Source organism: Mytilus edulis, chromosome 1, assembly GCF_963676685.1.
Source record: "Mytilus edulis chromosome 1, xbMytEdul2.2, whole genome shotgun sequence".
In the NCBI taxonomy this organism is placed as follows: domain Eukaryota; kingdom Metazoa; phylum Mollusca; class Bivalvia; order Mytilida; family Mytilidae; genus Mytilus; species Mytilus edulis.
In genome coordinates, this window is record NC_092344.1 from 125,578,777 (window position 1) to 125,639,724 (window position 60,948).

Below are 60,948 nucleotides of genomic sequence, written 5' to 3' on the forward strand. Positions count from 1 at the left end.
GACCCTTCACGAACAGAAGTAATCAAATTAGAACTGCAAGGGTTTGGGAAACCGACTAGCTTGTGTGCCCAAGAAATGGCATTTACAGCCTTATCTATTTTACTTGTAGCGTTGATTGTTTCTGATATATGAACTAAATATAATGCAATATGTACAGTTGAAGTTGGCAATGAAGATATACACCAAGAGTTGAATCCATTTTTGTACTTCTTTCTAGTGCTGTTTGCCCTCGACGATAGAACATAATCTGAAAGTGTGTGTACACGATGATTAGGCATACTAGGATGAATTTCGCTGGACAATGATTGTCATATCCCTAAGTTGAAAATGTCTGGAAAATGTGTTTAAATTATAAAAATTAATTAGCTCAAAACATGATCATATATATATACAAAATCATGACCATACTTCACATTAATCCAGAAGCCTTGTCATACACATTTGACCTTGTCAACTATAATTGTTTTATAAGTGACCTTGTCATCACCAATATATTATCAGTAAAATCCATTTATACACGTGACCATGTCGACTTAATCTTTATGACCTTGTCACCGCTACCTAGTAGGATCTAACATAATCGCCAAGACTGGTGTTATGAATTGTTCTTGAGCAAATAGAATGTGGTTTCGACCCTCTTACAAAGATACCTTCTATATTTTTAAATTCAATGACATCTGTAACATATATCATCCGGTATTTTTATCGAAAATCTTAGTCCAATAGGCTGCCGATTTCTATTTAGAAACAATCAAGGTACCATTAGCCTTACAGTAAATCAAGTGTTTAATACATCGAACAACAGAATTAACAGGTTGTACTCACCAGTTCTTCTGATTTGAACAATCTTGTCTGAAAGAATCTACAGATATTGCGCATGGGTCCAAAATAGAGAATTATATCATTATCTACAGATTTTTGCATTCTGAATATTAGCAAACCAGTATATTGTGCAAGGACCCCATAAATCATTCATAAATTGAAAAAAATCTCATTTGATACACCCCATTCATCTTAATCAACCATTCTACTGATGCAATACGCTTGAGAGTTTTGTGATCAAGGAATCCATTGAATATCAATGGAAATCATCTTTAGATACAGACCGAAAATATCGACAAAGCTAAAATTTGTAGTGTCTCATTCATACTACCAGCTTTTACAATTTTTACACAGTTCTGGTTATCTGTGTACCATTTAAAATAGGGACGAAAGATACCAAAGGGACAGTCAAAGTCATAAATCTAAAATAAACTGATAACGCCATGGCTAAAAATGAAAAAGACAAACAAACAATTGTACACATGAAACAACATAGAAATCTAAAGAATAAACAACACGAACCCCGCCAAACACTAGGAGTGATCTCAGGTGCACAGGAAGGGTAAGCAGATCCTGCTCCACATGTGGCACCCGTCGTGTTGCTTATGTGATAACAAATCCGGTAAATTAATAATGTCGTCATAGGTAAAATAGCGATGAACAGATTATCATTGGTCATCTTAACTCGATTGCTTTTCTCGCTTTCGACGTACGGGCTCAAGCGAGAAAATCAATCTCGTTGAGATGATCAACAATAATCTATGAATTTTGTCAAATTCTGTCTATATCGGCAATAAAAGAAGGACGAAAGATACCAGAGGGATAGTCAAACTAATAGATTGAAAATAAACTGATAACGCCATGGCGAAAAATTAAAAAGACAAACAGACAAAAAATTACAGAAGACACAACATAGAAAACTAAAGACTAAGTAACACGAACCCCACCAACAACTAAGGGTGATCTCAGGTGTTTCGGACAGGTAAACAGATCCTGCTCCACGTGTGGCACCCGTCGTGTTGCTTATGTTATTGCGGTAAATAGTCTAATTCGGTAGATCACATTCGTGAAAGGGAAGGGAATTGTAGTTACGACGTAAGGAACATATCCGATATCATGTGTGAAACGGTTATTACATAACGGTCAACCAACTCGAGATGGCGTCCGTAAAATTTACGAAGGGATGATTTCAACTTCACCATTTGGAACTCTTGGTTAAATAGCTTCCTTGTGAGCAGTAACCCTCCATCAAGAAAATCATGATAGGAAATGCAAGCCCGGGAATATCGTATCAATTGGGAGATATATACCCCGTATGAAGGTGCTGCTGGAATGTTGCTACTTAGAAATGGAAAGTTCACAATTGGAAAGCTGAAATCATCTCTTTTGTCGTTAAGTTTTGTTTTCAACCGACCCTCTAGTTCGATGGAATAGATACGTTCCACATAGTCACCAAGTTTTGAATTATTTAGTGAAAGAACATCATCTATATAGCGGAAAGTAGAGTTAAAGGATATTGCTAACTTCTTGTCTTTCTTCCTAAGAAGATCCTGAATGAAGTCAGTCGCATAATAATAAACAAGTCGGCAAGCAGAGGGGCACAATTTGTTCCCATTGGAATGCCGACAGTCTGTTGAAAAACACGTCCTCCGAACGTGACAAATATGTTGTCAATCAAGAAAGCATCATGATAATATTAGTTTCAGAGAATGTCTGTTTGAATCAGAGTGATCCTTTACAAAGTAGGATTGATCCCTCCCTAAGACAAGATACTTTGTCTTTTAGTTTGAAATGTGGAATACTTGTGTAAAGAGAAGAAAAGTCAAATGTTTTAATTCTGTTACAAGATGAAAAAGATTTAGATTGTATGTATTCTAAAAATCTTTGGAATTTTTAAGTATCCACATCTGACTCACGCTACCTCTAGATTTAAGTGTTTTGCTTTCAAAAACATTTTTGAAAGATATCAAGGTCAGCTCTATAGCTTTCAACTCCTTCCATGTTGAAATTTCTTTTGCTTCAGAAAAATCCCACTTTTCATGAACAATTTTCTTGTCAAGTTCTACTGGATATGCACCTGTCCCTTTACCACTGGCGTCACGTCAGAGTAAATTACAACATGTGATTTTGAGTAATGACCCAACAACTTAATGTTTAGATTAGTAATACTTTGTAACCAAAACTGAAGTTCTGATAAGACTTTGTAAGGACATGGAAACAACATCCATTTGTCCCATTCTGTTCTACACTCTATTGCCATATAGCAAAATTTTATCATAACTCTATCAACATTGCCAATGACTGGAGCCATGGAAATAATTCTACCTACAACCCGAGCTAAGTTCCAAGCAGTTAGTTTTGGAAATCTTCCAATAACTGATACAAGGGATACATGCAGATCATCTACACGTCTTTCTGGGATAACAAGACAAATGATTCATTCAGTAGTGCCGATTTGTTATTCGATATTACTCTTAAAGAGCATTTTAAACGGTGGGGCCATAAATGGAATGACATAACAGTTTCTTATTGTGTCAATAACAAAAGAATTTGCTCCAATACTTTTCCAAAATTTTACATGCTTCGCTGACCGTCCTTTGACACCCGTAAATGATATGAAATTATGACTAATTTCTTCAAAATAATGAATTTGAGTTGATAAATTATCTAATTCATACTGTGACCCATATTCACATTCATAACAATCAAAATCAGTAAAATTATACTTATCATTTACATTTCTGAATGCAGATTTACGTCTGATTGGCAACTTCAGACGATCCGCCACCAACAGATTCAGATTTGAGGGAGCAATTTTTACTCCAATGCCCGAACTGCTTAAAAAAAGTCAACTGGAACGCCTCAAGCCGTTCGACGCTGTTACGAAAGGGCTGCCCCAGAAGCTGTTGATAGTAGGTGGGATTAACATAGGATTCGGCTGTAGGCAATCTGGGTTTATTAGAATACGGAGCAAGACTCCATTTTGAGTTATCTTTCTTCGTGAGCATGGTTCGGATCTCCGCCTGGCAAATTTTCTTCTTATCTTCACTGTCAAAAGCAATATCATTATAATCGTACTCACGGACTTTTGACCATCCTGTCGGTGAAGAATCTGCGATCCATATTAGCTTATAACCGCCTTTAACTTTATCTAGCAAATCCAGAACAACACGAATACTATGTGCTTCTGTTGACGGAATAAACTTATAAAGCTTATTAAGTTCATTAACGGTTTCTTCGTTAAACTTGAACTGAATTCCTGTTTGAACTTGATACAAACTTCTTCCTTTATCTTATTGGACATCGCGTCTTGTTCGCGTATTGAATTGGATTCAAGATTATCCATTTTCCCGTCCATGTACAACTTAAATACAGAGAACGGGCGTGTAAGTTCCTAGCATAGATTGATCTGGTTGCAACATCATTGCTGATATCAAGCAATTAGTCGTCCTGTAGAAGTAGACTTTATTCTGTTTGTTCAGTTATATTGAAGAGAAATGAACAGACTAAATTGTCCGAAAGCAAGCGTCGAATGACACAAAATTACACAAAGATTTACCGTTACAATTCTTTCCGCTTAGTTTTGCTCGTGAAATACTCAGAGTATACCTTATACCGATATCTAGTCATGTGACAAATGTCCAAACAAATACACGTGTTCATTATAACATTAATAAAAACATAATTTCGTTCCACTAAATGTTATTCATAAACATAGCCTTATTGAAATTGATACTTTAAACAAAGCTTTTATTGAAGTGTTTTATTTAAATGACTATAACAAACAAACCCAAGTTAAGTAGATATAGTCAAAATCCACATATATAAATGCATCAATGCACAAAACAAACCAGAGAGTTTTTCTCTACTTGTGTGTTATTCCTTAATAAAAGAGTCGATCCGAAATCAGAAGAAACATGACTTTTTTTTCATTATTTATTTTTTACATAAATTAGATCGCTAATTTTTTCCTTTGAAGTGTTTTACATTTTTCATTCCGGGGCCTTTTATAGCTGACTATTGCTCATTGTCGAAGGCCGTACGATGACCTATATTTGTTAATTGCTGTGTCATTTGGTCTCTTGTGAATAGTTGTCTCATTGGTAATCAAATCACTATTTGTTTTTTCTATAGTTACGTTTTCATGATACTGTTCAGTTAAAACTTTGTTAAACTTATAGTAAAGTCGTTCCTCTTGTTCCTCTAAGACAACATATATATTTTTCTCCCCGCAGATAAAGCTCCAAACAACATCATTTTTGTGTCAATATCATTACACAAACTGCTTGATAAATGAATTAGGTATTGACAATTCACATGGAAACGGAACATATACCCTCACGACATTTACCAAAGAGGAAATCCTGGATAATCATAGGTCTACTCTATGTTCCTTTGGAATTTCAAGTAAAGATGAACCATCACTGTATTGGATACCTAAACTACATAAGTGTCCTTACAAACAACGGTATATTGCTGGTTCTTCCAAGTGCACTATGAAACCTCTTTCTAAATTTTGAACATCTATTTTATCAGCAATCAAAGCCAGGCTCCAAAGTTATTGTGAAACTGCCTATTCTAGAGGTTGCGTGAATCAGATGTTGATACTAACACAAATTTAAAGATCTTTCAGTTACAGTTAAGTCGGCCTCATATCTTGACTTACATCTAGAAATTGACAATGAGGGTCGGTTGAAAACAAAACTAAACGACAAAAGAGATGATTTCAGCTTTCCAATTGTGAACTTTCCATTTTTTAGCAGCAACATTCCAGCAGCACCTGCATACGGGGTATATATTTCCTAATTGATACGATATTCCCGGGCTTGCATTTCCTATCATGATTTTCTTGATAGAGGGTTGCTGCTCACAAGGAAGCTATTAAACCAAGAGTTTCAAATTGTGAAGTTGAAACCATCCCTTCGTAAATTTTATGGACGCCATCACGAATTGGTTGACCATTATGGAATAACCGTTTCACAAATGATATCGGATATGTTCCTTACGTCGTAACTACAATCCCCTTTCCTTTCATGAATGTGACCTTCCGAATTAGACTATTTACCGGATTTGTAATAACATAAGCAACACGAGGGGCGCCACACGTGGAGCAGGATCTGTTTACCTGTCCGGAACACCTGAGATCACCCCAGTTGTTGGTGGGGTTCGTGGTGCTTAGTCTTTAGTTTTCAATGTTGTGTCTTCTGTACTTTTTTTTGTGTGTTTGTCTTTTTATATTGCGCCATTGCGTTATCAGTTTATTTTCAATCTATGTGTTTGACTATCCCTATGGTCTCTTTCGTACGGTCTCATCGAGTTGAGATGACCAATGATAATCTGTTCATCGCTTTTTTACCTATGACGACATTATTAATTTCATGACAACTGGCACGTGCGTCCGTAGTTTCTAGCGATAATTTTCGTATCATTCGACTCCACAGAGAAAGAAAACTATCAGTCAGCAAGATCAAATGAAAAATTCGTAAAATAGCGATAACAGTTATTATCACACATGCATGTACATATTTTTGATTATTTCTTCAATTTTTTTTTTTTTTTTAATGTTTGTTGAAATTATTTAAAATAATTTAATATATATGCTTTCTTTTTCGTCCGGTGGAAATATTTTAATAAATAGATTATTACGTCATTTTCCATATTGGCACTGGTATCAGCCCTCAACCCATATCAAGCTCTCTGGCTAAAACCTTCTGGTTTGATATGGGAGTCTAGGGCCGATACCCGGGCAAATATGAAAAATACCATGCAAAAATCTATATAAACTCTGCATTTGGTAGATATAAAACGACATGAAACAGCAGTCCAGCAACACCTTCGGGATTCAACTCATTGTGTCTTTTTAATGTTCTGATGTTTATGCTATTTACTATTTCTCCTATAGAAAGCATTCTTATATAGATATTAGAAGATGTGGTATTAGTGCAAAATGACAAATCTCCATGAAAGTCACCATTTGTAAAAGAAAAACCACTATAGGTCAAAAGTACGGTTTTCAACACAGAGACTTGTCTCACATCGAACTGTTAGCTATATAGAGCCATACAATATAACTAGTGTAAAACTATTCAAACAGGAAAAGCAATGGTCTAATATATATCAAAACCGAAAAACGAGAAACACTTCAATAAACGGCATCTAATGAACAGCAGGTTCCTGACTTAGGACAGGTGCAAACCAATGCAGCAACTTTAAACATTTTGTTTGTATAGATTAGTTGCAATAATCATGGACATTGCTAACCATAGACTATTCAAACCCGTATCGACTACATCCAATAGGGAGGAAAAACGTTATTTTTTTAAAGTAGAATTCGCCAATAAAGGTTTAGATGCTGTAAATATTAGCAATATTTTCCATCAAAAATCTGTACAAAAAACTATACCTGATAACTTCAAAAATAAAGCTACCCCTGTTATTTCTTATACTTACACCAAGTCTATTGCATCCAAGATTTTCAACCACAAGAGAGTTTTAGAGGCTTTTAACCTCAAAAATACAAAATCCAAGCCTCCGGATTGCTCATATGCATCGTCACAGTACAATTATAGTCCAGCTGGTCATGTTATTACTGGTGACCTTGGAATTGTTACCAATAAACAACTACGAGAGTTGTTAGCCAAGAGACCAAAATATAGAATCCCCCAGCCCATCAACTGGAAAAAGAATTTCAAGTTACTGATGGATGCAGTTGAGGACTATGCAGGAAAATGGGTAAAGCGTGAACAAGACAAACCAGAACTGGACACTTTGTCTGAATGGATCAAAGCTATTCGATCATGCATTCAGAGGCGCATACAAAAACTACGATGTAATATGAGTACAAGAGTTACTAACCCTTTGAAGAATCCGGATGTTGTGGATGCTTTATCCTCTTTGCATGACAAACATGTCGTTGTTGCAGCAGATAAAGCCTCCATAATATTTTCTTCATATGTGAAAAACATTATTTGCAATGTCTCACAACAGAACTTGGAATAAATAAAACTACTGGTAACCCTACATATTCTTTAACATCATTTACCAAGGACGAAATTTACAAAATCACAAATCTGTCCTTCTTTCTTTTGGTATCAACATCAAAGAAAACGACGAAAACTTACTTTCATTATACTGGATACCTAAATTGCACAAAAATCCATATAAAGAACGATAAATAGCTTGGTCTTCAAAATGTTCGACTTAACAGCTTTCTAAAGTACTGACTGCTATTCTTTCTACAGTTAAAGATGGGCTTCAAAAATATTGTGATGAGATATATTCTACCAGTGGTGTTAACCAGATGTGGATTCTCAAAAAATCGAAAGATCTACTGCTTAATCTGTGTTTCTTTGTCAATTGTGTTCTCCTATTTATTTATATTGTAGTCCTGTAATGTTGTGTTGTCATTTTAATGTTATATTTCACATGGCCATAAAAGAACGAGGTTTGACATTCTACAAAACCAGGTTCACCCACCCATTTTTTCCTTTAAAAATGTCCTGTACCAAGTTAGGAAATTGGCCAGTGTTATATTATAGTTCGTTTTCTGTGTGAGTTACGTTTTAACGTTGTGTTTTCGTTGTGTCGTTTGTTTTCTCTTATTTTTGAGTGTGAATTCACATTACTATAAGACGTGTCACGGTACTCATCTATCCCAAATTCATGTATTTGGTTTTGATGTTATATATGTTATTCTCATAGTATTTTGTGTAATGCTTAGTCCGTTTCTGTGTGTGTTACATTTTAATGTTATGTCGTTGTTCTCCCCTTATATTTAATGCGTTTCTCTCAGTTTTAGTTTGTTACCCCGATTTTGTTTTTTGTCCATGGATTTATGAGTTTTGAACAGCGGTATACTACTGTTGCCTTTATCTCAAAGGTACCAACCCTGACCCGAAACAATCACCACATAGAAACACACACTATTAAATATCAATTAAATCAATCAAAGGACATATATTAAGACAAATGAGCATACACTAAACTAAACCAATTAGATTTATGACACAATGTAAAGACACAATCAATCAAATAAGGGCTGAATAAATAAAGGCAACAGTAGTATACAGCTGTGAAATGTTAAATAAAAGAAAGTAAACCATTACCTTGTACAAATAATCTTGCCGCCAAAAACATAATTGTATAATAGTATCAACAGGTCACATTAACATTAAACTGAGATTTGAGAGTACACGCAGTTACTATTTAAAAGCCAACATCCGTTAATAATAAAAGAAAATCATGCATCAGAGACTAAAAGAAACTAAAGCACATCCCAAGTTTTTAGTATTTTAACGTCATGGACAGTCAAAGAAGACATGACTTTTGCAATGCCAAAAATAAAAGTATCGACAAGCTGTAGGATAGTAAGAACTAAACCTCTATATAAAAACAAAATGAATGTGGATGTGTATTTATACATCAAGCTTTTTAAACCTATACCTCGAATTTGACATACACGGCCATCTCAGTACCAAAATCTATGACAAACGCGACGAGTTTCATTTTGAAATAATCTATTTCCCTCACATTAGTAGCAATATACCAATTCACCTGCACATGGGATATACATTTCCCAACTTATTCGGTATACAAGAGCTTCCAGCACCTACTCAAATTTGGTGAAACGTCACCAGTGTCCAAGCACAAAGTTGAGGAACCAGGGGTATGTAAAAAAAAAATGTTCATTGGAATTCGAAGGTACCAAGACCTCTTTGATAAATATTCTGTGTCAACTTAATAAATAATTCTCGATGGTCGTGAAGTATAGATTCTGGGTACTGACGTTGTTTTATCATTTTAGTAACGTGTAATGCTATTATTTTATTTGTCTTTATGAATATTACTTTTACTGTTTAGTCTGTTTTATTTGATATCAATTTGACGTGGCTCAGTACTTGTACATCCCGTCATTGTGTTATTGTTCTATGATAACTCTCATTTCTTTCATATTTGTTAACTTGCTTTGTCTCAATGCCTTAAGGTATTTATTTTAATACATATGACGTGGTTCTGTACTTATACATCCCGTCATCATGTTAAAGGTAAAATATTTTTGTCTTCTTCTCTTTTATTTTTGCTAATGTGATTTGTCTATATGCCTTTTTATGTTTATTTGATACATTTATAAAATGGCTCTATACTTATATATCCCGTCATTGTGTTATTGGTACTATGGTCAATTTATGTATTCTTGTCTTAAATGTTTGCTAATATGCTTGGTCAACATGCCACTTTTTGCTTCTTTGTTACATATTTGTTTGTTTTTTTTAGTGATTAAGATAACAATACAATGTTGACCGTTGTACCCCTTTTTGACATTTTTACCTATTAAGGCTGTTTGTTTTGTTCGCACATCGTTGTCCATATAATGGAATTTGATGCGACTTTCATACAGGTGAGAGGTTTAGCTTGCTTTAAAACCAGGTTTCATATGACAGTTAATATCTGTTCGTTTGATTTGTTTGAGTTTTTCATTTTGCCAATTGATTAGGTATTTTCCTCGAATGATCAATATTTTTGTAAATTTACTTTTTATTGTAACAATTTTTTTGTGTTTTTCAAATGATAACTGAATATTAAGGGTTGAGAATTGCATAAAGATTATGAGTACAATTCCGAATACATTATTCTTGACTAATGGTAGCACTTGAACATTCTTCATTGTGGAGGTGAAAACATGGTAGCGTCTAGATTTTAAAAACTTTGTGAAGCAGGAAACGAAAATATACGTTAACATTCCGACATTTGTGCACGAAACATACACTTCAATTAGTTGACGAAGAACATTTAAATTGTCACTAAATATCGTATGTTTTTAAGAGTAAAGACTCAAGACTCTTCGCACAATCAGCACGTGGCAATTGCATACCTACATTTTCTACATTTACACGTGATCATGTTATAGGCGCTTGTTGATTGGATGCAGTCAGTTACCACTGAAAGAAATGAAAATCATTTACTCGTGGATCCGAAATTCTCTTTCAATCTCCATAGAAATTCGATATGTCAACATTAATACAACTGCAAGTCAAATATCAATGACCTACCACTATGATTCACCATTAAATGACCTATTTAAACACAAACTTCGACATGTCACTAAGCATGGTTTAAAAGGTAAATAGTTCATGACCGGGGGGGGGGGGGGGGGGGGGGTGCAAAATAATCTCCATGGAAATGAGATGTACCAATGCTAATGTAACTGTATACTAAATATCATTGAACTTTCACTAGTAGTTTTTAACAAATCACAAACAAATACATTGTTTACGCCATCCCCTATGTCAGAAAGAAGCATACCTATGTCTTGCTTTATAAATCCGTTAAGATGAGACAAAAATTGAAAGTACTAATTTTTCTTTATTATAAACATTTACAAGTTATGATTATTGCAAAAACTCATTTTAGTCTCATTGACTTACTAATACTTTTTAAATCATGGACAAAGACGAACTATGTGAAAAAAAACAATCAGTTAATAATTCTGTAGTAACAAAATAATGTCATAACTAACAATAAACATCTCTATTGTACACATACAACAATCATCAGTAAATACCTCTGAGGTAACCATATGTTTAAATCATCAGTAGATACAATGTGGTTAACATATGATAAAATCATCAGTAGATAACAATGTGGTAAACATATGAAACAATCATCAATTAATAACTCTGTGGTTAACATATGTTAGAATCACCAATAAACAACTCTGTTGTAAAACATATGTTAAAATCATCAATAAACAACTCTGTGGTAAACATATGTTAAAATTACCAATAAACAACTCTGTGGTAAACATATGTTAAAATCATCAATAAACAACTGAGTGGTAAAGATATGTTAAAATCTTCAATAAACAACACTGTAGTTAACATATGTTAAAATCATCAATAAACAACTTTGTGGTAAACATATGTTAAAATCAGCAATTAACAACTCTGTGGTAAACATATGTTAAAATCACGAATAAACAACTCTGTGGTAAACATATGTTAAAATTATCAGTAAACAACTCTGTGGTAAACATATGTTAAAATCATCAATAAACAACTCTGTGGTAAACATATGTTAAAATCATCAATAAACAACTCTGTGGTAAATATATATTAAAATCACCAATAAACAACTCTGTGGTAAACATATGTTAAAATTATCAATAAACAACTCTGTGGTAAACATATGTTAAAATCATCAACAAACAACTCTGTGGTAAACATATGTTAATATTATCAATAAACAACTCTGTGGTAAACATATGTTAAAATCATCAGTAAACAACTCTGTGGTAACATATGTTAAAACTTCAAATAAACTACTCTGTGGTAAACATATGTTAAAATTACCAATAATCAACTCTGTGGTAAACATATATTAAAATCATCAATAAACAACTCTGTGGTTAACATATGTTAAAATCACCAATTCACAACTTTGTGGTAAACATATGTTAAAATCATCAATAAACAACTATGTGGTAAATATATATTAAAATTACCAATAAACAACTCTGTGGTAAACATATGTTAAAATCATTAATAAACAACTGAGTGGTAAAGATATGTTAAAATCTTCAATAAACAACACTGTAGTTAACATATGTTAAAATCACCAATTCACAACTTTGTGGTAAACATATGTTAAAATCATCAATAAATAACTCTGTGGTAAACATATGTTAAAATTACCAATAACCAACTCTGTGGTAAATATATATTAAAATCATTAATAAACTACTCGGTGGTAAACATATGTTAAAACTACAAATAAACAACCATGTGGTAACATACGATAAAACCACCAATAAACAATTCTGTGGTAAACATATGTTAAAATCATCAATAAACAACTTTGTGGTAAACATATGTTCGAATCATCAGTAAACAACTCTGTGGTAAACATATGTTAAAATCATCAGTAAACAACTCTGTTGTAAACATATTTTTAAAAAAATCATCAATAAACAATTCTGTGGTAAACATATGTTAAAATTATCAATAAAAAATCTGTGGTAAAATTATGTTAAAATTATCACTAAAAAACTCTGCGGTAAACACAAGTCAAACTCCTCAATAAATAACCATGTGGTAAACATATGTCGAAATCATCAATAAACAACTCTGTGGTAAACATATGTTAAAATTATCAGTAAACAACTCTATGGTAAACATATGTTAAAATGACCATTAAACAACTCTGTGGTTAACATACGTTAAAATTATCAGTAAACAACTCTGTGGTAAACATATGTTAGAATTATCAATAAACAAGTCTGTGGTAAACAAAATGTTAAAATCATCAATAAACAACGCTGTGGTAAACATATGTTAAAACTATCAGTTAACAACTCTGTGGTAAACATATACTGAGTGCCAATGAAAACGCAACACTTGGTTTTTCAAAAATAAAATTTATATAAGAAATGATAATCTCTCAAAATAAATTGTTCTTGAAAATTAACTATTTTAAAAATAGATCGATATCAAACAAAAATGTTTTATTGTCATCTTTCGGGCGCAATAGGTAAACGAAACATCCAATGTCGAATCATCAACTAACAGTCCTAACAAAAAATGTTACAACCCCGTGGTGCAGCGCAATCTCAACATCGCCGTGGAATTGATCATCCCGGACGTTTAATGTGATCCCGAGGAATGTTATTCCACTTGTCCCGCAAAGCAAACTCAAGCTGACTTTATGATATTGGAGGTGGTTTTCATCGTCTAAAACATGTCAAATCTGATGCAAAATTTGGACGATCGGACCGAAATCCGGCGAAAAGCATGACTTTTAGCCAAGGCGGGTGCCAAATGTCTATGTAACCTCCATTGACGTTTTTTGTACATTATGAATGATTTTTGGTCTACAGAATGCGATATTTACGCCAGACGGCCGTTTAAATGTCACTAAGGAAAGACTGTGGTGCTCTTAAACAATTTCTGCGCAAATGGTGCTTACAACTGAATTGCTCCAAAGGTTCTACCATGACCACCATTGAACTCTTTGATATTTGGACAGCCATCATAGTCGATATCGGATATGTGAAAGACCAAATGTGTCGGTCTTGCTGAGCGTTTCTTGCTTTTTGTACCCCGGGATGTGGCTTATCATTAAATGATCCATTTTGGTTGAATTTGTGGATGATTTGGGTTATTGTAGAGGCTACAACTTCATTCTTCTCGTAATTGTATGCTGTGAAAGACTTCATTGGATCATGCCCAAAACTGCATGTCGCTGGTTGTCGGAAAGTCCTGGCATTTACTCAGATGTTTATTGCAGTTTCCTAACAATAAGGGCGGGAAAATTCATGACATTAGCCAAGCTTTAAATGACAAAATCGTGCGTATGTTGAAAAGCGGTGAACTCGGTTTTTGTTCGTTCAAAATAATCCTTACTTCGCATTTGTTCCAAAAATCACTCAACCGTAAAGTTGTCGAAAATTGTCTTAAAAGTCATTTTCAACCAACTATACAAAGTTCTAATATAAATAAAATAAAAATTATAAGATTTTTTGGAAAAACAAAAGTGTTGCGTTTTCATTGGCACTCAGTATATGTTAAAATCATCAGTAAACAACTCTGTGGTAACATATGTTAAAACTTCAAATAAACTACTCTGTGGTAAACATATGTTAAAATTACCAATAATCAACTCTGTGGTAAAAATATATTAAAATCATCAATAAACAACTCTGTGGTTAACGTATGTTAAAATCACCAATTCACAACTTTGTGGTAAACATATGTTAAAATCATCAATAAACAACTCTGTGGTAAATATATATTAAAATCATTAATAAACAACTCTTTGGTAAACATATGTTAAAATCATCAATAAACAACTCTGTGGTTAACATATGTTAAAATTATCAATAAAAAATCTGTGGTAAAATTATGTTAAAATTATCACTAAAAAACTCTGCGGTAAACACAAGTCAAACTCCTCAATAAATAACTTTGTGGTAAACATATGTCGAAATCATCAATAAACAATTCTGTGGTAAACATATGTTAAAATTATCAGTAAACAACTCTATGGAAAACATATGTTAAAATGACCATTAAACAACTCTGTGGTTAACATATGTTAAAACTATCAGTAAACAACTCTCTGGTACACATCCAGTGGAGATCACTTCTAACCTCTCATTAAATCTGTCAGGAGAACTGTTCTAGAACAGTACGTAGAACTGTCAGCCTGACACTTTTTAGTCAGTTCTAGGTTAGAACTGTTCTAGCTAGAACTGATTTGGTCAGTTCTACCTAGAACTGATTTGGACAGTTCTACCTAGAACTGATCCTGACAGTTCTACCCTAGAACTGATCCTGACAGTTCTAGCTAGAACTGACCAGATATTTGGTCAGTTCTACTTCTAGAACAGTTCTACGGTTAGATTTGATTTCTTATTCTACGGCTAGAATTGATTTTTAATTCTACGGCTAGAATTGATTTTTATAAATTCTACGGCCAGAATTGATTTATAAATTCTACGGCTAAAATTGATTTATAAATTCTACGGCTAAAATTGATTTATAAATTCTACGGCTAAAATTGATTTTTATAAATTATACGGCCAGAATTGACTTATAAATTCTACGGCTAAAATTGATTTATAAATTCTGCGGCTAAAATTGATTTATAAATTCTACGGCTAGAGTTGATTTATAAGTTTTAAGAACACATAAAGGGTTGGGTAAAAAAGCGATTTAAATTATATAGAGTTTTGCTATTTTGCCGGTTTTATTTCAGATTATATTCGGCAAGACTTAGGCAGCAACCATTTGATTTTCGGGGGGGGGGGCAATGGTTGATGCCTTAGAGAACATGTTTAACCTGTTAACCCCGCCATATTCTGCATGTATATGTGCCTGTTCCAAGTCAGGAGCATGTAATTCAGTGATTTTCTTTTGTTGATGTGTTACATAAATTTTTGTTTTTCTCTCAATTTTTGTACATAAATTAGGCCGTTAGTATTAGGGGGGGGGCATTATTATTTGAATTGTTTTACATTTGTTATTCCGGGAGGCAGGATGGCTCATTATCACATAACAAAGTTATCGGACCTCAATAACCAATATAATATCTGTTTACGAGTAGTTTTCATACCTCGGACGACCTGTTTAACAAAAATCTTTTGACCGCATCAATCTTAACTGCCTTTATTTGCTTTTTCTTTCTGCAAATCTATATAGCTGCACAGTACTTCAGTTTTATTTTAGGTCTAGAGGGACTGTAATATACAAGTAACAGCAATTTTGGAAAAAAAATGTAATTGTTAACATCAATTTATAGTGCCAGCATGCAGGGGCACCTAGATCCAGGTTGGGGGTCCAACTATATGCTCCCATTCATTTGCATTGATGTTAAAAAAAAAAGTGGGGTTCCAACCCCTGGACCCCCTCCCCTTGATCCTGCAATGAGTATGTCCTTGTTTTATTCAAAATATTGAATCATAAACAAATATCAGTATACTTCAGACTGAGTCGTGTAATAAAATCTTTTGACTGCATCAACCAAAACTTACCATATTTGCTTTTTATTATGTAAATCTATATAGCTGCACAGCAATTCAGTTATAATTTTAGTTCGAGAGGGACTGTAGTATATAAATAACTGCAATATTGGAAATCAATGACCACAAATTTTTTTTTCGCATTAGTTGAGGGTGCCAGCATTTCCTATTTTTATTCAAAATATCGCATCAGAAACAAATATCAGTAGTTTTCATACCTCAGACTGACTCATGTTACAAAATTATTTGTCTGTATCAATCAAAACTGACCATATTTGACAGCATCAACCAAAACTGACCATATTTGACCACATCAACCAAAACTGACCATATTTGCTCTTTTTTATACAACTCTTATAGTCGCATAGTAAATCTGTAATATTTTTATGTAAGGATGGAGTGTATAATCATTATAATACAAATGATCTATATTATAGGGTTATTGCATGAATATTGGGGAATATTGTTCCGAGTAGAATTTTATATTGCGCGTGCTTATATTTTTATTGTTTTGATTGTTCAATATAAACATGATAAAGGAAAGCAACATTGGAAAACAAAATTATGCTCCCATCAGTTTAAAGTGCCAGCATGTCCTCTTTTTAATCAAAATTTTGAATCGTAAACTAATTTCAGTAGTTTTGATATCTCAGACTGACTCATGGATATAACAACATTATTTGTCCGCATCAACCAAAACCATGACAACTGACCATATTTGACCGCATCAACCAAAACTGACCATGTGTGACAGCATCAACCAAAACTGACCATATTTACACTTTATAATGTAAATCTTAATATATATAAATCACTTACACATGTAGTTACATATCACGATGGATTGTATAATTAAAATGACAGCAATATTGTAACACATTGGCTAAAAAAAAAATTTCACATCAATTTAGAGTACCAGCAATTTTCTGCAAGTCCTCTTTTTATTCAAAATATTGAATTGTAAACAAATTTCAGTAGTTTCGATATACATGTATCAGACTGAGTCGTTTTAACAAAATTATTTGACCATATCAACCAAAACTGAACTTATTTACACTTATCATGTAAATATATATGGCCTCATTGTAAACCAATAATATTTCTATGTCACGATGGAACATATGATAAAAATGACACCAACTTTGGAACACAATACACCTATATTGCTAATCCTGGCTGACCCGGCCTCTTGAACTTTGAAGCATACAACAATCACTTTTCCATTGTGGCGTCAGATATTTTGTTTTATGATGTCAAATTTTTACGGGAACCTGTGCGATATCCAGGAATGGCAGACAAATAGCGGTAAGGTGTATTTATACCATATCTAAAAATTTAGCGCACCCTTATTTTCTCTCTGTATCCATAATAATGAACCGTCACTAATTTAGTGACTTTTTAAGTCGGTTAGTTTGTGATGGTTTTTTTTTAAACAAAACTATTTTACGGCATCATCCAACACTAACATGACTGATTCATATACTTTATTTTAAAATAAAAAGTACATGTATGGGAAGTTCTCTTCTTGGAATAGTATACTGTTAATATAATTTGAAGACAAATGGAAGAACTTCAAGAAGGCAAAGCAAAATGCATGATTTTGTTTGTAGCCGAACGTCCAGTGGCAAATGCTTCATTCATGTTCAGATGAGTATATTTTTCTGAGTTTCAGACTCCCAGATATCATTTATAATCGTTATGGATAAGTCTGGCTAAATTGACGAGATGGTGCAAATGTATATAGTTTTTTTACGTTATAATACAACACTTTTATCATTAATATCCCATAATTCATCCACTGTACAATTTTCGTATGAACATTTGTCAAAACAGAATCTAAATGAATGTAAATCCAAGGCAAACAAGGTAAATTACGATTAAAATTCCATGAATTAAATGCAGATATATATTTATGACATGTATGAAGAGACTGTTAAAAACGGGGAACGAAGAAACGTAAACAATGATATTTCCTATGCAATCTTATAAAAATATTTCTCCGATGAGTTGGATAACCTCCTATTCACTTCGATATTTGTACATGTAACGTATGATCAGAAAGAAATATAGAAAATCTGCTATTATATAGCAAAGTAATTGGAAGTGATTTATTTCTTCTAAATTCTAAAGTGCCCTTACTGCAGTGACGTCAGTTTAGAATTGTTCTACAGTCCTGACTGATTTAGTCAGTTCTGCTGACAGTTCTACGGTTATAACTGATTTGGACAGTTTTACCTAGAACTGATTTAGACAGTTCTACCCTAGAACTGATCCTGACAGTTCTACCTAGAACTGATTTTGACAGTTCTACTTAGAACAGTTCTAGGGTAGAACTGTTCTAGGTAGAACTGTTCTAGGACAGGTTAGAACAGTTCTATGACAGTTTTCCTGACAGTTCTAATGAGAGGTTAGAAGTTATCTCCACTGTATGTTAAAATCATCAATAAACAACTCTGTGGTAAACATAATGTTAAAATCATCAATAAACAACTCTGTGGTAAACATATGTTAAAATTATCAGTAAACAAATCTGTGGTAAACATATGTTAAAATTATCAATAAACAACTCTGTAGTAAACATATGTTAAAATCACCAATAAACAACTTTGTAGTAAACATATTTTATAATCATCAATAAACAACTCTATGGTAAACATATGTTAGAATTATCAGTAAATAATTCGGTGTACTATATAGTTACTGATACTTTTAACATATGTTAAGTACAGAGTTGTATTTAAACAACTCTATAGAAAACACATGTTATAAAAGTATCAATAAACATCTCTATCGTAACCATGTGTTAAAATAATCAGGAAACAACTCTATGGTAAACATATGTTAAAATCATCAGTAAACAACTCTGGAGTAAACATGCAGGTTTGTTAAAAAAAAATAGTAAATAATTCTGTTCTAAACAAATGACAAATTTATCAGTAACTTAGTCTATGGTAACAAATGCGAAAAGCATCAGTTAATTCAATTTTGTGCTTAACAAATGTAAAATTTATAGTTTTATCACTGTGTGTTAACATATGTAAAATTATCAGAAATTAATTATACATTAACAAAATTCCAAAATATCAATAAATTACTCTGTGATCAATTTAAAAATGAGAAGATATGGTTTAACTGCCAGTGGAGAGAACTCTTCACCAGAATTCAAATGAGGTGAATAAAGACATTCTCAGTAGGGAGACCTAAAGTTGGTTTCTATATGTCTTTTTTTGTATTGTTGGATTGCTGTCTCATTTACATTATTATAAACATAATATTTTCTATATTGTGTAAAACGTTACCTGCTTAAAAAAGTATGTCCTAATACTTGTAACCTATATTTCTTATAAGAACATAACTTATGGGCATTTCAACAATCAATATTTCTTTAGTGATACTCAATGTTTTTATTATTGAAAGCCCAATACAAACATTGCATTGATTATAACAAACAATTAATACATGTTTGTACATTCATATTAATGTTTCATTCGTCCTCAATTTAAAATATAGTAGACTTAAGCACCTAGTCGACTATTTATGGCAAAATACTATGCTAAAGGTTATGGTAATACTATTGATATCAAACACTAATTAATTAAAAATGAAGTAGAGGTCGCATCAGTTTAACATGCCAACCTTTATAAATACAGAATGAATAATTTAGACCTAACAATGATTCTATGTATAGAGAATACATTTGACATTCTTCTTACAATATTTTGACCATTTACCTTTAAATTAACTATAAAAACTTAACAAAACCAAATCAAGCACCCCATTTTTCTATTTATTAAAGTTATTTTGCTGAAACTTGAAATCAGTTGATCTGAATTGTGTCACACTAACGTTATCAATTTAAACAATCATGACATATTATAACTTTTTTATTTGCAAAAAGAATGGTTTGCTTCTTTATAATCCTTATAAATTTGGTCACCATTTTCTATAAAATAACTACAATGAAAAACATTGGCATATCTAATTGGGAAACAATCCAAAAATGAGAGAAATAACGCCATGAATTATGCTTAAGAAAATTAATATATATTCCATTATGGACTTTTAGCTTGATATGATATTTGTATTTCGTTAATTTATTTTGTACACAAATCAGGCTGTTAGTTTTCTCGTTTAAATTGTTTTAAATTTGTCATTTTGGGAACTATTGTAGCTGACTATGCGATATGGGTTTTGGTCATTGGTGAAGGCCATAAAGTGACCTATAGTTGTTAACTTCTATGTCATTTGGGCTCTTGGTGAGAGTTGTCTCGTTGGCGATCATACCACATCTTCTCATTTTTATTGCTCAGACTTTTTGTGATTTACTGGATGACAGTTTTGAATTACAGTGGCAAATGTTAGAATAAAATTATATCTATTATAAAAAGATTGAGAACAAAGTATAAAACAAGATGGTAAATTTAAAATTAAGTTTAAAATCGTCGAAATAATTTGATTAAAAACAACAAAGACTTGTGCCTTTGACTTTATATGTAATAAGTATACTCATATCAAAAAAGCTGATATTTCATTCCTATTCTGCTATATATCCTCAGATATCACAGTTAATTTCCTGGAATGTTCATTTATCAAATTAACTATTTCACTATGGCCTTTTTCAGATGCAATCATTACAGGTGACCAACTATCATTGTCACATTTATTATAATCTGCTCCAATGTCTAACAACATCCTTACTATTTCTGTATGTCCCTTACTACAAGCATTCATTAAAGGTGACCAACCACCATTGCTACATTTATTATAATCTGCTCCAATGTCTAACAACATCCTTACTATTTCTGTATGTCCCTTACTACAAGCATTCATTAAAGGTGACCAACCATCCTTGTCACATTTATTATAATCTGCCCCTATGTCTAACAACATCCGTACTATTTCTGTATGTCCATTACTACAAGCACTCATTGCTGGTGACCAACCATCATTGTCACATTTATTATAATCTGTTCCTATGTCTAACAACACCCTTACTATTTCTGTATGTCCATATCTACAAGCACTCATTACAGGTGACCAACTATCATAGTTACATTTATTATAATCTGTTCCTATGTCTAACAACATCATTACTATTTCTGTATGTCCATATCTACAAGCACCCATTACAGGTGACCAACTATCATTGTCACATTTATTATAATCTACTCCTTTGTCTAACAACATTCTTACTATTTCTGTATGTCCATATTCACATGCAATCTTTACAGGTGACCAACTTTCATTGTCAAATTTATTATAATCTGCTCCTATGTCTAACAACATCATCAATATTTCTGTATGTCCATATCTACAAGCACTCATTACAGGTGACCAACCATCATTGCCAAATTTATTATAATCTGCTCCTATGTCTAACAACATCCTTACTATTTCTGTATGTCCATATCTACAAGCACTCATTACAGGTGACCAACCATCATTGTCAAATTTATTATAATCTGCTCCTATGTCTAACAACATCCTTACTATTTCTGTATGTCCATATTCACATGCAATCTTTACAGGTGACCAACCATCATTGTCACATTTATTATAATCTACTCCTTTGTCTAACAACATCCTTACTATTTCTGTCAAACCTTTAGCGGCGGCTATACACAATGGTGTTATTTCCCAATTCCCACACTGATTAACATCAACACCATGATTAACACACCAATGAATCATAGGAATATCAACTATTAAACATAATACAATTAACAGAGTAATATTGTTATATACATCACAGGTGAGTGCTAGTTGTCTCTGGTAAGATACATCCAGTTCATTCAAAACACATAAAAATCTCTGTCTAAACTGAGGTAGCTTCATATTGATGTTAAAAAATACATTTGGAACTTCACCTTTTGACCAGTCATAAATCATTCTTTGTATATACATTTCATGATAGTTAGACGGCACAATTGTTATAAACTGATCCATCTTTACTTGTTTTTCTAGTAAAAATATTTCCTTGATCAAACTACTATGTGCATTCTTAATCAACAATTGACACATTTTCTGTCCAAAGTAGTACACTAGAAAGTCAAATATTTTATCGTGAATAGTTTTGTACATGTTTTCCTCCTTTTTCAGGAATGTATGTATAAGTGAGTTTAGTTCATCCAGTAAATTAAACCTCGATGTTCCTCTGTCCAGTCTACATGCCTCACAAGTGTTCTCAATAATAGTTCTTATTTCTTCATTCACATCCTCTTTTAATATATCTTCCTTTAAATTGTTGTTAAACATGACACACAAAGCCAAAGCACAGTATTTACTAGAAAATCCTTTTGTCTGTAGTTTGTCAATCTCTGCTTCATAAACTGTAAATGGGTTCTGGAAAAAATCTGTGATATTAAGTGCAGGATTTTCATAATATAATTTACATAAAAGTGGGAAACAATCATATAAATCATAATAATCTATAATCTCAGGAGCTTTAGTTTTCAGATATAACTCAGCTATGGACACCTTTTCAGCTTTTGTCAAGCACATGCTTTCTGATAACAGGTTACATACACATGATTTGAAAACTGATAAACATTCAAATTTGTCATCCTGATACACTTGTAATCGACATGCTACAATTATCTTGACCAGCTTATTTGAAATGACCTTTTTAATTCTCTCCATGACAGGTTCCCAAACTTTCATGTCAGTCTGGTTTAAAGAATAGTTTCCACATAAATCATCGATAACAAACAATGTTTTCTGATTTGGGTTATAAAACTTGACAATGTCGCCTGGATCTGTCACTAAAAGTACATCGTACCCTTCATCTGACATCTGTAAAGCTACATGTCGGAGTGTGGCTGTCTTCCCTACGCCAGAACTAGCAGCGATAGTTACACAACTATTCTCCTTTATACATTTCAGTACATGTCTGGTAGCTTCTGTTGTTATAAACATCTTATCATTGTCCTTCCACTCCACAAGGATCTCATTAATTTGTGCTAAAAAATGAATAATAAAATATTATTCTGCAGTTCAAGTATTTGGTTATTGTCTGAATTTTGATTTTTTTCACCACAAACACTACTTTCAAATAATTTACCTAATTTTGAGCGTTTTATTGAATTAAAGAGGCAGAGTCATTGTCACTTTAAATTTGGATTGTGATTAAATAGTTGACACAGCATAGGTTTCTGACACAGAATGAATGTTGTCTAATAAACTTAAAATTTGTTTTTTGCCTTTGAGCAATTCACTATGCTGTTGAATATTAATCCTCTAAAAAATAGTTTGATGACATTTTCTTTTTATTTATGAAATCTGAAATGAGAAAAATTGAACCCCCACCAATTTTTTTTTCTTCACATCCTCCTTTCCCTTATTCCAAAACTGATCTCAATTCAAATTACTTATGGAGTTTGCAACAATAACTATTCATTTAAATACATCATAAAATATTAAAATGTAAAATAAGTGCTTGTTATCACTGAATGGTAAAGATTGTTTTAATTTATTAGTTGGTAGTAAAAGTGAATATACATTGTATATTGTACAAAACAATGATTTAAGTTGATTCAACTACTATTCTGGACAAAGAAAGATAACTCCAATTGAAAATTTCTTGCTATTGCGCAATATTGTGCAATTAGATATTTCTTGCTATTGCGCAATACTGTGCAATTAAAAATACTTGCTATTGCACAATACTGCGCAATTGAAGATTTCTTGCTATTGCGCAATACTGTGCAATTGAAGATTTTTTGCTATTGCTGAATACTGTGCAATTGAAAATTTCTTGCTATTGCACATTACTTAATATAATAATTTTGGATCCTGATTTGGACCAACTTGAAAACTGGGGCCATAATTAAAATCTAATGTTTAGATTCAGCATATCAAAGAAGCCCAAGAATTCAATTTTTGTTAAAATCAAAATTAGTTTAATTTTGGACCCTTTCGACCTTAATGTAGACCAATTTGAAAACGGGACTAAAAATTAAGAATCTACATACACAGTTAGATTTGGCATATCAAAGAACCCCAAATATTCAATTTTTAATGAAATCAAACAAAGTTAATTTTGGACCCCGATTTGGACCAACTTGAAAACTGGGTCAATAATCAAAAATCTAAGTATACTTTTAGATTTAGCATATCAAAGAACCCCAAAGATTCAATTTTTGTTAAAATCAAACTAAGTTTAATTTTAGACCCTTTGGACCTTAATGTAGACCAATTTGAAAACGGGACCAAAAATTAAGAATCTTCATACACAGTTATATTCGGCATATCAAAGAACCCCAATTATTCAATTTTTGATGAAATCAAACAAAGTTTAATTTTGGACCCTTTGGCCCCCTTATTCCTAAACTGTTGGGACCAAAACTCCAAAAATCAATCCCAACCTTCCTTTTATTGTCATAAACCTTGTGTTTAAATTTCATAGATTTCTTTTCACTTATACTAAAGTTATGGTGCGAAAACCAAGAAAAATGCTTATTTTGGCCCTTTTTGGCCCATAATTCGTAAACTGTTAGGATCTCAACTCCCAAAATAATTCCCAACCTTCCTTTTGTGTTCGTAAACCTTGTGTTTAAATTTCATTGATTTCTATTTACTTTTACTAAAGTTATTGTGCGAAAACCAAGAATAATGCTTAGTTAAGCCCTTTTCTGGCCCCTAATTCTTAAACAGTTGGGACCAAAACTTCCAAAATCAATCCCAACCTTCCTTTTGTGGTCATAAAGATTGTGTTTAAATTTTATAGATTTCTATTTACTTAAACTAAAGTTATAGTGCGAAAACCAAAAGTATCGGGACGACGACGACGCTGACGCCAACGTGATACCAATATATGACCAAAACAATTTTCAATTTTTGCGGTCGTATAAAAAGGAAAAAAACATCTGTTGAAGAAATTACTGTTTATTTTCATGACTCTTTTACTTCTTTTCCTTGATACATGTACATATATGTATATAGTTAAATTGCAGGTTTATAGCGTTTCCAGTTGTTCATCACTTATATGTATATAGTTAAATGGCGGTGTTATAACGATTCCTTTTCTCCTTAGTTATAAGTTATCCCCTTGATATATTCTGCCTCTTTTAACCAAATATGACTTATTATAAAGCCAATAGTGCAACGCTGAGATGTCTCGCCTGCTTTACCAAAAAGTAAAATAACAAAATACTGAACTCTAAGGAAAATTCAAACGGAATGTCCCTTATCAAATGTCAAATTTAAAAGCTGAAATACATCAAACGAAGGGAAAATAACGGTCTTAGTCCGGATTTGCATGAGGCAAGACATCCTTATAAATGTAGAAAATGGTGGATTAAACCTCGGTTGTAAAGCTAGCTAAACCTGTGACTTCTATGCCAGTCACATAATATTTCACAATAATGGGTGAACAAAATAGACATTATAGGTAAAATTATCAAAAATTGGTGTAAAACAGTCAGCATTGTGTTATAATCGTAATCACTTTAAAAACAATAAACTATGTCAACAAAGTATCTATCCATGTGCTATGGCAATTTTTTGTATTCTTGTCTTTCATTTTTGCTTATGTGCTTTGTCAATATGTTGTTCAAAATCAAAAACTGCTAGGAATCAATATTGACAAATCTCTTTCCTGGGAAAATCAATTTGACAAACTTTGTGCAGTACTTTTAAGCAGATTGCATCTTATGGGCCAACTCAAAGCATATCTTCCAGTAAGTGTGTTTAAACAACATTATAATAGACATATACTTTTAATTATAGACTATTGCTGTACTGTGTGCAGAAATGCTTCATAAATACTGACAAATTATAAACGTTACAAAAGAGGGTAGCAAGAATACTTTTGAATGCAGTTTTTCATATCTCTTCATCAGTTATGTTAAAAAAGTTAGGATGGCTTACCATTTATAACAGAATTAAATATTTTATGACAGTAATGGTATATAAGTGTATGAATTATCTGAACTATTTTCAAGTTGTTCATGCAGTTGTTAATAACTATGCATTACGATCATCTTCCCAAAATAATATATTTGTTCTAATTATGGTAAAAGAACATTTACAAATGTATGTATTCTGGATCCTCGTTGTAGAATTACTTGCTTTTGTTTGACTTTGAAAGAAAGTAAAAGTATAAATGTTTTTAAAACAAAATGTCAAGCTTATCTCTTGAAAATACAAGTAGTAGAAAACTTTTCACAGTTTTAATTTAACATTTTTACTATATATACTTTTTATTTAAGTCAGTGGTATTTGTCTACTTGTACTATATATGTGCTCCTGTATGCAGTGTAGTATGTTTTTGCTCTATTACCCTTCTGTTTATGTATTAGTATCTTTAAAAAGTTGTGTTTTCTTTTAATTCAACATTTACATAGTCAGTAAATGGGGAATGTGTCCATGGGACACTAATGATGCCCCCGCTTGCATATCATATAAAGTTATAAAGGGACATAACTGAAGAACGGTAAAAAGTGACGCTACCCAAATTTAATATTGAAATGTGTTTTATGGTAATAAGTATTGTGTATAAGTTTCATAACATTTGGTTGAGGCAACCTTATCAATAAGTTAGAGAACGGAAGCGAAAAATTCAGCAGTTTTTACATTTGTAAAGGGGCATAACTCTAATGGTTAAAGTAACACCATCAAAATTCAAACTTGATCTGTATTTTGTGGTAATAAGCATTGTGTGTAAGTTTCATAGCATTTTGTTGAAGCAAACTAAAGTTAGAGAACGGAAACAATTTTTCCATTTGTAAAGGGGCATAACTCTAGAACGGTTAAAGTGAGGGCACCAAATTCCAGCTTGATCTGTGTTTTGTGGTAATAAGTATTGTGTACAAATTTTTATAGCATTTGGGCAAGGCAAACTAATTTAAAAATTAGAGAATGGGAATCCAAATTTGGGGAGAGGTTCAATTTTCAAACTATATCTGATTTTTATCCCCCCCCCCTCCCCGCAAACTATATCTGATTTTAGGGCCAATTTAGCCAAAATTGAACCACCTTCTTGTATACTACAATTATTGACTGCCAAATATTTACTTCTAATATTCCACTGAACTGTATCTTCGTGAGATATTTTCAACTTTTTCACTTCTACTGTCATATCTTCATTGGTTGTTTTTAACCTTTTCACTTCTACTGTCATAGCTTTCTTTGTTCTCTTCAAGCTCTTCACTGAGTTATTTAAGCTCTTCACTGACTTTTTCATTTCCAACATTTCATCTTTTGAACGTTTAATGCCCATCACTATTTCCTGATTAGTCTGATCCAGTATCTTCACCTTCAAGGTATCACACTCCTGCTTCATTTGCTGTCCACCTAATCTACCGATAGCCTAGGAATGAATAGAGAACATTCTTCATCAATTAAATAACAAAGATTAGTATGACTTAACACACCACCTAATATACTGATAGTCTGGAAATGTCTTAACACACTCCTGATTCATTGGATCTCCACCTAATATACTGATAGTCTGGAAATGTCTTAACACACTCCTGATTCATTGGATCTCCACCTAATATACTGATAGTCTGACTTAACACACTCCTGATTCATTGGATCTCCACCTAATATACTGATAGTCTGACTTAACACACTCCTGATTCATTGGATGTCCACCTAATATACTGATAGTCTGACTTAACACACTCCTAATTCATTGGATCTCCACCTAATATACTGATAGTCTGACTTAACACACTCCTGATTCATTGGATGTCCACCTAATATACTGATAGTCTGACTTAACACACTCCTGATTCATTGGATGTCCACCTAATATACTGATAGTCTGGTTAAACACACTCCTGATTCATTGGATGTCCACCTAATATACTGATAGTATGACTTAACACACTCCTGATTCATTGGATGTCAACCTAATATACTGATAGTATGACTTAACACACTCCTGATTCATTGGATGTCCACCTAATATACTGATAGTCTGACTTAACACACTCCTGATTCATTGGATGTCCACCTAATCTACTGATAGTCTGACTTAACACACTCCTGATTCATTGGATGTCCACCTAATATACTGATAGTATGACTTAACACACTCCTGATTCATTGGATGTCCACCTAATATACTGATAGTCTGACTTAACACACTCCTGATTCATTGGATGTCCACCTAATATACTGATAGTATGACTTAACACACTCCTGATTCATTGGATGTCCACCTAATATACTGATAGTCTGACTTAACACACTCCTGATTCATTGGATGTCCACCTAATATACTGATAGTCTGACTTAACACACTCCTGATTCATTGGATGTCCACCCAATATACTGATAGTCTGACTTAACACACTCCTGATTCATTGGATGTCCACCCAATATACTGATAGTCTGACTTAACACACTCCTGATTCATTGGATGTCCACCTAATATACTGATAGTCTGACTTAACACACTCCTGATTCATTGGATGTCCACCTAATATACTGATAGTCTGACTTAACACACTCCTGATTCATTGGATGTCCACCTAATATACTGATAGTCTGACTTAACACACTCCTGATTCATTGGATGTCCACCTAATATACTGATAGTATGACTTAACACACTCCTGATTCATTGGATGTCCACCTAATATACTGATAGTATGACTTAACACACTCCTGATTCATTGGATGTCCACCTAATATACTGATAGTCTGACTTAACACACTCCTGATTCATTGGATGTCCACCTAATATACTGATAGTCTGACGTAACACACTCCTGATTCATTGGATGTCAACCTAATATACTGATAGTCTGACTTAACACACTCCTGATTCATTGGATGTCCACCTAATATACTGATAGTCTGACTTAACACACTCCTGATTCATTGGATGTCCACCTAATATACTGATAGTATGACTTAACACACTCCTAATTCATTGGATGTCCACCTAATATACTGATAGTCTGACTTAACACACTCCTGATTCATTGGATGTCCACCTACTGATAGTCTGACTTAACACACTCCTGATTCATTGGATGTCCACCTAATATACTGATAGTCTGACTTAACACACTCCTGATTCATTGGATGTCCACCTAATATACTGATAGTATGACTTAACACACTCCTGATTCATTGGATGTCCACCTAATATACTGATAGTCTGACTTAACACACTCCTGATTCATTGGATGTCCACCTAATATACTGATAGTATGACTTAACACACTACTGATTCATTGGATGTCCACCTAATATACTGATAGTCTGACTTAACACACTCCTGATTCATTGGATGTCCACCTAATATACTGATAGTCTGACTTAACACACTCCTGATTCATTGGATGTCCACCTAATATACTGATAGTATGACTTAACACACTCCTGATTCATTGGATGTCCACCTAATATACTGATAGTATGACTTAACACACTCCTGATTCATTGGATGTCCACCTAATATACTGATAGTCTGGTTAAACACACTCCTGATTCATTGGATGTCCACCTAATATACTGATAGTATGACTTAACACACTCCTGATTCATTGGATGTCCACCTAATATACTGATAGTCTGACTTAACACACTCCTGATTCATTGGATGTCCACCTAATATACTGATAGTATGACTTAACACACTCCTGATTTATTGGATGTCCACCTAATATACTGATAGTCTGACTTAACACACTCCTGATTCATTGGATGTCCACCTAATATACTGATAGTATGACTTAACACACTCCTGATTCATTGGATGTCCACCTAATATACTGATAGTCTGACTTAACACACTACTGATTCATTGGATGTCCACTTATATACTGATAGTATGACTTAACACACTACTGATTCATTGGATGTCCACCTAATATACTGATAGTCTGACTTAACACACTCCTGATTCATTGGATGTCCACCTAATATACTGATAGTCTGACTTAACACACTCCTGATTCATTGGATGTCCACCTAATATACTGATAGTATGACTTAACACATTCCTGATTCATTGGATGTCCACCTAATATACTGATAGTATGACTTAACACACTCCTGATTCATTGGATGTCCACCTAATATACTGATAGTATGACTTAACACACTCCTGATTCATTGGATCTCCACCTAATATACTGATAGTCTGGCTTAACACACTTCTGATTCATTGGACGTCCACCTACTATACTGATAGTCTGACTTAACACACTACTGATTCATTGGATGTCCACCTACTGATAGTCTGACTTAACACACTACTGATTCATTGGATGTCCACCTAATATACTGATAGTCTGACGTAACACACTCCTGAAACATTGGATGTCCACCTAATATACTGATAGTCTGACTTAACACACTCCTGATTCATTGGATGTCCACCTAATATACTGATAGTATGACTTAACACACTCCTGATTCATTGGATGTCCACCTAATATACTGATAGTATGACTTAACACACTCCTGATTCATTGGATGTCCACCTAATATACTGATAGTATGACTTAACACACTCCTGATTCATTGGATGTCCACCTAATATACTGATAGTCTGACTTAACACACTCCTAATTCATTGGATCTCCACCTAATATACTGATAGTATGACTTAACACACTCCTGATTCATTGGATGTCCACCTAATATACTGATAGTATGACTTAACACACTCCTGATTCATTGGATGTCCACCTAATATACTGATAGTATGACTTAACACACTCCTGATTCATTGGATGTCCACCTAATATACTGATAGTCTGACTTAACACACTCCTGATTCATTGGATGTCCACCTAATATACTGATAGTCTGACTTAACACACTCCTGATTCATTGGATGTCCACCTAATATACTGATAGTATGACTTAACACACTCCTGATTCATTGGATGTCCACCTAATATACTGATAGTCTGACTTAACACACTCCTGATTCATTGGATGTCCACCTAATATACTGATAGTCTGACTTAACACACTACTGATTCATTGGATGTCCACTTATATACTGATAGTATGACTTAACACACTCCTGATTCATTGGATGTCCACCTAATATACTGATAGTATGACTTAACACACTCCTGATTCATTGGATGTCCACCTAATATACTGATAGTATGACTTAACACACTCCTGATTCATTGGATGTCCACCTAATATACTGATAGTCTGACTTAACACACTCCTAATTCATTGGATCTCCACCTAATATACTGATAGTATGACTTAACACACTCCTGATTCATTGGATGTCCACCTAATATACTGATAGTATGACTTAACACACTCCTGACTCATTGGATGTCCACCTAATATACTGATAGTCTGACTTAACACACTACTGATTCATTGGATGTCCACCTAATATACTGATAGTCTGACTAAACACACTCCTGATTCATTGGATGTCCACCTAATATACTGATAGTCTGACTTAACACACTCCTAATTCATTGGATCTCCACCTAATATACTGATAGTCTGACTTAACACACTCCTGATTCATTGGATGTCCACCTAATATACTGATAGTATGACTTAACACACTCCTGATTCATTGGATGTCCACCTAATATACTGATAGTATGACTTAACACACTATTGATTCATTGGATGTCCACCTAATATACTGATAGTCTGACGTAACACACTCCTGAAACATTGGATGTCCACCTAATATACTGATAGTCTGACTTAACACACTCCTGATTCATTGGATGTCCACCTAATATACTGATAGTATGACTTAACACACTCCTGATTCATTGGATGTCCACCTAATATACTGATAGTATGACTTAACACACTCCTGATTCATTGGATGTCCACCTAATATACTAATAGTATGACTTAACACACTCCTGATTCCTTGGATGTCCACCTAATCTACTGATAGTATGACTTAACACACTCCTGATTCATTGGATGTCCACCTAATCTACTGATAGTCTGACTTAACACACTCCTGATTCATTGGATGTCCACCCAATATACTGATAGTCTGACTTAACACACTCCTGATTTATTGGATGTCCACCTAATATACTGATAGTCTGACTTAACACACTCCTGATTCATTGGATGTCCACCTACTGATAGTATGACTTAACACACTCCTGATTCATTGGATGTCCACCTAATATACTGATAGTATGACTTAACACACTCCTGATTCATTGGATGTCCACCTAATATACTGATAGTATGACTTAACACACTCCTGATTCATTGGATGTCCACCTAATATACTGATAGTCTGACTTAACACACTCCTAATTCATTGGATCTCCACCTAATATACTGATAGTATGACTTAACACACTCCTGATTCATTGGATGTCCACCTAATATACTGATAGTATGACTTAACACACTCCTGATTCATTGGATGTCCACCTAATATACTGATAGTATGACTTAACACACTCCTGATTCATTGGATGTCCACCTAATATACTGATAGTCTGACTTAACACACTCCTGATTCATTGGATGTCCACCTAATATACTGATAGTATGACTTAACACACTCCTGATTCATTGGATGTCCACCTAATATACTGATAGTCTGACTTAACACACTCCTGATTCATTGGATGTCCACCTTATATACTGATAGTCTGACTTAACACACTCCTGATTCATTGGATGACGTCCACCTAATATACTGATAGTATGACTTAACACACTCCTGATTCATTGGATGTCCACCTACTGATAGTCTGACTTAACACACTCCTGATTCATTGGATGTCCACCTAATATACTGATAGTATGACTAAACACACTCCTGATTCATTGGATGTCCACCTAATATACTGATAGTATGACTTAACACACTCCTGATTCATTGGATGTCCACATACTGATAGTATGACTTAACACACTCCTGATTCATTGGATGTCCACATACTGATAGTCTGACTTAACACACTCCTGATTCATTGGATGTCCACCTAATATACTGATAGTCTGACTTAACACACTCCTGACTCATTGGATGTCCACCTAATATACTGATAGTCTGACTTAACACACTCCTGATTCATTGGATGTCCACCTAATATACTGATAGTATGACTTAACACACTCCTGATTCATTGGATGTCCACCTAATATACTGATAGTCTGACTTAACACACTCCTGATTCATTGGATGTCCACCTAATATACTGATAGTCTGACTAAACACACTCCTGATTCATTGGATGTCCACCTAATATACTGATAGTCGGACTAAACACACTCCTGATTCATTGGATGTCCACCTAATATACTGATAGTCGGACTAAACATACTCCTGATTCATTGGATGTCCACCTAATATACTGATAGTATGACTTAACAGACTCCTGATTCATTGGATGTCCACCTAATATACTGATAGTCTGACTAAACACACTCCTGATTCATTGGATGTCCACCTAATATACTGATAGTATGACTTAACACACTCCTGATTCATTGGATGTCCACCTAATATACTGATAGTATGACTTAACACACTCCTGATTCATTGGATGTCCACCTAATATACTGATAGTATGACTTAACACACTCCTGATTCATTTGATGTCCACCTAATATACTGATAGTATGACTTAACACACTCCTGATTCATTGGATGTCCACCTAATATACTGATAGTATGACTTAACACACTCCTGATTCATTGGATGTCCACCTAATATACTGATAGTATGACTTAACACACTCCTGATTCATTGGATGTCCACCTAATATACTGATAGTATGACTTAACACACTCCTGATTCATTGGATGTCCACCTAAGATACTGATAGTATGACTTAACACACTCCTGATTCATTGGATGTCCACCTAATATACTGATAGTCTGACTTAACACACTCCTGATTCATTGGATGTCCACCTAATATACTGATAGTATGACTTAACACACTCCTGATTCATTGGATGTCCACCTAATATACTGATAGTATGACTTAACACACTACTGATTCATTGGATGTCCACCTAATATACTGATAGTCTGACTTAACACACTCCTGATTCATTGGATGTTCACCTAATATACTGATAGTATGACTTAACACACTCCTGATTCATTGGATGTCCACCTAATATACTGATAGTCTGACTAAACACACTCCTGATTCATTGGATGTCCACCTAATATACTGATAGTCTGACTTAACACACTCCTGATTCATTGGATGTCCACCTAATATACTGATAGTCTGACTTAACACACTCCTGATTCATTGGATGTCCACCTAATATACTGATAGTATGACTTAACACACTCCTGATTCATTGGATGTCCACCTAATATACTGATAGTCTGACTTAACACACTCCTGATTCATTGGATGTCCACCCAATATACTGATAGTCTGACTTAACACACTCCTGATTCATTGGATGTCCACCTAATCTGCTGATAGTATGACTTAACACACTCCTGATTCATTGGATGTCCACCTAATATACTGATAGTCTGACTTAACACACTCCTGATTCATTGGATGTCCACCTAATATACTGATAGTATGACTTAACACACTCCTGATTCATTGGATGTCCACCTAATATACTGATAGTATGACTTAACACACTCCTGATTCATTGGATGTCCACCTAAGATACTGATAGTATGACTTAACACACTCCTGATTCATTGGATGTCCACCTAATATACTGATAGTCTGACTTAACACACTCCTAATTCATTGGATGTCCACCTAATATACTGATAGTATGACTTAACACACTCCTGATTCATTGGATGTCCACCTAATATACTGATAGTATGACTTAACACACTCCTGATTCATTGGATGTCCACCTAATATACTGATAGTATGACTTAACACACTCCTGATTCATTGGATGTCCACCTAATATACTGATAGTCTGACTTAACACACTCCTGATTCATTGGATGTCCACCTAATATACTGATAGTATGACTTAACACATTCCTGATTCATTGGATGTCCACCTAATATACTGATAGTATGACTTAACACACTCCTGATTCATTGGATGTCCACCTAATATACTGATAGTCTGACTTAACACACTCCTGATTCATTGGATGTCCACCTAATATACTGATAGTATGACTTAACACACTCCTGATTCATTGGATGTCCACCTAATATACTGATAGTCTGGTTAAACACACTCCTGATTCATTGGATGTCCACCTAATATACTGATAGTCTGACTTAACACACTCCTGATTCATTGGATGTCCACCTAATCTACTGATAGTCTGACTTAACACACTCCTGATTCATTGGATGTCCACCTACTGATAGTATGACTTAACACACTCCTGATTCATTGGATGTCCACCTAATATACTGATAGTCTGACTTAACACACTCCTAATTCATTGGATGTCCACCTAATATACTGATAGTATGACTTAACACACTCCTGATTCATTGGATGTCCATCTAATATACTGATAGTCTGACTTAACACATTCCTGATTCATTGGATGTCCACCTTATATACTGATAGTATGACTTAACACACTCCTGATTCATTGAATGTCCACCTAATATACTGATAGTATGACTTAACACACTCCTGATTCATTGGATGTCCATCTAATATACTGATAGTCTGACTTAACACACTCCTGATTCATTGGATGTCCACCTAATATACTGATAGTCTGACTTAACACACTCCTGATTCATTGGATGTCCACCTAATATACTGATAGTATGACTTAACACACTCCTGATTCATTGGATGTCCACCTAATATACTGATAGTATGACTTAACACACTCCTGATTCATTGGATGTCCACCTAATATACTGATAGTATGACTTAACACACTCCTGATTCATTGGATGACGTCCACCTAATATACCGCTAGAATGACTTAACACACTCCTGATTCATTGGATGTCCACCTAATATACTGATAGTATGACTTAACACATTGGATGTCCACCTAATATACTGATAGTATGACTTAACACACTCCTGATTCATTGGATGTCCACCTAATATACTGATAGTATGACTTAACACACTCCTGCTTCATTGGATGTCCACCTACTGATAGTCTGACTTAACACACTCCTGATTCATTGGATGTCCACCTAATATACTGATAGTATGACTTAACACATTGGATGTCCACCTAATATACTGATAGTCTGGAAATGTCTTAACACACTCCTGATTCATTGGATGTCCACCTAATATACTAATAGTCTGGAAATGACTTAACACACTCCTGATTCATTGGATGTCCACCTAACATACTGATAGTCTGACTTAACACACTCCTGATTCATTGGATGTCCATCTAATATACTGATAGTCTGACTTAACACACTCCTCATTCATTGGATGTCCATCTAATATACTGATAGTCTGACTTAACACACTCCTGATTCATTGGATGTCCATCTAATATACTGATAGTCTGACTTAACACACTCCTGATTCATTGGATGTCCATCTAATATACTGATAGTCTGACTTAACACACTCCTGATTCATTGGATGTCCACCTAATATACTGATAGTCTGACTTAACACACTCCTGATTCATTGGATGTCCACCTAATATACTGATAGTCTGACTTAACACACTCCTGATTCATTGGATGTCCACCTAATATACTGATAGTCTGGTTAAACACACTCCTGATTCATTGGATGTCCACATACTGATAGTCTGACTTAACACACTCCTGATTCATTGGATGTCCACTTATATACTGATAGTATGACTTAACACACTCCTGATTCATTGGATGTCCACCTAATATACTGATAGTATGACTTAACACACTCCTCATTCATTGGATGTCCACCTAATATACTGATAGTCTGACTTAACACACTCCTGATTCATTGGATGTCCACCTAATATACTGATAGTCTGACTTAACACACTCCTGATTCATTGGATGTCCACCTAATATACTGATAGTCTGACTTAACACACTCCTGATTCATTGGATGTCCACCTAATATACTGATAGTCTGACTTAACACACTCCTGATTCATTGGATGTCCACCTAATATACTGATAGTCTGACGTAACACACTCCTGATTCATTGGATGTCCACCTAATATACTGATAGTCTGACTTAACACACTCCTGATTCATTGGATGTCCACCTAATATACTGATAGTCTGACTTAACACACTACTGATTCATTGGATGTCCACTTATATACTGATAGTATGACTTAACACACTCCTGATTCATTGGATGTCCACCTAATATACTGATAGTATGACTTAACACACTCCTCATTCATTGGATGTCCACCTAATATACTGATAGTCTGACTTAACACACTCCTGATTCATTGGATGTCCACCTAATATACTGATAGTCTGACTTAACACACTCCTGATTCATTGGATGTCCACCTACTGATAGTATGACTTAACACACTCCTGATTCATTGGATGTCCACCTAATATACTGATAGTATGACTTAACACACTCCTGATTCATTGGATGTCCACCTAATATACTGATAGTATGACTTAACACACTCCTGATTCATTGGATGTCCACCTACTGATAGTATGACTTAACACACTCCTGATTCATTGGATGTCCACCTACTGATAGTATGACTTAACACACTCCTGATTCATTGGATGTCCACCTAATCTACTGATAGTCTGACTTAACACACTCCTGATTCATTGGATGTCCACCTAATATACTGATAGTCTGACTTAACACACTCCTGATTCATTGGATGTCCACCTAATATACTGATAGTCTGACTTAACACACTCCTGATTCATTGGATGTCCACCTAATATACTGATAGTCTGGAAATGACTTAACACACTCCTGATTCATTGGATGTCCATCTAATATACTGATAGTCTGGAAATGACTTAACACACTCCTGATTCATTGGATGTCCATCTAATATACTGATAGTCTGACTTAACACACTCCTGATTCATTGGATGTCCACCTTATATACTGATAGTCTGACTTAACACACTCCTGATTCATTGGATGTCCACCTAATATACTGATAGTCTGACTTAACACACTCCTGATTCATTGGATGTCCACCTAATATACTGATAGTCTGACTTAACACACTCCTGATTCATTGGATGTCCACCTAATATACTGATAGTCTGCAAATGACTTAACACACTCCTGATTCATTGGATGTCCATCTAATATACTGATAGTCTGACTTAACACACTCCTGATTCATTGGATGTCCACCTAATATACTGATAGTCTGACTTAACACACTCCTGATTCATTGGATGTCCATCTAATATACTGATAGTCTGACTTAACACACTCCTGATTCATTGGATGTCCACCTAATATACTGATATTATGACTTAACACACTCCTGATTCATTGGATGTCCACCTAATATACTGATAGTATGACTTAACACACTCCTGATTCATTGGATGTCCACCTAATATACTGATAGTCTGACTTAACACACTCCTGATTCATTGGATGTCCACCTAATATACTGATAGTCTGACTTAACACACTCCTGATTCATTGGATGTCCACCTAATCTACTGATAGTCTGACTTAACACACTCCTGATTCATTGGATCTCCACCTAATATACTGATAGTATGACTTAACACACTCCTGATTCATTGGATGTCCACCTAATATACTGATAGTCTGACTTAACACACTCCTGATTCATTGGATGACGTCCACCTAATATACTGATAGTCTGCAAATGACTTAACACACTCCTGATTCATTGGATGTCCACCTAATATACTGATAGTATGACTTAACACACTCCTGATTCATTGGATGTCCATCTAATATACTGATAGTCTGGCTAAACACACTCCTGATTCATTGGATGTCCACCTAATATACTGATAGTCTGACTTAACACACTCCTGATTCATTGGATGACGTCCACCTAATATACTGATAGTATGACTTAACACACTCCTGATTCATTGGATGTCCACCTAATATACTGATAGTATGACTTAACACACTCCTGATTCATTGGATGTCCACCTAATATACTGATAGTCTGACTAAACACACTCCTGATTCATTGGATGTAAACCTAATATACTGATAGTCTGACTAAACACACTCCTGATTCATTGGATGTCCACCTAATATACTGATAGTCTGACTTAACACACTCCTGATTCATTGGATGTCCACCTAATATACTGATAGTCTGGCTTAACACACTCCTGATTCCTTGGATGTCCACCTAATATACTGATAGTCTGACTTAACACACTCCTGATTCATTGGATGTCCACCTAATCTACTGATAGTATGACTTAACACACTCCTGATTCATTGGATGTCCACCTAATATACTGATAGTATGACTTAACACACTCCTGATTCATTGGATGTCCACCTAATCTACTGATATTATGACTTAACACACTCCTGATTCATTGGATGTCCACCTAATCTACTGATAGTATGACTTAACACACTCCTGATTCATTGGATGTCCACCTACTGATAGTATGACTTAACACACTCCTGATTCATTGGATGTCCACCTAATCTACTGATAGTATGACTTAACACACTCCTGATTCATTGGATGACGTCCACCTAATATACTGATAGTATGACTTAACACACTCCTGATTCATTGGATGTCCACCTAATCTGCTGATAGTATGACTTAACACACTCCTGATTCATTGGATGTCCACCTAATCTACTGATAGTATGACTTAACACACTCCTGATTCATTGGATGTCCACCTAATATACTGATAGTCTGACTTAACACACTCCTGATTCATTGGATGTCCACCTAATATACTGATAGTCTGACTTAACACACTCCTGATTCATTGGATGTCCACCTAATCTACTGATAGTATGACTTAACACACTCCTGATTCATTGGATGTCCACCTAATCTACTGATAGTCTGACTTAACACACTCCTGATTCATTGAATGTCCACCTAATATACTGATAGTCTGACTTAACACACTCCTGATTCATTGGATGTCCACCTAATATACTGATAGTCTGACTTAACACACTCCTGATTCATTGGATGACGTCCACCTAATATACTGATAGTATGACTTAACACACTCCTGATTCATTGGATGACGTCCACCTAATATACTGATAGTATGACTTAACACACTCCTGATTCATTGGATGTCCACCTAATCTGCTGATAGTATGACTTAACACACTCCTGATTCATTGGATGTCCACCTAATCTACTGATAGTCTGACTTAACACACTCCTGATTCATTGGATGTCCACCTAATATACTGATAGTATGACTTAACACACTCCTGATTCATTGGATGTCCACCTAATATACTGATAGTATGACTTAACACACTCCTGATTCATTGGATGTCCACCTACTGATAGTCTGACTTAACACACTCCTGATTCATTGGATGTCCACCTAATATACTGATAGTCTGACTTAACACACTCCTGATTCATTGGATGTCCACCTAATATACTGATAGTATGACTTAACACACTCCTGATTCATTGGATGTCCACCTAATCTACTGATAGTCTGACTTAACACACTCCTGATTCATTGAATGTCCACCTAATATACTGATAGTCTGACTTAACACACTCCTGATTCATTGGATGTCCACCTAATATACTGATAGTCTGACTTAACACACTCCTGATTCATTGGATGTCCACCTAATATACTGATAGTCTGACTTAACACACTCCTGATTCATTGGATGTCCACCTAATATACTGATAGTCTGACTTAACACACTCCTGATTCATTGGATGTCCACCTAATATACTGATAGTCTGACTTAACACACTCCTGATTCATTGGATGTCCACCTAATATACTGATAGTCTGACTTAACACACTCCTGATTCATTGGATGTCCACCTAATATACTGATAGTCTGACTTAACACACTCCTGATTCATTGGATGTCCACCTAATATACTGATAGTCTGACTTAACACACTACTGATTCATTGGATGTCCACCTACTGATAGTATGACTTAACACACTCCTGATTCATTGGATGTCCACCTAATCTACTGATAGTCTGACTTAACACACTCCTGATTCATTGGATGTCCACCTAATATACTGATAGTATGACTTAACACATTCCTGATTCATTGGATGTCCATCTAATATACTGATAGTCTGGCTTAACACACTCCTGATTCATTGGATGTCCACCTAATATACTGATAGTCTGACTTAACACACTCCTGATTCATTGGATGTCCACCTAATATACTGATAGTCTGACTTAACACACTCCTGATTCATTGGATGTCCACCTAATATACTGATAGTCTGGAAATGTCTTAACACACTCCTGATTCATTGGATGTCCACCTAATATACTGATAGTCTGGAAATGACTTAACACACTCCTGATTCATTGGATGTCCACCTAATATACTGATAGTCTGACTTAACACACTCCTCATTCATTGGATGTCCACCTAATATACTGATAGTCTGACTTAACACACTCCTGATTCATTGGATGTCCATCTAATATACTGATAGTATGACTTAACACATTCCTGATTCATTGGATGTCCATCTAATATACTGATAGTCTGACTTAACACACTCCTGATTCATTGGATGACGTCCACCTAATATACTGATAGTCTGACTTAACACACTCCTGATTCATTGGATGTCCACCTAATATACTGATAGTCTGGTTAAACACACTCCTGATTCATTGGATGTCCACCTAATATACTGATAGTATGACTTAACACACTACTGATTCATTGGATGACGTCCACCTAATATACTGATAGTATGACTTAACACACTCCTGATTCATTGGATGTCCACCTTATATACTGATAGTATGACTTAACACACTCCTGATTCATTGGATGTCCACCTAATATACTGATAGTCTGACTTAACACACTCCTGATTCATTGGATTTCCATCTAATCTCCTGATAGTCTGACTTAACACACTCCTGATTCATTGGATGTCCACCTAATATACTGATAGTATGACTTAACACACTCCTGATTCATTGGATGTCCACCTAATATACTGATAGTCTGGAAATGTCTTAACACACTCCTGATTCATTGGATGTCCACCTAATATACTGATAGTCTGGAAATGACTTAACACACTCCTGATTCATTGGATGTCCACCTAATATACTGATAGTCTGACTTAACACACTCCTGATTCATTGGATGTCCACCTAATATACTGATAGTCTGACTTAACACACTCCTGATTCATTGGATGTCCACCTACTGATAGTATGACTTAACACACTCCTGATTCATTGGATGTCCACCTAATATACTGATAGTATGACTTAACACACTCCTGATTCATTGGATGTCCACCTAATATACTGATAGTCTGACTTAACACACTCCTGATTCATTGGATGTCCACCTAATATACTGATAGTCTGACTTAACACACTCCTGATTCATTGGATGTCCACCTAATATACTGATAGTCTGACTTAACACACTCCTGATTCATTGGATGACGTCCACCTAATATACTGATAGTATGACTTAACACACTCCTGATTCATTGGATGTCCACCTAATCTACTGATAGTATGACTTAACACACTCCTGATTCATTGGATGTCCACCTAATATACTGATAGTATGACTTAACACACTCCTGATTCATTGGATGTCCACCTAATATACTGATAGTATGACTTAACACACTCCTGATTCATTGGATGTCCACCTAATATACTGATAGTCTGACTTAACACACTCCTGATTCATTGGATGTCCACCTTATATACTGATAGTCTGACTTAACACACTCCTGATTCATTGGATGTCCACCTAATCTACTGATAGTCTGACTTAACACACTCCTGATTCATTGGATGTCCACCTAATCTACTGATAGTCTGACTTAACACACTCCTGATTCATTGGATGTCCACCTAATATACTGATAGTATGACTTAACAGACTCCTGATTCATTGGATGTCCACCTAATATACTGATAGTCTGACTTAACACACTCCTGATTCATTGGATGTCCACCTAATATACTGATAGTATGACTTAACACACTCCTGATTCATTGGATGTCCACCTACTGATAGTATGACTTAACACACTCCTGATTCATTGGATGTCCACCTAATATACTGATAGTATGACTTAACACACTCCTGATTCATTGGATGTCCACCTAATATACTGATAGTATGACTTAACACACTCCTGATTCATTGGATGTCCACCTAATATACTGATAGTCTGACTTAACACACTCCTGATTCATTGGATGTCCACCTTATATACTGATAGTCTGACTTAACACACTCCTGATTCATTGGATGTCCACCTACTGATAGTCTGACTTAACACACTCCTGATTCATTGGATGTTCACCTAATATACTGATAGTATGACTTAACACACTCCTGATTCATTGGATGTCCACCTAATATACTGATAGTATGACTTAACACACTCCTGATTCATTGGATGTCCACCTACTGATAGTCTGACTTAACACACTCCTGATTCATTGGATGTCCACCTACTGATAGTATGACTTAACACACTCCTGATTCATTGGATGTCCACCTAATATACTGATAGTATGACTTAACACACTCCTGATTCATTGGATGTCCACCTAATCTACTGATAGTATGACTTAACACACTCCTGATTCATTGGATGTCCACCTAATATACTGATAGTATGACTTAACACACTCCTGATTCCTTGGATGTCCACATACTGATAGTCTGACTTAACACACTCCTGATTCATTGGATGTCCACCTAATATACTGATAGTATGACTTAACACACTCCTGATTCCTTGGATGTCCACATACTGATAGTCTGACTTAACACACTCCTGATTCATTGGATGACGTCCACCTAATATACTGATAGTATGACTTAACACACTCCTGATTCATTGGATGTCCACCTAATATACTGATAGTATGACTTAACACACTCCTGATTCATTGGATGTCCACCTAATCTACTGATAGTCTGACTTAACACACTCCTGATTCATTGGATGTCCACCTAATATACTGATAGTATGACTTAACACACTCCTGATTCATTGGATGTCCACCTAATATACTGATAGTCTGACTTAACACACTCCTGATTCATTGGATGTCCACCTAATATACTGATAGTATGACTTAACACACTCCTGATTCATTGGATGTCCACCTAATATACTGATAGTCTGACTTAACACACTCCTGATTCATTGGATGTCCACCTAATCTACTGATAGTCTGACTTAACACACTCCTGATTCATTGGATGTCCACCTACTGATAGTATGACTTAACACACTCCTGATTCATTGGATGTCCACCTAATATACTGATAGTATGACTTAACACACTCCTGATTCATTGGATGTCCACCTACTGATAGTCTGACTTAACACACTCCTGATTCATTGGATGTCCACCTACTGATAGTATGACTTAACACACTCCTGATTCATTGGATGTCCACCTAATATACTGATAGTCTGACTTAACACACTCCTGATTCATTGGATGTCCACCTAATCTACTGATAGTATGACTTAACACACTCCTGATTCATTGGATGTCCACCTAATCTACTGATAGTATGACTTAACACACTCCTGATTCATTGGATGTCCACCTAATATACTGATAGTATGACTTAACACACTCCTGATTCATTGGATGTCCACCTAATATACTGATAGTCTGACTTAACACACTCCTGATTCATTGGATGTCCACCTAATATACTGATAGTCTGACTTAACACACTCCTGATTCATTGGATGTCCACCTAATATACTGATAGTCTGACTTAACACACTCCTGATTCATTGGATGTCCACCTAATATACTGATAGTATGACTTAACACACTCCTGATTCATTGGATGTCCACCTAATATACTGATAGTATGACTTAACACACTCCTGATTCCTTGGATGTCCACATACTGATAGTCTGACTTAACACACTCCTGATTCATTGGATGTCCACCTAAGATACTGATAGTATGACTTAACACACTCCTGATTCATTGGATGTCCACCTAATATACTGATAGTATGACTTAACACACTCCTGATTCCTTGGATGTCCACATACTGATAGTCTGACTTAACACACTCCTGATTCATTGGATGTCCACCTAATATACTGATAGTATGACTTAACACACTCCTGATTCATTGGATGTCCACCTAATATACTGATAGTATGACTTAACACACTCCTGATTCCTTGGATGTCCACATACTGATAGTCTGACTTAACACACTCCTGATTCATTGGATGTCCACCTAATATACTGATAGTATGACTTAACACACTCCTGATTCCTTGGATGTCCACATACTGATAGTCTGACTTAACACACTCCTGATTCATTGGATGTCCACCTAATATACTGATAGTATGACTTAACACACTCCTGATTCATTGGATGTCCATATACTGATAGTCTGGAAATGTACCAGTCATCATCAGTTAAAATATATTGACAGGTTTTATTAACTTATTTTGTCCGATAAAAAGATAAATAACAAGAGGCTGTCAGAGAGACAGCAAAACGGATTTTTACTGCAGAGGTCAAACCCTGAACAGTTGAACAAGTATAGACACAACATTTAAGCTTAAACCAGCTTTGAATTTGAATTGTGATACAAATTTTAGATTTTATGTTTTTATGAGTTATGGTTCACAATTTTGAAATCTTTCAAGAACAGTAACTCATTTTTTTAATCTTAAAAGAACCATAACTCCTGATCGGTGAAAGTGAAAATCGTGAATATCAAATTTGACCTCAATGTTGTCATCAGTAACAACATATTAAAATTTAATAAGCATTGGTTAAACGGTTCATGAGTAAATGCACAGACACGACTGGAAACGCCATTTTTTCAATTTGTCAAGAACTGAAACTCCTGAACAGTAAAAGTGAAAATCGTCATTATCCTACTTGACCTCCATTTTGTCGTCAGTAACAACATTTGAAAATTTGAAAAGCTTTGGTTGAATGGTTCATGAGTAAATGCAACGACATGACTGGAAACGCCATTTTTCAATCTTTCAAGAACCATAACTCCTGAACAAGAAAAGTGAAAATCGTCATTATTGAACTTGACCTCCATTTTGTCGTCAGTAACAACATATTTAAATTAGAAAAGCTTAGGAGGAACGGTTCATGAGTGAATGCATGGACACGACTGGAAACGCCATTTTTCAATCTTTCAAGAACCATACCACCTGAACGGTAAAAGTAAAAAAAACCTGACCCTCATTTTGTTGTCAGTAATAACATATTAAAATTTCAAAAGCTTTGGTTGAACGGTTTATGAGTAAATGCACTGACAACATTTGGTTGCCGCCCGCCCACCTGCATGACCGCCAGCCGTACATCCCAAAATTAATAACAAATATTTTCTTCAAAAATCCGGTTAAGAATTAAACTAGAGGCTCTCAAGAGCCTGAATCGCTCAACTGTAATTTATAATTCTTAAATCTTTCATCAATGATTATTTTTGCTTTTCAATATATATTAATAAGTGGCTTACAAATTCAATTTAAATTTTCTTTGTATCTGTCATATTTTCTTCAAAAGCAAAAAAATGCATTTTATCCCTATGTTCTATTTTAGCCATAGTGGCTATGTTTCTTGACGTACAAGGAAATAAAATACAAAATTTATATAAGACACTCTGAAACTCATTCAGCCCAAATTTGGCTGAAATTGATTCAGTAATTTCAAAGGAGAAGATTTTTTAAAGTAAGCAAACTAGATGAACATATTGTGAAAAATTGTCTTTAAAGGGCAATAACTCCTTGAGGGGTCCATTGACAATTTTGGTCAAATAGAACTTATTTGTAGATCTTACGTTGCTTAACATTTTTGCTACTTACAGTTTATCTTTATCTATAATAATATTCAAGATAATAACCAAAAACTGCAAAATAACTCATCAATTCAATTAGGGGCAATAACCTAAAAATCAAATACCTGATTTGGCTGATAATTTCAGAGTAGGTAGACATTGACCTAATAAATACTTTAAATTCTTGTCTGATTTCCTCTAAATGCTTTAGTTTTTGAGATATGAGTCGAAAACTGCATTACCCTATGTTCTAATTTTAGCCATGGCAACCATGTTTTCTGAGGAAACAGAAAATAAAACGCAAACTTTATTCCAGATACACTAAGGATCGTTCTAGATACCCTAAGGATCATTCAGCTTAAGTTTGGTTGGAATTGGTTCAGTAGTTTCAGAGAAGATGTTTGGAATAGTTAACACAGGATGGACGACGACGACGGACGCCAACTGATGGCAGCTCACCGTTCCTTTGGACTAAAAAAATGGAAAGCTTTGAATTTAATAATGACTAAAAGATTGATCAAATGCATGCATTATGTACATTTTTTGAAGAAAATATATGCTCAGGAAGGGTAAGCATATTCTACTCAAAATGTGGCACCCATCATGTTGCTCATGTTAGTACAAACCCGGTGATAAGTTTAAATTGGTAGGTCACATTCTGGGAAAGAAATGTTTAATATATATACTTCTAACAAAATAGGTCCTTTTGAACGTCCTTATGTTAAATTGACATAGCACAGCTTTTAAATTCATAGAAAAATATGCCATGTATACAAATCAAAGCATGTTAGAGCTGTGATGCAGCCAATCTGACTACCCACAATTTAAACTATAACATTAAATCAAATATTTTAAAATATTTTATTTGAAGCAGCAAATGTCTGCAGGCCTTTTATTTAGTAATACAAGGGATATGAAGGGGACATGGTTACATTGTGTTTCACTTTTTAACATCTTAATCAAGCAAAGTTCGTTATTTAAATGAAGTTTAATCAATAGTTCAATATCAGCTTTTATAGATAGTTGTCTTATATACAATCAAACCACACCTTTTATTCTATTTTGTAAACGTCAATAGTTTTTAATTCATAAAAAAAAAAATCAAAATCCGAGTTTTAATTAATGCAATTATAACCCTGTTGCAATTTTTGCAATAATAAAAACATCGCAATAATTTCTGAATTTACAGTTCTTCTGACAAAAACAGGATTCCAATACTGCATTGACTCACTTTATCTCTTGATTCTCTTTAACGAATTTACACATTGAATAAAATATGGTACTTATCATAAAGGATATTAACAAAACACCTAAGTATGTACGCTGAGTTCCTGATGTTTCCTATTTGGCTCATTGTCATTCTCTGTTAACTAAGCGCAACACGCGTAGAAAGACGATAAATCCCAGTCATTGCCAGTCTTCTTCTGATAAATTTGTAGTGAGTATAAGCATGCTAGGGTAGTAATAGTAAATTAGTAGAAACATGGAAGAAAAATCTAATTTTTAACCATTCGCTTTTCCATGCTTTCTAACACATTAGGCTAACGGTATGTTTCATTCATGTGTTAATGAATACCGGTCATTGATGGGTTTTTAGATACTCTAAATGTTAAAATATGATGTATGTATATATTGTATTCATGGTAACATTCTGCATTTATATGCTATATAATAATGTATTGTTCTAAGATACTTACACCAGTTATATCTTCCCATGCTGTGGTGAACATAGCAGTGTCTATTTTCCCCTCATCCAGGTGAGCCAAGATGTTTCTGTAATGTTTTATTCTGGCCAAATCTGAAGAAGGTGTAACTTCGGTAGCAACCGGCGGTAGGCAGTCATATCCACCACGTGGAGGAGTCAAGTTGGTCAGGTTTCTAAGTAACGTTATCATAAGAGTTACGTCAAATATTTTAGAATCAGGTACAGCTATAAATAAAATCAGAGATCGTCAAATCCTTAAACACTGGACACAATTAAAACAAAGTGTTATCTGCATCGTCTGAATAATACCACTCTATACATGCATTTTAGTTGCTGTGAATTAAAGTATCATTTTTTACTCTATTCACTGATCATTGCTGTCATTTACGATCTACATTCTATAGAGGCTCTTATACAACCTTCCTCTTCCTGTCAAAAAAAATCCCAATGATCTCTTAATAGCCTGCAACTACATATATATAAAGGCAACAGTGGTATACTGCTGTTTGATAGTCCTTAATCGATTAAGCCAAACAAATCCAGGTCACATGCCAAAACGGAGAAAAAAACATCACCTGTAAGAGGATAACAACGTTGTTGATGAAAAGAGGGACGAAAGATACCAGAGGGACAGTCAAACTCATAAATCGAAAATAAACTGACAACGCCATGGCTAAAAATGAAAAGAACAAACAGACAAACAATAGTACACATGACACAAGATAGAAAACTAAAGAATAAACAACACGAACCCCACCAAAAACTAGGGGTGTCTCAGGTGCTCCGGAAGGGTAAGCAGATCCTGCTCCACATATGGCACTAGTCGTGTTGTTTATGAGATATCAAATCCGGTAAATAGTCTAATTCGGTAGGTCAAGGGAAGGGGATTGAAGTTACGACGTAAGGAACATATCTGATATCATTTGTGAAACGGTTATTCCATAACGGTCAACCAACTCGTGATGGCGTCCATAAAGGAGTAGGTCCGGTAAGGACTCATTTTGGCCTCAAATTTCAGTTTCATCTGACGAAAGATTTTGACCACTTTTTAAACACTTAAGTGTCTATTTCACTTGATTCAATTAGTTTATGTGAAAGATTTAAACTGATTAAGTCTTAAAAAACGATCCGATTGAAGCTCAAATATGAAAAATCTCTCAAATGTGCCAAAAAACGTCACTTTTCAGATTGTTTTTGTCAAAAATGAAAGTGGCCGCATCCGTGTTCATCCACAACCTTTATATATGTTATGTATTATCATAAAATACAACTTACATTGCAATATTAAGGATGAACACGAATGCGGCCACTTTCGTTTAACACGGAAACCGTCTAAAATTTAATTAAAATGATAGAATTTTGAAGATTTCAGTAATTAAGCATGACTTAATGGTGATACAACCCGATATATGTGATTGTATTGTCAAAAACAGCCCATATTTATGTAGCAGAAGCATTCAACTGTCCAATAAATAACAAAAAGTTTACATTTTAACAATTTTGTAAAACTGTTATATTTTTGGGCCAAAAGGGGGCCTTACGAAGAGATGAATTCAACTTCACCATTTGGAACTCTTGATTTAATAGCTTCGTTGTGAGCAGCAACCCTCTATCAAGAAAATTATGATAGGAAATGCAAGCTCGGGAATATCGTATCATTTTGGAGATCATACATACACCGTATGCAAATGGTAAGAATTTGATTTCCAGTTTCTTAAAATACTGACTTTATCAACTCTATATTTTACACTTTTTAGCTAAGTGTGGATGCTCTACAAAATGCTTTTGCTATTTGGACCATGATTAACTATTACAGGGAATCAAAGGGCAAATTCAGTCAACTTGAGTTATGTGACGTTGTTTAATGACATGCCTCCGATGATGCATCTGCATACCAAGTTTGATCTAATTTTATTAAATTCAATTTTATTAAATGTTACAATTGTTATGCGTCAGACACAACGTAGAATGAACAGACAGAATGACAGACCTGCAAATAGACAAGACGACTCCTATATGTTGCTGATATATGCATGTTTTATGTCGCCAAAAGCCATTTAAAATTCATATTAGGGCAACAACATGCTTAGTACTAGACTGACACAATGAGCTGGTTTTAATTTTACATAACAGTTCATAAGGTAACAGTCTGTCGAAAGGTAATTCACCCAAATTTAAGTACCAAGTATCGAATAATTAAACGATAATCGACTTATCGGTTTCCTGTTATAATATTGATTTCTTTTTTTTTTTATTAAAACGTATTTGTTTTAATTAGCTGTAGCAGATAATTAATCTACTCTTCACAATTGGGTTTGTCTCTCTTTTCTTTGGACTTTTAACAACCAACAATCAATCAATCTTTTATATTTTAAGATGCATGCATACAGCCTTTGTATCTTTTCGTTTGACTTGAAGTGTTCGTGCTTCTGATTTTGACATTTGATTAGGGACATTCCGTTTTGAATTTTCCTCGGAGTAATTTTGTGATTTTACATTTATCTTGAGACTTACAACATATGTAAGTGGAGACTTCGAAGTTCAGTTAATAGCTTCATGGCATCTGTCAATTTTGATATTCTTTTTTTTGTCTTAAGTAATGGTAATGACATATAAAAATCACTATAAAAATATGAAGATTTGATACGAGTGCCATTGAGACAACTCTTCATCAGGTGATATATATTTGTAAATGGAAAATGGTATTCGAACCGTAGATTATTGGAATGATATCATTGACTGGCATCGACACTATCAGTTTCAGCCAAAGAAAAAATCAATTATGGACATCAATTTACATTTTTTAATTTATCTTCAGGATATCTTAATTTGAAAAGGTTTATTTCATCATTAAACAGAACCCTCTGCACGAGATACGGTACTGTACATGGGTTGCTCCCTTTCAAGAATTATTATCAATAGATCTGCATTAGCCATTTTTGGACAGTTACCGACATCGGATTAATCCCAGTGAATATTAGAATAACGCGCATGAGATACGCTAATAGAATACGCTGTCACTTCAGCAGGGATGACATGGAACTCAATCTATTCGATGTTTAACAAAGGAAGATATTGATGAGTATTTTTATCTCATTTTCGTTGAATTGGAACAAAGATAGGCTAGAGAGTCAACTAGTACATGTGGTAAAGAAATATAATTGAGAATTGAAATGGGGAATATGTCAAAGAGACAACAACGCGACCAAAGAGCAGAAAAAAGTTCAAGGCTACCAATGAGGTTTCAATATAGCGAAAAACAATCCCGCACCCAGAGTCGTACTGCAGCTGCCTCCTAAACAATTATGCGAACTAGTCCAGTAATAATAAACGTCATACTATATTATACAAATACAAAAATATATACAAGACCTAGGCCGTGTTCACAACATACGTCATGTACATAAAAAATGTTTACAATTAGTTAACTGTAATGCACACTGGTTTCACATTAAATTTGTTCACATCTATACACCTTGTTTAATAGCCTGTACATAAGATTTTTTCGGGCAATTTTTTTAGCAGTTTAGGAACGACCATTTGACATCGAAAAGGAGGGGGGAGGGAGGGGGGTCGCAGGATTTTTCCATGAAAAATAGTCTGATCCTCAATTTGATAAAAAAAAAATAAAATATTCTGAATCCAGAGTTTTTCCATACATTATAGTGTAAAATATTGAAAAAAAATATTTGATTGCTAGCATCGAAAAAAAAAAAAACTGAATAAAAACGTTCGCGCAAAATAAACCTTTTTGAAGTTAAATGGTTGCTCCTTTATGAAAGCCAATTTTATGATTTGCAGTAGTTTAAAGATACTAAAGATGTCTCGGTTACACATTTGAAAACGGGCCTTCCTTCACCTCAGGGGTCCCAACCCATATAAAGCTATACTAAACTATCCCTAACCCCAAACCTAGCCTTAACCGTAAAACCTAACCCTTACCTAGAACATCCACTAATCTAACCATAACCATGATTGAACTCTTAACTCTAAAGTATAGGGACCCTTAAAGTAAAAGAAGGCCAGAAAACGTCGGCCGCAGCAGCGTTCTTACAGACGAAAAAAAAGGATTGCGATGTTAAGGATCACTACATTTATATCTTTTCTGATTCTTTCAAATGTTATTTCTTCTTTGCATGTCCAAGAGTATTTGACAAAGGGAGAGGTATTGTTTTTTTGTTTTTTTTTATTTTTATTTTCTAAGTGGATTTTATTTTCTAAGTGGATTTTATTTTCTAAGTGTATTTTAATGGATCTGAGATACTAGACAAACAATAAAATTTACCTCACACTTTGTTTTAGTAATGCAGTTATGAGTGAATTCTTTTTGAGTAAAATCCAGTGGCAAATATCTCTTGTGTACGTCAAGTCGATTCATGAAGACCTTTTCAAATAAATTATGTGTTCAGCAATGATGATGCTTTGAGTCTTGATAAGGGGTTAATAAATCTGAGTTAATGTTTTCTTTTAAACAAATAAATATATATCAAGTTTAGATAAATATTTCTGTACAGAACTTTATTAATAACTGTTATAAATATCAGTTTTATTTAAAAAATCAATTCTTCCCTAAATAGTACTAGGTAAAATTAATGTTATAAATGCCTAGTTTTGTGTACACTTAATCTACACAAGGCCTACATTGACTAGAGACTTCATGTAGAAAAAAACATGATTTAAACTACATGTAAACATTGAGTTTTATCAATGGGAACGTGCTTGTGTTTAGTTTACGTGTGAGTTACACTTAATACACAACACCGAGTTAAGGTCAATGTGAACACGGCCTAACAAAGGCCTGACGCCCCTGACTTTAAAAGAACTTATTGTTTTAAGCATTTTCAAATTTCTTTAATAAAGGCGATTTGGTATAAAGAGTATTACTGTAAACCAACTTATTTTCGCGGATACTTTATTTCGCGTTTATCTCCAGCTAGTCTACTTCACGGCGATTTAATTTCGCGATTTTCTTTGGGTATCTTTATTACACGCTGCATAGCTCTGCTTCCTTGTCCGGGGTTGGCTTTGCTTTTTGTCCTGATTGGTTTTATCGGCTCTTTGATATTTTGTTACAAGTTTTTTGATTTTTAAATATTTTTGCATCAAAATTATTGCATTTCTGGTGCTTATTTGGTGCTTATCTGGTGCATTTTAAGATATTTCGGCGTCATACGTCAATCAAAATACATTGATTGTCGTAATGCATATCTAGAGCATTACATGAGTTTTCATTCAAGTAAATGACGTAACTAGGCAACTACTCTACTTACCAGGAAATCTAGGGATTAGTAGGTTCATCTGTGTCTGGCTAATAATTCTCTTCTTTTGAAGGTCCTTCAGTTTGTTGTACTCTTTCTTCATTGAGGAATCCAAACATGCTGGAGCAAATTCCTGATCAAACAAAGCTCGAACTGCACGAGGTGATATTCCTGTTAGTAACAAGCTCATCCTGACATAGTTTTCCTCCTCTTGGGTAAGTCTAGATGCCATGACGTTAGGCTATACTAAGTAAGTTTACAACTATCGGTTTCAGAGTTCTAATATGATTTCTTCAAACAGTGTTCACGTAAGCTTTTTTTTTTACATTTATGGATTTTAACGCACAACTGCAATTCTCGTGATTACGAGCGATAATAATTATCAAACATCTGAGAATATTTTCTAAAATGAAAAAAAAAAATAATATGAAATTGTGAATACAAATATGATATTCAATCTAATGTTTTTCATTGACATTACATTGGTACGCGAATGAAATACTGTCAAACTATTCAGATATACATAACGTTATACACATGTTATTTAGTTTTATCATATATTTAGTACAACATACAGCAATTTTGTATATCTAATAAAGGTTTTTTTTCCAGTCTGTATCACCTATCCTGTATCGCATACCCCGTATCGCATGGCTAAACCAGTATCACATAGCAAAACCCGTATCGCATACCTGGCATGACGTCACAATTCGAGTGACGTCAACGTTTGACCTATAACGTTCAGTTGCTGTATTTCCTGGCATAGGAAAAAAATGAGTTCCCACAAAAAAAAAATGTCCTATCATTTCAACTAAAATGTTTCAAGTATCCATTTCTTAAAAAAAGAAGAGTAAGCATGGATACATATCCAATTGTTCAAAATATTTGAAAAAAATTAAACAAAAGCTCTGTTATTCGACTTTTGACGATCCGAATTTTGTCTTGTTTCAAAGGCCTTTATAAAAGATATCCGAAGCACCTGGGTTACCTTACAATTTGCGTGCTGTTGTTTTAAAAATATTTTGTTTATTATTGTATTAATTAGTGTGTTTTGTATTTTTTATAGTTGCATTTAGTGTGCCAAAAAATATGAAAACTTGACGTTCGTGACGTCACATACAATATGAAAACTCGACGTTCGTGACGTCACATACCAAACGATGACGTCATTCAAAAAATTTACCTATTTTGAGGAAAATTTTTCTTAAGCAAAAAAAAAAAACCAAAACTGACTTAATGTAAAAAAAAAAAAAAAAAAAAAAAAAGTAGGGGTGTGATAAAGGGTATGCGATAAAGGGTGCGCATCAAAGTTGCGCGATATGGATTAAACAGCAGCTATTTATCACATATGCAAAACTACTGTATTTACTACTAAACATATGATAAATAGAGAATAATACATGGCAAAATCCGTATCACATGCCGTATCACCCTCGACCAATATCATCCCTCGGGCCTAAAGGCCCTTGGGCTGATATTGATGTCTCGGGATGATACGACATATGATATGGATTTTGCCATGTATTATTAGCTCCTTAGTCACTCCGTATTCTGTTCCTCTGCCCTCCTATTTTTGCATCAACATGAATTATCTCTGTTTTAACAACACTTTTCTCACGATTAAAATCACCCTACCTCAAGCTTTCATCCATCAAATTCTCATTTCTAGTCTTCTGATTCCATAGTTCCCATAATTCTGTTCACCCCTCCCCCTTATTAGTGTCACAATGACTCGCACCCATTAACAATCCATCATTCGGTGACAAATTATATTATACTACTTGATTTGTTTCCTTTTTGCAAAAATTAAGAGTCAGGTTTTTTGCTTTAATAATGAACATTTTTTTTTACACATCTCATTTTTAACTCCCATGCATATTTTTTACTATCAACTGCATGGCCTCAACGCACACAATACAAACTATCTATTCACAAAGGCAGTGTCTGCGCGTACCCGCATGTGGGTACGAATAGTCAAATTGACATTCGTAGGCTACACGTACCCACATCCGGTTTTATAATAAAATGCAATCAAATCGGGAATTAAACCTGAAATATATACAGAAATTGTCGATAATATGTGGATTTCGAGTAATAAACCTTGCAAATTAAATGCACACTAGTCTGATTGAAAATGAAATATACAGTCCCTGTAAACTATAGTCCTATAATATATAATATCCGAATTTTAAGTTGCTTCCACGCCTCAGAGGCAAAATATTTTTTGATGCGCTGAAGGTTTACATTTTCGTCAAACATTTTGTTATTTATTAACGAAGCTTATGATAGAAGATTATTGGCATCGGCCTTCGTTTTTCAGAAATAATGTTTTAGGCTTGTTTAGAATTTTTTGCTCCGTGAATACAGGAAAAAATTATTCTGTAAAACTTGATTTCCTCTTTATTTTTTGTGTTTCCAGTTCTTCTTTTCTCTGCAGCTGCAATTGACTCCGAGTTTTTTTTTATATACAATATTGTATAAAATTAATCGACTGATACTTTTGAACAAATTTTTCCAATTAATGATAACTTTGAAATGTCTTCCCCACATGTATATCACTCTTTTCCCGTTTTAAGAATATTTATTAACCGAGAAAAACCGTTCACTTACATATATATAAATGTTTACAAAACTTCTAAGTAGTTGATCAATTTTATTCACTAATTGCGATAATTTCTGTATATATTTTACGTTTAATTCCCGATCTGATGGCAATTTATTATAAAACCGGATGTGGGTACGCGTAGCCTACGAACGGCAATTTTGCTATTCGTACCCACATGCGGGTACGCGCAGACACTGCCATTCACAAAACCACAAAGATTACATAGCAAATACATATTCAGGTTGTTATCAAAGTTTGCGAGCCCAAAGTGAGGAATTAATTATAAAACATCGTTAAGCAAAATAAATATCTAGAAGATGTTTTGAAAATAGACTATAGTTTATGAACTACCCCTCCGTGTAACAAGATTTATCTCTTGGAATTTAAACACATTGAGATTGAGATTGAATTGTCTCCCTTTGATAACAGCCAGTACCAAAGCACGATTATTTGTTTGGTGATTTTTTTTTAATGATTAACAATAGTTTAACAAAGGAAAAGGGTAATACTTTCAATTTTGAGGTCTCATAAAGGCTTTTTCACCTATTATTGTAATTTTACATTAAAACCCCAAATCTACATGAAAAGGCTACAAATTCACGTGAACAAACTTTGCCTGTGTAGAGTTGTAAATAAAATAGTGTTCCCATTTGATTTAGTGTCTGTTGTTTAGCCATAATCTGGTATCAGGTATCCAGATGGATGAATTTTGACGAATTACTGACATTACCATAGTCAACGAAGATTTATATATAGGAATCTTTGATGTTATGACCTTGTTGTAGAGGTCTATATGATGTAGAAGATAATTAATTTGACTACATAAAATTGAGAATGGAAATGGGGAATGTGTCAAAGAGACAACAACCCGACCAAATAAAAAATAACAGCAGAGGGTCACCAACAGGTCTTCAATGTAGCGAGAAATTCCCGCACACGGAGACGACCATTTTACCTGGAAAAGTGAATGCGGTGGGTCTACATCTACATCTACATCTACGACATAGCGGAGCTATGTCGTCACTTGAAAAGGGTACTTCGACCCATCACTCAAGTATAGTTTTAACTTTTGACGTCCTCCAACATGACAATAAACTTCTATATTTACAAACAATGGTTCCAAAATTGTGCTAAAAATTTATATACAGGTGCAGGTTAAAAACATTTTCTACCAGTATCGACTGTCTGTGTTGCTAGCCACTACAGAGGAGCTTGGTGAGTTTGGTCTTGAATTCCTCACTGCTCTCGATCTCTAATAGTTCATCTGGTAGTTTATTCCAGTCTCTGATGGTCCTAGGGAAAAAGCTGTATTTGTAGATATCTTTGTTTGGCCTGATTTGTACATATCTTTTAGTGTTCGGTTGGTGGAGTCTCGACGTTCTTCTTGGTTTTATAATGTGCGTTGGAATAGGTATAGCAACTCTTTCATGGATGGCTTTATGAAAGAGTGTTATACGTGCTACTTTTCTTCTTATTTCTAGTGGTGTTAGATTTAATTCTTCTAGAAGAGTTGTTACTGTTCCAGGCTCCCTTGAATAATTGCTTTTGATAAAGCGTGCTGCACGGCGTTGGACCATCTCAATCTGATAAATATGTTTTTGTAGGTGAGGGTCCCATGCGCTGCAAGCGTATTCAAGGTGCGGTCGGACAAGGGCAAGATAGGCTTGTTTTTTAACTGCCTCTGGACATGATCCAACATTTCTTCGTATGAAGCCTAGTGCTTTATTTCCTTTGGTGACAACTTTGTTAACTTGTTTGTCCCATGACATGGTGTTGGTGAGTTCAGCTCCTAGGTATGGGTTTGGTGCAACTGATTCCAGGATATGACCATTGATGTTGTAGTTGAAGTTGATGGTTTTCCTTTTTTTGGTTATTGTAAGGACATAGCATTTTGAAGGATTGAATATCATTTGCCAAATTTTTGTCCATTTTACCATTTTGTCGAGATCTTCTTGTAGATGTTTGCAGTCATCCTTTGACGAGATTGCTAGGTAGAGTAGGCTATCATCTGCAAACAGGCGAATTTTTGATGTTATGTCATTCCCGATGTCGTTTATGTATAGGAGAAACAGCAATGGTCCTAACACTGTTCCCTGTGGTACGCCAGATGTTACTTTAGCAGTACTTCATCTTTCTCCTTCCAGTGTGACTTGTTGTTCTCTTTGTGTCAGCCAAGCTTCTAACCATGCAAGTATGTTTCCATCGCTACCATATGATGCTAGTTTCTTCAACAATCGCTGGTGTGGTACTGTGTCGAATGCTTTACTAAAGTCTAATATTAGCATATCTACCTGTTGGTTATTGTCCAGATTTCTAGTTATATCCTCTGCTGTTATGACTAGTTGTGACTCACACGATCTTTTGCTTCTGAAGCCATGCTGGAAGTCCACAAGTATATTATACTTCTCAAGATGGTTCATTATGTGTTTAAATATAATATGTTCCATTATTTTACATGGAACTGATGTCAAGGATACTGGTCGATAGTTGACTGGTTGACTCTTATCCCCTTTCTTGAATAGTGCGATGACATTTGCAATAAGCCAGTCTTGTGGTACGCTTTGATCTTTTAGTGTTTTGGTGAAGATTAACTGTAAGTATGGTGATATTGACTCTGCACACTCTTTCAATATTCTGCACGATATATTGTCTGGACCATTTGCCTTGCTTGGGTTCACTCCCTTTAATAGTTTGATTAACCCTTCTGTACTAATGTGTAGACTTGGTATTTTTGGTGTTTCATTTTCAGTTATCTTAGGGAAGCTTTGAAAGTCTTCAATCGTGAACACTGATTGAAATTGTGCATTAAGTGCTTCTGCTTTTCCTTTGCTGTTGTCTAATATTTCTCCATTAACTTTGAGTGTTGATACTCCCACTGTTTCTCTCTTTTTAGATTTGACATTTCGAGTAATTTTTTAACGAACTAAGTATTAAAAGTTTTAATTATTTTTAAAGTATTAAATGTAACTTACATTGTACTATATTACCACACGAAACAAGTTATTCAGTGATCGTCATTATCCTGTAGACAAAAAACGACTTTCACTTTCGATTTCACAGTTTGTAAACTTTAGGTTATTTCCCTATACAGATATCATATTCTGTTCAGGTATGTATCTCCGTCTATATTCGGAGCACTCCACTTGTCGGATGAGCAATTTAAAAATATTTAGTTAACCAAAAAAAGCGGATATCTTTATATTTGCAATATGTTTAAATGTCTTTGGTTCGTTAAACTATTGAAAAAAAATATTTATAATATGAACGAGTCTTAATTGAAAACAACGTTCAAACCTATGATTGCGTTAAATAAAAACCGCAATTTTTATACGTGTGCATGTAAAATAAATTTCGTTGTAGAAGGGTCTAAATACAGCACAAACAACATTTTCCAAAAGACCAAAAAAGTGAAGAAGTATATTTAAACAAAACGCATTTGACTAACAGGTCGAACAACTGATGTTATTTAACCCTGCTGACTGCCATTGGCGATTGCCAAATAAAATTGATCACAAGATGTAACAAAATGGATCTTAATATAAATTTAATACTAAACAGAAAACAATTAACTTGTGGCCACGATGTTATGCCATAGACATAAGGTGTTAATACTTTTTTTGTACACCAGATCCGGATTTCGACAATAAATGTCTCTTCAGTGATGTTAGGGATCGAAATGGTATTTGGAAGGCCATATAAAATGTACCCTCATTTTAAGATAGACTCTTGAATTTTAAGAGTCAATATAGGATGAACGGATCATATAAACCGGAGGGAAAATATGATACAAGCCCAAACGAAAAAATATAAACGAGTCTAAATTGAAAACTACGTTCAAACCTATGATTACGTTGGATAAAAACCGCAATTTGTATACGTGTGCATGTAAAACAAATTTCGTTGTAGAAGGGTCTGAAAACAGCACAAACAACATTTTCCAAAAGACCAAAAAAGTGAAGAAGTATATTTAAACAAAACGCATTTGACTAACAGGTCGAACAACTGATGTTCTTTAACCCTGCTGACTGCCATTGGCGATCACTAGATGTAACAAAATGGATCTTAATATAAATTTAATACTAAACAGAAAACAATTAACTTGTGGCCACGATGTTATGCCATAAACATAAGGTGTTAATACTTTTTAGCTCACCTGGCCTAAAAGG

General features: G+C 34.4%; 2 protein-coding genes across 2 annotated transcripts; both read right to left on the minus strand.

The window, feature by feature from the left end:
• Window positions 1-20,815: 20,815 nt before the first annotated feature.
• LOC139518981 (uncharacterized) lies at window positions 20,816-59,882 on the minus strand. Its single transcript, XM_071310696.1, has 5 exons — window positions 59,755-59,882; window positions 54,190-54,580; window positions 48,912-49,144; window positions 27,350-27,644; window positions 20,816-23,295 (listed from the first exon to the last, which is right to left on the minus strand). The coding sequence occupies exons 2-5, from the start codon at window positions 54,407-54,409 to the stop codon at window positions 20,879-20,881; spliced, it is 3,165 nt and encodes a 1,054-aa protein (XP_071166797.1). The 5' UTR covers window positions 54,410-54,580; window positions 59,755-59,882; the 3' UTR covers window positions 20,816-20,878.
• LOC139509366 (uncharacterized) lies at window positions 57,976-58,719 on the minus strand. Its single transcript, XM_071296158.1, has one exon. It carries the CDS (start codon window positions 58,717-58,719, stop codon window positions 57,976-57,978), a length of 744 nt encoding a protein of 247 aa, XP_071152259.1.
• Window positions 59,883-60,948: the final 1,066 nt, after the last annotated feature.

Bases quoted from the DNA above. Each gene is read 5' to 3' on its own strand.
- LOC139509366 (XM_071296158.1), bottom strand. From the start codon at position 58,719: ATGGTAAAATGGACAAAAATTTGGCAAATGATATTCAATCCTTCAAAA.
- LOC139518981 (XM_071310696.1), bottom strand. From the start codon at position 54,409: ATGGCATCTAGACTTACCCAAGAGGAGGAAAACTATGTCAGGATGAGC. The intron at 49,145-54,189 runs GTAAGTAGAGTA...TTTTATTTATAG, and splicing joins ACTAATCCCTAGATTTCCTG to CTGTACCTGATTCTAAAATA. The intron at 23,296-27,349 runs GTAAATATTTGG...TTCATTTTTTAG, and splicing joins AGTTCAGTGGAATATTAGAA to CACAAATTAATGAGATCCTT.